We start from the raw sequence: 72,089 nt of genomic DNA, 5'->3' as shown, positions 1-72,089 counted from the left end.
TACAATTCTCTTCTTTCTCTTTGACAAATTGTATCTCCTTCGCCTTTTATTTTTCTGTAGTGTTGAATGAATGCTCTAAGTTAATGGAGATTCACATACATGTTTGTATTGACAGTTTATATAGCTTTCATACAATATTTGAATAAACATTACATTATAGTATACTAATCTATTCATCAAAATAGTATAGTTTCCTCCTATGTCGCTGTCACTCCTACACTCTCTCCTACTCTTTCCCTCCTCCCCTCCCTTCCCCGGTCTCTCTCTCCATTCTTCCTTCCTTTCCTCCATACTTCTATCTTTCCTCCTTCCTCCTCTTCCCCTCCTGCTCCTCACCTCTCCATTTTCCTCCTTTTCCCATTCATCAATATAGTAATTATCATCAATTGTCATACTATTCTAAATGAAATATAGTATATTTTAGACCTTCAAGGTTAGGGTTTAGGTAGCTCCGTTATGGGCGATGGTTTGGTTTTACAATTTGGGTTTAGGGTTTGGGTTAAGGGTTTACGATTTGGGTTTAGGGTTTAGAGTTTGGGTTTATGGGGGTTTTGGGTTTAGGGTTTGAGTTTAGGGTCTACGGTTTGGGTTTAGGGTTTAGACCTTCAAGGTTAGGGTTTAGGTAGCTCCGTTATGGGCTATGGTTTGGTTTTACAATTTGGGTTTAGGGTTTGGATTAAGGGTTTACGGTTTGGGTTTAGGGTTTAGAATTTGGGTTTAAGGGGGTTTAGGTAGCTCCGTTTGGGTCTATGGTTTGGGTTAAGAAGGCGTTTAGGTAGCTCCATTTGGGTCTATGGCTTGGGTCTATCATTTTATGAATTAGTTAGTTTTTATTTATTGATTAAGACTAAGAAATTACAAATAATTACATATCAAATACTATATTACTGAAAATCGACAATGGCTAAGAAGGTGTTAAACACTGTGAACCAGTAAAACAAAGACTATATCATCTAAATATACAATGTGGTATAGTATGAGATATGATATAATAAGTTTCATAATTTGAAAAGATGGACAACTTTGACGACAGTGACACCAACTCCTCCGCAAATCGTATATTCTCCTACACCTTATGATTTATATGGCTTATAACAACTACAATAGTATAACGTTTGTAATATAATATAGCTTATAAATGCGCTTTGCAACAATTTATTTATTTCTAGGTCTCCTAAAGCATTTTTTTTCATCTGCTTCCATATTGGATCCGTTTTCCTTTCTCACAAAACTACGGTACACCACTTGGAGTTTATGTAACAACACATAGGAGAGTATAAACATATTGTAACTAGAGGTCATTTGTGTGTTTGATAATGTAACCATACTACATTGAATATAGTATAATCTACTGTTTTCCTTTTCTTTTCACCTCGCATTTATTTTCCACGCGCATGCGTTTTAAAGGAGAAAATCGTCATTTTCGGACATAACTTGTCACATCGAAAAAATGACACTATAGAATGGGTATATTCTTCATTTCTATGCCTCTTATAAATATTCAGCAAATTGTCCCAATAAAAAATGTGGTTATAAAAATTTTGATATTAAAAAGTTGTCGACAATACACTTCTTATTTTACGGGCATAATTAACATCTCGAATTGATGTTCTATATTATCAGTCCACTATCATCAATTAATAAAGAAGTTTTATTTGGTCCCCCATGTCGCATATAGAGAGATCACCACCGTTTGTAATAAACAATTAAATCACTGACCGTCCGATCATCATATTGACAGTTCATTTCACTGGCCATAGTCTACCGGATAACCTAAAAGATGCGTCATGGCACACTAACAGTTTGTTTAATACAAATTCATTTTTTGTCAAAACAAAAAAAAAGGATGAGATATTTCATTTTTCTTAACTTAATACTATTTCATATCTTAAACCATCCAGATACTTCAGAATATCCAAGCAACACAATTTAAATAACATTTAGTTCAAGGCATCTAGTTTGATTTGTTCTCTTTTTTTTTTTTGTATTTTTATACGAATAGTCATTGTTTTAATATTGATTTCAATCGGTTAGCTCCAAATCTATAAACATTTGCTGTTACTAAATAAATACAAAGATATAAACGAGTAAAGAGTCATTCTACTCAACCCTAACGATTGACATATCATTCGTTTCATTTAATGCGATATTGAAAGTGGAGGTCGCCCTTCAGTCGAAACAAGTGAGCTTTAATTATGATAAGTTAGAACTAGTAACACGACGACGTTGCATTCCGTATATATATAAGAAATATGTTTCCTAGGGTTTGATTGATAAACTAGGCCTGAGACTTTTATCCGAATTCGATCCGAAATTCGATTTGGATCTGATCCGAAAATCCGGATATCCGGAAGGGCTGAAGCTGGATCCGGATAGTAAAATGTTGGATTCGTAAAGCCGGATCCGGATATCTTAATTTTTAAGTCCGGATATCCGAATCCGTAAGTTTTATTAATAAATATTTCAAAAATAGTAATATCTATATATAAAAATTAATTTTATTTAATATATTTTCATTTTCATAATAATATATAAATTTTATGTAAATTTTGTAATATTATACATAGAAATAACTAAAGACATTATATATATATTTTAAATTATTGTTAATATTTTATATATATATTAATATTATTTTTTATTTATTTTAAGGATCCAAATCCGAATCCGGATATCCGCCGGATATTGCAATTTTTAGAAGGATATCCGAGACCCGGATATCCGAGAACCCCGGATCCGGATAAGGATAGTAAAATTATGGATCCGCCGGATAAGGATCCGGATCCGGATACCTTAAAATTATCCGGATACCCGATCCGTCTCAGGCCTATGATAAACTATAGCGTAATTTAGAGTAAATGTAAAAGTGAAACATGGAGAAAATTAAAAAAAAAAAGGTGAGAAGGTGGAAAGAGAGAGAAATGCAGAATGATATCAGTTACTCTAGCAATATCTTGAGTAAAAACTAGTGTGCTTTTATTTCTTTTTAAATAGTAGCTATAATAACAACAAAATTTTAGTGTTTTACCTGATTGGTAGAATTTTAGTTGAATTTGGAGTAACTTTAAATGTGGAGTAAAATATTAATCTAAAACAACCATCCAATCAAACTCCTAAACTTTTAATATGTGCACCATTAGTTTATGTATTCTAGTACAAATCATAGCCTTGTTTAACGACAAATAACATATTTAAACAATATAAAACTGTGAACTAGGAATTGCTAAAGTTGGTATAAAAAACGACTCCTCCTTTTTTAATATGTATGTTATCTTTTAAAAAAATTGTTTTTAGTGATATAATATAACATATTTAGATAATTTTAATTTTATCAAAAATTATATATATAACTAATTATATTTTTATTGTTGTCAACTGTATTTTTCAAATTTTTTTTTAAATAGATTTTTAGTATATCTTTATATATAAAGAAGAGTTTGAATCTCTCACATGAAACCACATGGGATGACAGGTCAGAAAATCATGCTTCCAGGAATCGACACGTGTCCCATGTCCTTCAACTATGCGTTTCATTTAATTGTTAACAACACTGATGGGCTTTTGTGTGTTTGGACTTCAGGCTTTGTTCCAAGAACCCATCTCAATAACGAGCAACCCTAATCCTCTCTACCCACGCCTCATCGAAATTTAGGGTTCTATGCAAGATTTCATATCCAATGTTCGAGCGATTGTGTTGCCCAAGTCAACGTGGTGAATCCTTTGTTAGGGTTTCGCTTGCGTCATTTGAGATTCTTCTTCTCCAATCGAAACACTTCCATTTCAAATTCATCACATTTAACCGCCACTTAACTCCATCAACACGATCTAGCCATCGATGTGATCTTCTGTCTTACGAGGCAGTTTATCTTTAAGTATAAAAAGATTAGCTTCCCTCCCCTGAACAATCACCTTCTAAAACGTATTCCCAGGGAAATGGCTAACTCCAAAGTTTCTTTAGAGTTACAATTCATCGGATTTAGTTCTTAAATCTAAATCCATCACTTTACACTTCATATATCCTTTTCTAGTGTTTGTCACTCAGGTCAACTATAGGAGGCCAACATGTACTCTATGGAAAGGGAAGATGGTGATCGGAAAAGATGCCCTTTTCGTGATCATGGGTCTTAAGAGACTGAACATAGGTGGCGAGAAATTGAAAAGACTTAAGAAAACCATGCATACAAAAGAGTTTGAGGCGGGAGAAGAAGACTTGGAAGATATGCAACTCCTTCTATGAGACGCCTTCCAGAATGTACTCTGAGCTCTCCTTCATACTAGCTGTTTTTATCATCTCATCATATCATATTTAGTGGCATCCAAAACGAGCAAGGAGGTGTTTTGAGAAGCGGCGGGAAGTGGTGGAGGCAGAGGCCAAGGTGGTGGCTACAGAGGAAAAAAAGGTGGCTGAGCTCTAGACTGTTGTGCGTAAAAGTGGGATGGAAAATGGAATAGCGAGCTCTAACATGGTATTAGGAAGAATGTGTAAGATAACAATAGCCATTTCTACAGTTTCTGATCATCACATAAACACGCTCCTACCGGAGATGAAGCAGTTGTTGCTTCGACTTACGCAAGGATCTTTCTCTGTAACTCGGTGGCTACGGAAATGTGTTTCTGCTTGAGTCAGAGGTTTATGTATGCGATGAGTGTACGACGGGAGAAACGGTGACGATCGAGCTAAGAGAGAGCGATGGGTTATTGACTAATTACTCGACCGGGAAACAATATAAGCTATAGGCGATAGGTGATGCTGGGCTGGTAATGCTGGTGGTATCTTTTCTTATGCGAGGAAGATGGTAATGATTTCATCTCCATTAACAGCTTAACTCCACATTCAATATGATGTATTCACAGTTATGTTCTCATGACTTTGTTGTTGTTGATTATTTATCTACTCAAATCTATCTCTCTTTTCAAGGACTGAGAAGATGACTGCATTTTCCATGTAGCAGAGATATGATTTTTATGTACTCATTATCTTCTGTGTCTCAACTAGATTTCTTAAGTAGTTGATACCCCTTTGTGTCTTTGTATTCAACTTATTTTGTTGGTTGGCACGCATTCTGTACTATATTTCCATAACGTCCACTTGGATAATTTGTTATTTATTTTTTCTTCATGGATGTCACTTATACAGTTCAGAAATAACATATCTGGCTATAACAATTGTTGACGGATCTTTGAAAAGTTGAACCAATCACAAAAGCTGCTAAAAAGTGTGATGCAGATTGGAAAGTGCATAGTAAACAAGATGAACAAATCAAAGTTATAATTGATAATCAAATGCAAGAGTTAAGTAAAAAACATGAGAAAAGGTAGCCAAAGGGATCTGGCATGGGACATACACTTGCAAGTGCTTGCATCTATGTTGATCATAACAACTATATAAGACCTAGATGGACGATGGCCTTAATGAGAAAACACCCTGAAACACCTACGCTACAAGAACATGCACACACTTAAAATTCCAATTGATAGAGTAGGAGCATAAGATAGTTTCACCAGTTTTAGCATAAAGAAACGAAGTTAAATACGAAAGTTTTTACATTTCTAAAGAGTGCAAAAGCTTTTTCAGAACCAGATGGGCAAGACTGCAAAACCATTAATACTAAAATGTCCTTAAAGCCAGACATTAGCATCCACCTGAATGTTATGGAATGGGCTTATGGAAAATTGAAGATAAGTTAAAGACGAAATGAGTTAATTATGAAAGAAAATCAGTATAGAAAATGAAAGACCGAGCCATTCTAATGAGCAGCATCGGTTGTAGGAAATAGGAAAACCAAAAAATGGAATGGGTAAGTAGAAAAGAGAGCAGTCAAAATTAGTAAGAGCTGTTCTTATGTCTCAAAAACAAGTTTTTTTTTTTAAACAACCATTCATATTAGAGTCGTATTATGGTATATATTTAAATATTTTGCGTTCTTAAATATAGTCAAATAATTTTATATTTTTTCTTAAGTCTTTCTTTAAGACCTTTTAACACTTTAAACTGGGATTACATTTTTAGGCTGCTTACAAAACCTATTTGTCACGTATGTGTAACATATCAACTAGGACAATCTTTCTACATTTTTCTGAATTATTTTGCTAATTTTCTATTCCGTAAAAAAATAGAGAATAATGAAGGTTAAGTCTATTCAACATTTGTATAATATTTTCTTAATCTACAATGATTTTGAAAATGCTTCATAAAATTAATATAAATTCATATAAAGTCAGTGAAAGTTTGTTCATATGGAATCGTTTGTCAATGATCCAAGCTATACCAAGTAGCAATATTTGACGACTCTTGGATGGAAGATTAATGAGAAGAAAGCTGACCGCTGCTGGATGAGAAAATAAAGAAATCACTTAAGCGTTTCGATATTAAAAGGAAGCGTTATATTCGCAACATGCTCCTCCCAAGGGCGGATCTATAGTTATAGCAACGGCCCCCAACTACTTTATAAAAACATTTGGTTATTAAGATACGTTTGGATTTTGTAGAGTAATTGGTAAAGATGCCCCCGCTTAAGCCCATCCGCACTGAGTTCAAAACTCATAGTGTCTGTATTCTTTTTGTTTTTTTACTATCTTGCTATACAATTAATGGTTTTCTGACACGTCCACTTTTACCGTATCAGTATCATTCTTAATTGGTATTAAAAGCTTTCCATTTTTGTTTTATTATTAATATAATTCTTTTTCTTTCTTTTTTTTTTGTCAACAATTCCTTTTCCATGTTAACATATTTTTTGTTTTGTTTATTTGTCTTTTTTAATATTTTCATCTTAGATTTCAATATTTTCTGAAGCATATATTAAGGCCACTATTTTAATTGTAGACATTCACAATTGCCGCTAACAAACAAATAAAACTAATTGATATTCAAATAATAAAAATAATTCATTCATTTTAATTTAATATTCTAGAGTTCATTTCTTTATAATATAAGGACCATAACAAGTTATGTGTATCATATTGACATATTGTTATATATATATATATATAAAACTTGAAGACAACTTTTCTATATATTTTAATTATTTTTTTCTGCAACAATACATTCTTGTGCATAATAACATTTGTATTTAGCAAAATGAAAACTATTTTATAAAAGATATCATGGATTAAAAAATATGTTTATTATTTGTTACAGTTTATAAATGATTAAAATTATAATTAATATTTTATTATATTTATTTATTTATTACATTTATATACTTATTAATGTGCCCCCGTCTAATAGTTGGTCTGAATCCGCCACTGGCTCCTCCTCAAACCGGCTAAGAGGTGTCACGTAAATAGCTTGAACAAACGATGCAAACGTTACTTTCTCTACAAGCAAGTTATGAAGTTTGTTGACTACATTTGAACGTGGATTTTATAATACAAAGCCATGCAAAACTATCATTTCTGATTTTCCTTCCAAGTTCTCATGTTCCCATTCAACTTATGGTTTGTTCTAAGTTATGATTTCCTATTGCAAGTTTTTTCACATTATTTATGATTTATAGTAATAAATACCTTCGTTCCAAAAGTATTATTGTATGACGCTAACTTCTGATACCATCAATATAGATAATACTTTGATAGTCAATCTCATAATAAAAAAAAGAAAAAAAACATAGTACTCACACCTTATTATAGTTAAAAAGACAAACGTTTTACATAAAACATATAGTCCAAAACAAATAAATGTCTGTCCGGAATACAGAATTTGTGTGCTTGTATAATTTTTTTTTAAAACTAATTAAAGACGCGAGAATAAATTTTTAAAATACATGAATTCTCATTAAAACCACCTTCTAACATCAGCTATAGCACACGTGAAACAATTTTAAAGTATTTAAAATAACTAAATTCAATTAATCTAAAATTAAATAAATCAAAGTTTTAAAAATCCAAAGCATTAACATGGACTATGCATCACACATTATATAATATTAAATTTACAAACCATAATGCCATATAAATAAACAGCCAAATATTAAAAATCTCAAGACTAATAAAAACATATTACAATTTACAAATAAACATAACACAAATATACGACATCCCGTGCGTAGCGCGGACCGACCCTAGTATATATATATATATTAATGTAAAATGCCTTATAATATGACACATGGAAATGTCTAATTTTAGTAAAGTACGCAACCACCAATGTCAACGTACTGCACATTTCCCATTTTCTTTCCAAATAGAGCTTCAATACTGGTGGAGGCAATGGTGGATTTATACATTTTCTCATCCAGAAATATCCTCGGGTACAATATATATTCTGATGAGTACAATTTGTTCACCGTGATCCTTGTGTTGTCCCACAAATGTGTAATTCATGGGTTGTCCTCACAAGCAACACATTACACATTTCTCATAATTGTAAACATAAAATATACTGAACCGTAGAGTGATCCACAACTATTAGATCCACCAGTGGCACAACCAACATCCTCCCACCCCATTAGACAATGAGTTTATAAGAGACAAAAAGATGCTTCTTCGAGGAGCATCATTCAAAATGCGGTTTCAAATAGTTTTAAACCTCGTGCGACCACACAAGGACCATGGCGGCTCAATCAGTTTGGTTTTTGTAATCTTTATTTTACATGAACTATAAAGATCTTTAACATCTAGACTAATCACATAATATATTTATAAGAATGATTTGCGGAATACCTCGATTCATAGTTGCGGAAATCTTCTTGAAATTTTTTTATCATGGTTGATGATTTCTTGATCTTTAAATTGGATTTAAGCTTTCTCTCTATAGATGATCTCTTGATATTTAAGTTGGAGTTAAGCCTTCTCTCCCCTTGCCTACAGCCTTTATTTTTATGTGTTACCATTTTAATTTTCTTCATGTTACTTTGTGATGGTCCAAAGCCAACTATTTATAGGTGGAGAGAGGGACCTAGCTTCCTCATCAAGTTTTGATTACTTCCTCACCAAGTCTTTCTTATTTCCTTGGGAGGTTTCATCCCCTGATCTCAACCATCCATCAAGGTTGAGTAATGATGAGTGTTTTAGATTTCTAGAACATTTTTCCTTTGATGCATTGAACTTAATTCAAATGCCTTCTTACATTGACACATGTTTTCATGAGTCACAATGTGAGAAGCCTTCTAGAACATGAATAACTTGTCCATTAATTAAGTCATTAAGAAGTTAAACTCCTTTAATTACCATTTTATTGGTTATCAAGTGTCATTATGGTTTAACAATTTCAATAAGAAATATATTAACATAAGACCATATTATGGGAAAAAATATTAATGTATCATTCAAATACATTCATATAAATATTTCTTACATTCTCCCACTTGTTCGCTGGCATACAAATATTTTTTTATTGAGAATCATAAGGCTAGCGTTATTTGTTAAACCTTTGCTTTTATTTGGTCATCATAATTGTCTTAGCTAATCTAGCAAAAAATAAAAGTCATGGCGGGCACACATTCTTTTGCGACATGATTCCTGTCATGCACTACTACATTGCTTACTATCATAGTTAGACCATAAGTAGGAGTTATCATAATGGTCCCTTTTATGACTTATATAAAGACTAGTTCCGTTATCATAAATCCAACCACAAATAATTGGTGTGCACACTGGAAACGGAATGCAAAAGATTCAAAAGTCGTTAAGAGCGCATATACGTTGTCAAATATATGCTATACATAATCAAACAACTATAAGAGCTATCCATTACACCATAATTTCTAGATGTTCTTTAGTGTCTTTGGATGTAAAGCTTTCGTAAATATGTTTGTGACCATAAGTTTAGTGCATATATGCATAATGACAAACTTTTCTTTTTTGAAATCTTACTTTTATGACATATATCAATCTTATTGTCCATATATTTGGAACCTTTAGGATATCATGTCTTACTTAAGATTGCATATTTTACTCACATAAAGAGTCGAACACTTACAGTCTCAAACTCAAAAATAATTTTGCAATCATAATTAAATTTATAAAAGCCTCATAAAATTGCCACATACTCAGCCTCCTTATTGGACGTTTAAAAAAATTATAACTATAAGCTTTTCCATAATAAGGTATCTCATTTGATGAGATACACATTGCTAAAATTATAATGCTTAGAACCATTATATCCATTAAAATCTGAGTTTGAAAATCCAACCACCTGTGGATGTGTTGATTTCTTTTATGTGAGCAAGTGATTTCTTGTTTTCTTTAGATATCTCAAAATTTATTTTAAACTTTTAATTTCTTTAAGTTCCACTTCATTATGCGGACATTGCTTAAGATCAAGCTTATCACTTTTCTGAATATGAACATTTACGGTCTCAAACTCAAAGATAATTTTGCAATTATAATTAACTTTATAAAAGCCTCATAAAATTGCCACATACTCAGCCTCCTTATTGGATGTTTAAAGCAATTACAACTATAAGCTTTTCCATAATGAGGTATCTCATTTGATGAGATACACATTGCTAAAATTGTAATGCTTAGAACCATTATATCCATTAAAATCTGAGTTTGAAAATCCAACCACGTGTGGGTGTGTTCATTTCTTTTATGTGAACAAGTGATTTCTTGTTTTCTTTAGATATCTAAAAATTTATTTTAAACTTTTAATTTCTTTAAGTTCCACTTCATTATTTCGACATTGCTTAAGATCAAGCTTATCACTTTTCTGCATATTAACTTTATAAAAACCTCATAAAATTGCCACATACTCAGCCTTCTTATTGGACGTTTAAAGCAAATACAACTATAAGCTTTTCCATAATAAGGTATCTCATTTGATGAGATATACATTGCTAAAATTGTAATGCTTAGAACCATTATATCCATTAAAATCTGAGTTTGAAAATCCAACACATGTGGGTGTGTTGATTTCTTTTATGTGAGCAAGTGATTTCTTGTTTTCTTTACATATCTCAAAATTTATTTTAAACTTTTAATTTCTTTAAGTTCCACTTCATTATGCGGACATTGCTATCAAGCTTAGCACTTGTCTGCATATGAACAATACTAGAAGAACACATTATCATGTCATATTTCTCGAGAACTTTGTCAATATATGCTTTCTGAGACAACTCTAAACTTCCAAGTGATCTGTCACGGAAAATTTCAATCCCAATCATAGAAGTTGTCTCGCCCATATCTTTCATTACAAAGTCTTAAGAGAGATAATTCTTGGTCTTATTTAATAGACCAAGATCCCTTCTGGTCAATAAGATATCATCAACATACATACCAAATATATGAACTTACTCCCACTGATATTGAGGTATATATATACATGGATCTATGATATTCTCTTTGAAACCAAATTTCGTAATGGTTTCATCAACCTTTAAATACCATTACTCAAGGTTTGTTTCAGTTCATAAATTGGTTTCTTTAGTTTGTAGACCATGTCTCTCTGCACTTCGATTACATTAAAATGTGTTTTTCTATTCAAATCACTTCTTATTTATGTTTTGATGACCTAATTATGTATCATCAAGTTATGCGCAGAGCACTTCTTTTTTTCATTGCCACGGACACTTTATATACCACATTATTTTGTCAAGGAAATATTATCCCCCCCCCCCCCCTCCCCCCCCCCCCCCCCCTCAAAGAAAGGCTATATATATGTTTCTTTAAATGATTGGTTAGATACTTGGGTCGCAAGCTTTATAGTTCTGTTCTAATTTGGATTTAAACTCCAGTTCATAATTTTGGTTTTGTCTTAAGCTCATAACCATACAAGTAGTTGAAGGGAAAGAAATTAATAGCATTTGTGTGTTTTTTTTTTTTATCAATAGCTCATACTATTGCATCTCTATGTTTCTTTTGGCGTTACCTCTGGCTCGCAAGGCATCTCTTGCTAAGGTTTCTGTAGAAACGCTAATGCATCTCTCTGTTCACTGTATTCGTTGGTACTGTGTCAAGTACGATGATTCTCGAGGGAGACCGGTTTTGAGTTACATTGGAGGTCAGGAGTTTAAGAGCTGTTCTGTTGCTAGCGCTTCTTTGAACTCTCAGCTTACTGAAGAGTGTTTTGTGTTGTTAGAGAACGGTGCGGTCTTTGTGTTTGAACTGAACGAGAGACATTGCAATGGATTCAAAGGTTGCGAGATGAAAGTTTCTTGGGAGAATCATCAAGGGAAGAGTTGGTTAGGATGTGAATTTGGTGGGAGGCTTGGGACTTTTATCGTTGCTCGGTCTGATGCGGTCTTTTTTATCACCAGAAGCTCTGGGAGTTGTTGGAGTGTGAGAGCTTTGTTGGAGTCTGAGAGTCTAAACATAGCTGGAACTGAAGAGTTCGTTGTGTTTGCCAAGGTGGATAGTGACGATAGTTTTTGGTTTATTCTAGCTTCTAGGAGCTATCTTTATCTTTGTGATCAGAGGTCAGGAGTGCCTTTGTTGAAATGGCAGCATGATGTTGAGAAGCCTTGCTTTATGGGTCGTTTTGGAATGCAGAGTCTCAGATGTTCTGTTATGGACCTTTTCTTTCTGTTTCCGGTGATCTTTCTTCCTTGTATGTATGGGATCGTTTCTAGGAGAATGAAATAAATGCTATATTCTCCAAGTTCACTCATGATTAACCAGGACTATTCTGTGAGAGAATGAAGATGTGTTATAGCTATTGTCTAGGTTTACACCAAAGCCCGGGAGTTTCAGGACATTATGGCCACCTCCTTGCCGAGTAAATCCGATAGCTATTAATAATGACTGGTTCAAGGCTGAAAAATTGCTGCCAACTCATCTTGCAGTGGATTTTGTCGTTTGTACTCTCAAAAGTCCTTAGATCGATCTTGTCAAAGAAGTTAAGTCTGTCGAGTCGTCTAGTGTCTAGAGTCATTTCTATTCATGTGGGGGATTGTTGAAACTCGTTTTTACGAAATGGTTTTAGACCGTTTTTCGGTAAGTTTCTGGACGAAAACGTTCGTCGGAATAACCAAATATTTGACAAACACTATGAAGTGGTGTATTCATACGTCAAAAACAAAGTTCGTTTGAATAACAAATGTTGGTCCAAAGTCAATGACTTGAAAAGCTTGTAAACTTGACTATTTGACTATGTTTAAAAACTAGTAAATGTCCCACATAAAAATATGAGGTGAGAATCCTCTTGTTTATATATGGAGAATTAATAACAAGGTTATAAAACTTTAATATACTATGGTATAGTAGTGAAAAGATATACCCAACTAAAATTGGGATCGAATTTAAGTTTTGGTCTATCTTAATATTATTTAATATTATTTAATATTATAGACCAAATTTAAATCAATTGAATGATTGCTTTAAATCAAAAGAATCACATATATTTTTCATTAATGTCAGAAAACGTTTTTTGACTTTCATGGTCATGAATTCAAATTAATTATGATAATCAATGCCATAATGTTTTTGTTATTATTGCTTTGGAGAAGCATATATAACACATGTCTCCATATTGTAAAAATTGACGAACATGAACATGAAACAACAAAAGATTCCCCCATTATGAAATAGTTATGTTTATTTTTTACTTTTTGTGTCTGAGAGTACAACACAAAATTAGGTTCGATAGATTCGGTTTTCGGTGATGGTAAACAAAAACAATGTTGCAGTTGTATCTCGGAAATCTGAGCGCTACAAAACCGTCACACTGCGGGGCATTTAAAGATTTAAGTAAATAAATTAACCATATCGACTCTGCAATTCTTCTTTATTCGTTTGTTTCGGTATTGTAATTTTAGTTTTTGTTCTTATTATTTTTTACAAATATCTATTGTCCAATTGTAGTAAAATAAGGTTCCTACGCTTTAAAAACAATGGAAACCGAATCGGTGCTTTGACCAAAGATATAAACTGGTCAAATGATAAAATAAACTTAGTGACTTTACCAAGTACCACTAGTAACGATAAGGAATGATAATATCAATAACAAAGAAACGATTGATTGTTGTTGGAAATTAAATTAAACCAGGAACGTAAACCGGGTAAACCCAAAAAAATTGACACTACACAAGTCAACCTTCAACAAATAAAGGATGCTACTCGTTTTTGAGAAAGTGGTGTGGACCATTTTTTCGATGGGTTTTTCGACGGAGACCGTATGCCAGAAGAATCAGAACTTGGGCACGATGTAATCGTTACTGTGAATACTATGAGTTAGTGTATTTGGTTGTCAAAATCATAGCTGTGTTGAATGAGAAATGGATGACCAAAATGAGTGACATGCTTAAAGTTTTAAATTTGGCTAAGTATAAAATATTTAGCAAATTGGATCACTTTCGGGGGTTGGAATTTGAACTTAAATTTGTTAAGTGGACATTATGTCAATCAACTTATTTAGTTATATATGTATATATAAATTATAAACCCAGACAAAGTATAATAAAGGTTGTTGAATTTGTCAAAACCAAGACATTACTTTGCAAAGCTAACTTACGAGAATCTTGGAAATCAATGCCATTACTACAATTGATTCGTACGTTAGTTGACTCCTTAAATGGCATAACGTGTATTTTCTCTTGATTATAAAAGGAGAGCACTTGTGTAGAAGGCAACCAACACACATAGACAAACCAATTCCTTATATTATTATTTTTTCTATTTCTGTTTGATGTTTCTTTTGAGTCCGAGAGTATACACAAAACTAGTTTCGCAAGACTTCTGATAGAGTGACGCAAATCAGAAGCTTTTTGCAGTTGTATCATGGGACTCATTACGTTATCGAACCATCACACTACGAGACGTATTTTGAGTTAAGGAAATAGATAATATCTCGACTCTGTAGTTGTATCATGAGACTCATTACGTTATCGAACCATCGCACTACGGGACGTATTTTGAGTTAAGAAAATAGATAATATCTCGACTCTGCAGTTGTATCATTTTTTTCTTAATCTTTGATATAATCTTATCATTTTTATTCTTTACAATAGTCAGTTAGTTTATATAATTCTGTTCTATCAGCTACATGTCAGGGAATCAATGTTGGAACTCTACCATCTGGTATCTAGGACTTCCCCTTACAACGAAAGCACTCTCAAAATCAAACTACGGGCCTTTGATAGATAAGATCAGGAACAAAATGCTTCCTTGGACGGATAAGAGCCTCTCCTTTGCAAGCATTTACAACTAATCAAGTCTTTGATATCCAGCATAGTAAACTTTTGGAGTTCTGCTTTTATTCTTCCTATGGGATGCTTTGATGTGATTGAGAGCTTGTGCAGTGCGTTTTTGTGGTTTGGATCTCCACATAAGACTCATAAGGCTAAATTTAAGTGGGAACATTTTTGTTACCCGAGATTAGAAGGAGGACTAGGGTTGTGCAGGTTTAAAGACTCATCGAAATTCTTCGCTTTATCTTTAATATGGAGACTGTTCACTCAATCAGGATCATTATGGGTTTTTTGGGTGCAACATTGTATGCTGCAACACAGCTTGTTCTGGGACGTTAGGGAGGACAATAAAGGTTCATGGATTTGGAGAAAGCTTCTCCTTCTGAAACAACTGGCTTATCCTTTCATTCAAATTGTAGTAGGGAATGGTAGGAAAGCTTTTTTCTGGTTTGATGATTGACTGGAGATGGGAAAACTTTATGACATAACTGGTGCTACATGTACTTGTTATCTTGGTGTAAGAAGAGGAGCTTGGGTTTCTGAGGCAGTCTCTCAAGGACAATGGAGGGTTAGGGGACAGAGGAGTAGACATTTCCAGGCTTTGCACGCTAAGATTCAAGTTATGCATGTCCCACAGTCTGATCTAGGCGAGGATGTCTATATATGGTGCCATTCCATCGACAACTACAAAGATCATTTTTCAGCAGGACACACATGGGACTAGGGCTGTCAATTGGTTGGGTGCCCATGGGTGTGGCCCAGTCCAGACTGTGTTGGGCGGGTAACGGGTAAGCCCATGTATTTCATGGTCCAGTTGGGCTGAACACCAAATTTGTCCATGGGCAAGTTGGGCCAATCCAATTGCATAATGGGTTAACCCATTAAAAAATATAGGTTTTTTAATATTGGGAGAAAATTGAAAAACCAATTATACGATTCATCTGCGATTTTGTGACTTGATTTCTCCGGCCTGAACCAGATTTCTCCATTATATAAAGAGCAATTCTTCTAAATAGACCATTTTCAAGTTTTGATCATAAAAATAGACCACAAGGAGGAAAATGACCAAAATGTTTCATTTAATAAGTAAAAGGACCATAATATTCTAGATATATAAAAAATTAAAAAAAAATTGAAAATTAAAAATATTAAAAAAACTAAAAAAAGAATTTATATAGTTTTAGATTATATGTTTTTAAATTCGAACTTTTTTATAAAAACTTAAAAAAAAAATTTTTTTTTTATAAATTCCAACTTTATTATAAATTCCAACTTTTTTATAAATTCCAACTTTAAATTTTTTTTTATTTTAAAATTTTTAAAATTTATTTTTATTTTATAAAATTTTAAATCTCAATCCCAAATCACCACCCCTTAACGTATTAGTTAACCCTAGGGGTATAAGTGTATATTTACCTCTTTAATGAAACATTTTGGTCATTTTGATCATTAGAGTCTATATTTGCGACATAAACTTTTTTAGTGCTATCCTAGGGTATTTTTCCCTTCTATAAAATAGAGTTATAATTTTTTTTTACATAAAACATAGAGTTATAATTTTTTTTATATAAAACAGAGAGTTATAATTTTTTTTTTACATAAAACACAGTTATCAAAAATTGAAGTCTATTGAATTTATTTTACATCACATTTGTATTCATAATTTTTCATCGACATTAAAATTGGACTTAGATTGAGTTTAAACAGATTTACTTATAATTGGGCGGGCTTGGGCTGTCCAGCTAGGCGATGGGTGAAGTTGGGTTTGGACTAAATATGGGTGTGGACTAAATATGGGGGTGGGTGTTTTGGGTTCAGAAAAATATATGCCCAACTGGACACACCCATTTGGGTGTTGGGCCGCCCAGTTGACGGCCCTACATGGGATCAAACTCGGAGTAGGAAGGCAGAGGTCACTTGGCACATCAGTGTCCGTTTCCCACAGGGAATGCCTCATTACTCCTTCATTTTGTCTCTCTCTGTGCTAAACATGTTATCAACTAAAGATAGAATGAGGATGTGGGATATTAGACATGATTGCATCTTCTGCGGAGAGAGGGACGAGACTATAGACCATCTGTTTTTTGCTTGCCCTTACTCATATTCAGTTTGGGAGAGAGTGACCAGTGTGCTCATCGTACCAGGTAAATCTAGATTGGCAAGACACTCTCATTTTCATCCAGGGTGGAGGGCGTCTCCTTAGACTGGTATTTCAGAAAAAATAGTATATTTGGAGAAAATGTAATTCTCGTAAGCATCACAGTGGTTTTTAGGATGTAGCACAACTCATTCGGCTCATTGGTAAAGCTGTTAGAAACAGAATTCCATCGCTCTGATATAAGCCACCATACAGTTTGGAAGGATATGAGAAAGTGATTTGAAATAATGGAAGCTTAGAGTAAAGTTGTGATTTGGACATCTCATAAATCTGTTTTGAAGTTGGCAAAGACTACACCCCACTATTTTGATTCTTTAATTTTTTTGTAAATGGTTCTTACATGATCAATAAATTTTAAATTTCATAAAAAAAAATAGCTCTAATATATTGTAGAGAAAATGGGTAAACCATAATTTTCGTTTAATTAAGTTGCTGGGCCCAATTGTAGAGGTTTTGGACAAAAGAAGGCGGTGTCGGAGGGTTAGGCTTTGTCGGCAGAATGAGTTTTTTTTCTTGTTTAAAGAAAAAAAAAGGAAATTTGTGGTGGTTGCCATATAACAAAACAAAAATAAAAGGAAAAAGGAAAATCGAGGGTTGGCTCGTGGAAGAACATGATGGCGTCGATGGAGATTTATCAGAGAATCGTGAGAGAAACCAAACGGAGAAGAAAAGGAAGAAGAGAGTGGAAGATTGAGATCCCCAATGATGTCATGGAAGAAATCGTGAAGAGGCTTCCGGTGAGATCGATTATGAGGTTTCAAGCTGTTTCAAAGCACTGGGAATCCATGATTAAGACGAGAGATTTTGGGGCAAGACACATGGCTCATCAGAGAAGCAAGGATCCTAAACTCATGTTTGTCGGTTATAGTTTTTATAATATCTGTTTTGATCAAATGGACTTGGAAACGACTTCTCTTGAAGAGAGCCTCTGTTTTGATATTGAAGAGATTAATGGTCCTATCGAGATCTCCGAATGCTGCGATGGCCTTGTCTGCTTCTACTGCTTGACTCAAGCAGTGAAAGTGATAAATACGGCCACAGAAACGTTGTTGCCACCACTCCCCTTAGCAAATTTTCAGCGTCTTCATAAAGCCCATCCAGACCCGGATCTGGAGCGGGATCTGAGACTTGAAGATGATGGTCAGCCTCCTGTTCCAGTTCCATTCATATCATTTACTATGTTTGGATTTGGGAAAGACAACGTCACAGGACGATATAAGATAGTGTGGCTCTATAATATATATCCTGCTACATTGAACAAGAAGAAGAAGACGAGATGCGAGGTTTTCGATTTAGAGGAACGGAGATGGAGATTCGTGACTACCAGAGCTCTTGATCATCACCACATCTTGTCTAATCAGAGGCCACCGTGTGCAAACGGATCATTGTACTGGCTCACGGGGGATGAACAAGGATACCCATCAACACAAACCAAGCTCATAGTTTTCGATATTCATACAGAGATGTTTCAAGTCACCTCAACACCACCTTTTATTACCCCTGATGCCTCTAGTGACAAAATTGGTTTATGCAATCTTGACGGTCGTCTGTGCATTTCTGAACTCAAGGGCGATTGTGAGCAAGAGTTTTGGTGGAGGGTTGAAGAATGCGACAAGTGGGAGCCAATCTTCTCAGTTGACTTGATTTCTACGTCCTCTTGGTTTGGTGGTATCACTTCACAACCTCTCACACCTTTGGCCATTTCCAAGGATAACAACAAGGTCGTCCTCTCGCTTACCCATCAAGAAAACCTTGTTGACTTTGATCTTGATCCCGACTCAACTGTTTATCATTTGTATTATTCTGGTAGCTACGGCTTAGCTGTTCCTTATTTTCCAAGTTTATCACTCTCTTTTTCTTCTTTCTAAAACTATTTAAAACTCCAGTTAAGAATTTTGGTTTTGTAAGCTCAGAACCACACAAGTAGATGAAGGGAAAGAAGTCAATAGCATTTGTGTTTTTATTTTTTGATCAATAGCTGATACTAATGCATCTCTCTGTTTCTTTTGGCTTTACCTCTGGCTTGCAAAGCATCTCTTGCTAAGGTTTCCTTAGAAACGCTAATGCATCTCTGTTCACTGTATTCGGTTCATTGGTACTGTGTCAAGTACGATGATTCTCGAGGGAGACCGGTTTTGGTTACATTGGAGGTCAGCAGTTTAAGAGCTCTTCTGTTGCTAGGGCTTCTTTGAACTCTCAGCTTACTGCAGAGTGTTTGGTGTTGTTAGAGAACGGTGCGGTCTTTGTGTTTGAACTGAACGAGAGACATTGTAATGGATTCAAAGGTTGCGAGATGAAATTTTCTTGGGAGAATCATCAAGGGAAGACAGTGAATCATGAAGAGTTGGTTAGGATGTGAGTTTCGTTGGAGGCTTGGGACTCTTATCGTTGCGTTGCTCGGTCTGATGCAGTGTTTGTTATCACCAGAAGCTCTGGGAGTTGTTGTGGTGTGAGAGCTTTGTTGGAAACTGAGAGTCTCAACATGGCTGGAACTGAAGAGTTTGTTTTGTTTGCCAAGGCGGGTGGTAATAGTTTTGGGTTTCTTCTAGCTTCTAGGAGCTATCTGTATCTTTGTGATCAGAGGTCAGGAGTGCCTTTGTTGAAATGGCAGCATGATGTTGAGAAGCCTTGCTTTATGGATGCTTACAGCTTCTCTGATCTCGGGTTTCAGACCGATGAATCAACTACTTCATGTGTTGATGGGTATCCTTGTTCATCTCAGTAAACCAGTAGAATGATCTGTTCAATACAATGGCCTATGATTAGACAAGATGTGGTGATGATTAAGAGGTTTGGTAGTCATGAATCTCCATTTCGAAAACTTCGCATCTGGTCTTCTTCTTGTTTCTGGAAGCAGCAGCATGATATATATTATAGAGCCACACTATCTTATATTGTCATGTGACACTGTTTTTCCCTGCTTTCCCAAATCCGGACCCAGTAATTGATATGAATTGAACTGGAATAGGACTTGGACCATCATCTTCAGTTGTCTCCACCTACACCTTCAACTCTGGGTCTGAATGGTCTTTTATAAAGCCGCTGAAATTTCACCAAGGGGAGTGTATGCATGGTATCAACAATGTTTTTGTCGCCATATTTAGCAGTGCTTTTGTCAAGTCGTAGAAGCGGAGAAGGCCATCACAGCACTCAGATATCTTGATAACACCCTTAATCTCTTCAATTTTAAAAATGAGGCGATTTTCAAAAGAAGCAGACGACTTCTCCAACGCACTTTGCTCAAAACAGAGACGTTCTAGACTACGAGAAAAAAATGAGTTTAGGATCTTTGCTTTTCTGATGAGCCATGTGTCTTGCCCCCCCCCCCCCCCCCCCTCTCAAAAAAAAAAAAAAAATCTCTTGACTTAATCACGGATCACAATGCTTTGACACAGTTTGGAATCTCACAACCGATCTCGCCGGATCATCAATTTATTTTTTTCTTTTTTTTTTCCAACAAACAGAAAAACAACAGTTACTAGAAATTTATCATTGAGTTTCTTTACATGATTCAGGATCATATTATCTTAAATGTTTTAACCGTGTATTATTGAAAAATCGTAAGTAAAGAAAAATCCTAATTAAACCTTGTACTGAAGTGGAATGATAGCTAAATAACAACTCTTTTATTTTTCTTCTCTTCAACTATCATTTCTTTTTCTTAAACATTATCGATTTTCGTTTTAATTTCTATACTACTTCAGAATTTACTATATTTAAATTACAATCATTTATCATCAAATGTTTTAAATTTATATATCTAAATATATATCATCTAACATGATACATTTGACTGCACAAGGATTGGCCAAACAAAACTGAATGACTTCTAAAACCAAACACACCAAAATTCAGATTTGTTAGACAATTGATTTTGGAATTTGGTATCGTTAAAATAATTTTCTAGAGTATAAAGTTGGTTTTGACGATTAGATGAGATATATGATGCAAACCAGTCTATTGGATTTGAACTTGGTTTAGTTTCATTTATAACATTATTTTTTGTTAGATATGGACCAACATCGACTAGTTTTCGAAAAAAAAATTATTTTTCTTCTCAGAGATTGATATGGAGTTTTCACTAAGATGCAAAGCTGAAATCGAGTGTTTAGAGGTTTTATATGTATGAGACTGCGTGTCAGCATCCATCAATAGATTAAAAAGAGGAAACTCAAGTTTCCCATTTATTAAAAAAAGACAATCAAATGAAGGTTCAATAATCTCTAGTGGGAAAAGTGGTTCAAAGAAACAAATGAAGGTAATAGTAGTGTTGATTTTGGATTAGGTTAATTAAGTAACTTAGGGTTGGTTACTCTTTCTTTTATTATGTTGGATTCTAAATAAATGTTGTTTAATACTAGTTTTGGACAAATAAAGAAGATGCACGACTCAGAGAGTTAGTCGACAGTTTTGGAAGAAATGTCCAGTGGACAACAGTCGCCTCTATCATGAACCGTCCTTTCAACAGTTGCAAATCTAGATACGAGTTCCTGCTGGTAATGATTTGGCTTTTGTAACTTTTTTATTTTATAAAATACAATCATTATAATCGTTTTTGGCAGATGAATCTTGGGGATTTGATGCCGGCGAGGATTAATGAAGGCTCTAGTGGTTCAACTTCAAAGAAACAATTGAAGATAGTAAACATAGAATTTATTTATTTTAGTTTTTTAAATTAAAGTTAAAATGGCTTTTGTTTTTTTTTTTAAATTAATACAAACAGGTTAAGAAGAAAACTGGTGAACCAACAAAGAAAAGCTGAGACTTGACATTTGAGTGATCGTGTTTCCCTTTAGAGCATCTCCAAAATACACTCTATAACTTCAAATATGAAGTTTTTTGCTCTCCAAAAAAGAACAGTTTTGAGGAGTATTTGAAGTTTCACTACTCAAAACTTCAAATTTAAAGTTTCACTAGATTTTGACCCGCGCTTAGAAAGCGCGGGTTTGTTTGTTTTTCATTTATTAATCGAAAACTGATTTACAAATTACCATTATTTTTCATTTCGAACCATAACAATTGAGTTTTTAGGTTTTTATCATTTGTTTTTTTTCTCTTCAAAATATGGTATTTGTTCGAAATATGGTAGATGTTCTATAATAATGTTTGAGTTTTAAAATTTGTTTTCATATCTGACCTAGATTCATGTTTGAACCTATAGATCCGATACATTGTATATAATCCTGTTCGGATTTAATGAAAAATTTGTTAATTAAAAATCCGATATAACCCGGTAAAAACCTAAAAACTCACTATTAACCCGCGATCTGATACTATTGATCCGATAACAAAATATCTTATAGTACTTTTTTAAAAAATTGATTAAATTACTCATATATTTATTAATATTACATAAATTAGTGATTCCTTAGAATTTGATAAAATTTTATCATGTTATCTAAATAAAAAATGATAATATAAAATAACTTATTGATATGACAATATTAGTTTATTTTCGTTATTAATAACCTATTATAAGTTTGTGTTTGTATTTTAGATTTAAAAATTTATTTTAAGATAGTTTTTAAAATATTCTTGAACACTCGTAATTGCCATATTAATATTATGTATAAAATGACATTATACACTGAAAAATGATATTCAAATATGTATATGATATATGGTGTAGGATATACGATTTTGGTTTGTATTGAAAATATGTATAATATTCAAATAATCTATTTTGAATATTGATACGTATATTTAAGAAAATAATATTTTCATGTTTCTTAATTCATTTATTGTTCATAATATATTTATACTTATATTAAATTTAAAATTAATATATATTTTAAATATATATATAGGCCTATTATTTATAGATCCATTTAGGTGTATCTGTAGGCCCAAAACCAAAAGACTTAAATGCCATTAATGAATTTTATTAATTCTTTGTAAAAATAAGGGTATTTTTGAGAAAACTGCAATTTTTATTAAGGATATAATTTGAGAATGATCCTCTTTTAATGGTATTGATATTTTTATTTGCATTTTGGTCCTTACAATTACACATCACATTTATGATTCATAAATATTTTCTTGTTTATTGTTTTAATCCTTATAAAAATTATATCTCATAAATATTTTAAGTTTTGTTTACAAAATTTAAGTTTACACATAAAATTAAATAAAACTTTAAAAGAAGATTTAAAATATTTAAAGCTAGATTTAAATAACAAAAAAATATAAAAAGAAACTTAACAAAAAAGCTTTTAAAAAATTACACGAAGACATAACTATTACACATATTTAAATATTACAACAATACTAATAGTCATGTAAGTTTGATTCGGAACCTTCAAAATTTCTAAATATTGTCCAATTTCTTTTGTGTAACTGAAGATGGTTGTTGTTGTTGATGATGTCTTTTCGTACAATTCTTTCTTGTTCATATTTTGAATATGTTCACGAGTATTAATATCATCGGTAAAAATTAGTCTTTAATTTTAGCAATATTTTATGTTTCTATTTTATTTTATTGTTATGATCTAATGCATTTACAAATATTAATATCACCTGATTTCAAAATTTTTTATCTCTAATCTACAAATTAAAAATGAGGAGAGTCATTTTTACTTCGAAATGCACTAGTAGATCATATATGCATTTCGAAAATCACTTTATGGAATAATATGGTATTTTGGTTGAAGTTTAATATTAATTAAGTTATTCTATTTAAAATTTTATATTTTAATATAATATTTTATTAATTAATATTGTTGTAATATGTTTATATGTGTGTTAGTTATCTACAAAAGTTTTATGAATTCAAATTGATTATGACAAATATAAAGACCATATTATAAAACACAAATAGTTTTGAAGTTGAGTTTGAAGTTTTGCTTTTGGAGAAGAACACCTTTTAACTTCAAATACAGAGTTTGAGAAACTTCAAAATATAGTTCTTTTTTGGAGATGCTCTTGAGTTTTTTTTTTTGTTTTGAGACTCTTGACTCTTTTTTTTTTGTTGTCGTGGGTTTTAGACAATTTTGAAAGAAAAAAAAAGTGGAAACTAAGAGATTGATTGTTTGTAGTTTTTGAAGTAGTTTTTCGATTTTGTTTTTCTAAAAATTGTTTCTAAGGAAACTAGTTTTTTCAAATAACTGTCTTTTATAAAGAAAAACCAAAATTCAAGTTTTTATGGTTTCTTCAAAATCTAACGACAGTTTTTCATTTTTCTATTTTTAATTATGTTTTTAGCTATTTTATGCTTTAATATAGGAAAACAAATAAAAAATAAATACTAACAAATCAGATTTAGTAAAAAGCATATTTTTAATATATATAATACAAAAATAATTTCTAATAAGAACATTTCTAAAACTTGTCAATAAAATTAACGTAAGTATTTAAATTTACTTTTATGTAAAGTTTACATGTTTTGTCAATAATCTATTGGTATTAATTATTGATTTTTTGATATATTCTTTTAGTAATTTAAGTTTTTTTTAAAAAAAATTCAATTTATAAGTTAGAAAATTTTAAAAATAAAAGAAAACATTAATAAAATTTAGAAAAAAACTAAAATATTTTTAAAAACTAAAATTTAGAAATAAAAAAATATAAAATCTAAAATCAAAATCCAACATTTTTGAGTTTGTTGTTTAAAAAAAATTACATTTATTTTTAGTACAAATAGAACAATTCATGATCCAACTTATGTAAGGTTTTTTTAACTAATCAACACATATTAATTGTTGATAATAGCATTTTATTTTTTATTTTTTCAGAATAAATATTTTACTATTATTAATATTTTTCTTTAATTAATATTAAAAATAGAAACCAAAAACTAAAAACCAAAATCTAGAACAGCCATTAATGTTTTTCAAAAAACTAAAATCTACTGCAAAAACAAAAACCAAAAACTAAAAACCAAAATCTTAAAACTAAAATATAAAAACCAAAAACCAAAAACCAAAATCTAAAAATTTCCGAAACAATCATCACAAAGTTTCCCTAAAAATTACTTGCATTTTCTCTTCTCTCCTCCCTCTCTCTCTCTCTATCTCTCTCTCCGATTCTCCACCGCGTAGCTCACCTATCTCAGGCTCGATTTCTCACCGTCGCCGACATCTCGATCAAATCGGGTTCGTGGAGGTTTCCACCGGAGACGACTCTGGTGATGGAATCCGGGTCATGGGTTTGGATAAAGGTGAAGTCTTTGTGGGGAAAGAACGATTCTTTTCTAGAGTTTTGTAGATTTCAGTGGCTGATTTGAGAGTAGTGTCTGACTGAGTGTGTTCTTCTTGGGTTGAGATGGGTTATGTTATGGTTTGTTTACTGTATTCAGTTCATTGGTACTCTGTCAAGTACCAGACCGGTTCTGAGCTTACATTGGATGTCAGCAGTTTGAAAGCTGTTTTGGTTGCTAGCCCTTCTTGGAGCTCTCACATATTAAATTTTGGTCCAATTATAAGGGCATGAGTTTATTTTATCCAATTATTGTAGACTATGGTCATTTGTGACTAATTCAAAAAGAAAGAAATAAGTGATGACATGTAATTAGTAGGCGATATGTCCATTTGCTTACAAAATTTATGTGTTTAAGCATATAAAATTGTGAGATATGTGTGACGAGTAACTTTATTTTTTTATAGAGTTTCACAATTAGCTTTGTTAAAACAAGTAGCGGAAATCATAAATGTATACTGTATAAAAAGATGTTCTACTACATCTAAATTTTACTGTGTTTGATTTTAGAAATCAAAATTTGTGCAATCAAATGTAATACATTTGATTATAGATAATTAGATATATAATTTTAAAATGTTTGATGATAAATAATTATGATTTAAATACCATAAATCATAATGCTTACTTCTCAATTTTCTGGAATATAAAGTCGGTTATGAAGAATAATTAGACATGTTGGTGAAGGTTGTTGAAGTCAATAAATTAACAAGGTAACAAGTATATTGGTGGTCCACCAGATAATCTCAACATGAACACAAAATTCAACTTTGATGGCTTGCAAATAACGGTTCTTTGAACTAGTTGAACCAAAGGTATTAAGGGTTGATTTCAGATTGAATGTTCTTTTATTAGTTTTAGACTATTCACGAATATGCACGTCTGAGACAGTTGCAGTGGACCACCATGGCATCAGTCATGAATCGGTCATTCCAAAGCTGTCAAACTCAATAGCGTATCTGGTAAGTAATAATGATTTAATTTTGGTCCAGCTTTTTGTTATGTTAAATTAAGTTTGATGATTATTTTTTTAAAAAGTTTAGCAGATCGGATTGTGTGACTATGTCGCCGACTTCGAAGCCATTCTCAAGTTGGAAAAGTGATAGTCAATTTGATTTGAAGAAAATGAAGGTAGTATTAATACTTATTTACTTTTCGTTTTTAAATTAATTTACAATTCCTTTTTTTATTAGGTTGAGAAGAAATCAAATGTTGGTCCACAAGCAAAAAGGAAGCTCAAAATTGAACTTGGATGAATTTTTGTTTGTTTGTTCTCTTTCCCTTCAATTTCTTTTGAATTTTTAGCTAAGTTATCTTTTGTTTTTGTTTTCTTTCTTTAAACTATTTTAAATACCTTAAAAGAAAATAAAAGGGAAACTCAAGTTTTCCATTTATTAAACAAAAAAACAGAAGTAAAAGTTATTTATAAAATAATAATATTGAATTAATAATATAGATTGAGAAAATTTCTAGGATAGCCGTAATTTCTTTTTAATTTTTTTTATATATTTAATTATAAAGTAAGAGATAAAATGGTATTTTACCTTTTTAATCACTCTTTTTTGTTATTTTTCTCTTTAAAGATTTTTTTCTGATATAAATTTAAAAATAGCTATTTAGAAGAATTTTATAAAAAGGCTTTCCTGCACTCCCTTCTGTAATAGTGACATGTGGCATCAACAATAAACGATTAGTTCACAATTTTGTGAAATTTTTAGCTTGGGCTACATATCTCCCTCGGAATGAAAATCTTCACCCACTAAAGAAAAGTCCTTTTCAGTTTTCATCATCGTCTTCGTTGCTTCACATACTTTAACTTCACCTCCTCACCGAACCGCCACTGTAATGTCTTCTACATTCACAATAGTAAAGAAGCTTTTCATTTACATCCTTTAATATACACCTCTCCTCACATTTAACTATCATGCACCCCCTCTTTATGTTCTCCCGATCCTTTAATCCTGTAAATAGGGATGGTTACAACCACAAATATCATCACTTATTCAAACTATTTCCTATCTATCGACTTGAAACTCAGACAACATAAATGGCATCCCCCATGTCTTTCATTCATATATATAGTGCTACAGGTTTGTTCATAGTTAGCCTAATTCGTGAGCATTAGCAATTGTTAGAACTTATCATTTGTGTGACATGATTGTATCAAACATGAAGCATATCTATCATGTGATGAAAGAATCTTATTTTAGCTTTCAAGTTCAGTTATTAGCTTCCATTATTGGTTCATGATGTGTTTTTAGCTGAGTAATGTTTGTATACTATACATTAGGGCAGAAATATTTTGGGTTCCAGTGGTGTTATATAGACATCGTAATGGACCTCGCTAATGAGGCTGAGAAGTTAATGCCATCATTACAACATGAGGTTTCTATCTTTATTGTATTGTGTAAGAAGCTGCTGTAAAGAACAAGTATGGAGGGCTCATGTCAAAGAAACCACCTCTCATTTTATCTACGTCTTAAGAGTTTGTATTGTGTTTCTGAGGTGTGTTGTTTTATATCAGGATTATGAGCGAGACTATACTTTGACTCAGCTGGCTCTGCTTTTTTTTTATATATATATTAATTAATCATCCCAAAGAGGGCTAACCGGAACAAACCTCCGGTTAAGCTAATGGAGAAACAGTAAAACACGACAATAGACTAGGCTTATCACTAAGTACATGGAAAGCTAAACTGAAAAACAAACAGCGGGAGGGAAAGAATTCAGGTTCAAGAGACCAGAACCGGTCATCTATCATTACCAGAGATACGCGGCCAACAACGTCAACTAAACCATAAGGTTAAGCCGACCACTGATTCTCCAATTTCCTTTCAAAGGAGCGCCAACACACAGAATCGAGTTTTGCCGGACCGTTCATTCTTCAACCGCCGGACCATAAACTCAGGAAATCAAAACAAACCACACCGTCAGGGTTACCGCCTTCCCTAACTAGTTAGTCTCTTCTCCTAAGCTCCAACCCGAGAGTGCATAACCCACCAGGACCTCGTCCTCGCACCACGGAGAGTCATGAAGGTTCGCTCCAAGAACACTAACTAGAGGCTTATTCCTAGGAGTTGAAGCGCAAGGTCCGATATAAACGAAATGACATTAACATGAAAAACGACTAAGAGATAAACCTCAACCGGAAGCAAGAAGACGGGTCCGAGACGGTAGCTGCGCCGAATCCAGAGAAACTCCTTAAAGACATGAAAGCTAGAAGAAACCAAACATTGCCGATGAGAGCAAATGCCACAATCGACACTGGGATATGTCAATTTCAACAAGCAAAGTCATCGAGAAGGACATAGAGCGAGAGACCACCCAGACTGCACGACCACCTCATTACTTGCCGTTTCCGAGAACCGGAAAACGGCTAGCTTTACACCGTCACATTGTCGCATAGATGACCAAGATACGACCACAATAAACACTCAGGAGCAGGCACCAAAGAAGCTTTCCGGTAACTTCAAAGGCGGAAAGGAAAACGACACCGGGTAGAAACACTGCAAATAAGAGAGAGATCTCCGGAACCATGACGACATGGCCATAGACGACCAAGCCGGACCAACAGCCCATCGAAACTCCACACGCTGACCATAGAAGCTGGCTCTGCTCTTGAAAGGTAACAAATGTTAAAACTTTGATCCAAGGATGTTGTTTTCATTCAGCTGATCAGATATAAGCTCTCAATAATGTTTCCATTCTCATGGTGCTATGATAACAGTAAGCAAACCAGATGGTGATCAACGGGAAGGAGATTGACTTTGAGGAGTTAAAGATGCAAGCATACCAAGCCAGTATTTTAAAGGTAACATTTTGGTGAAAACTAGTGACAACATTTAAAAGCTCTTTTTGTTTGCACCCTGTGTTATAAAAGTAATCTGTGACGTTGATTCTTTCACTACAAGATAAGTAGCCAAGAGCTTGTGATTTTCTGTCTCGGAGATGCCATTGTTTGACGCTGCACGCTACGCTTTGTAAAAGAAGACATCTTTGTCATCAAATAGAGTTTTCTATGTTATAACCAAGTTTGTCAATTTGTTTATAATTCTATGCATCATTGTTATATGAGACCAAAGATGGGTTGTTTGTCAACTTTTTAATTCTCTGTCGTATGAGACCAAGAATCTTGCTCACTTTGAACAAGCCAAGCCACTGACCATTGTCATTCTTCTGGAGCTTAACTTTAAAACACGAAACAAGAAAGACCTCAAACGTTATGAACGACTAACTACATATTTAAAGTGCGAATGAAAACAGCAAGGTGTTGCGAAGCCAAAGGGACCCCTTACTGCCGTCTAAACAGCCACAAGAAGCGGCAATACTCACAAAACAGTTGCATCTCACGAGTTTCCTATCCTTCCAATTTACAAACTGTCTACACTTCATCATTGCCAATAAACTGTTTTCGGTTCCAATTTACAAACTGTCTTTCGTTTACTGTGCAAAATACATCTCACAATGCCTACAAACTGACAATATCTAACAAGCCATTATTACTAACGGATTTTAGTTGCGTAGAAGCTACTCCGATTCACAATACAAAATACATAAAAAAAAATTACCGAATACCAAAACTTAAACTGAACCAACAAAACAAAACAAGTCCAAACAAATTAGAAAAACTACCCACCAAAAAGATTAATCACATGCACTATTCAACCAATCAATCACAGGATTCAAGTTGTGCAATTTTGATAATACAACAAATAACCAAAAACTTAGCCTTTTTTTTTTTTTTTGGTCAACCAAAAACTTAGCCTTTATTATAAGAAAAATAAAGATGTCCCGAAATATATAAACTTAGATTAATAAATGGCTTATGTTTGTTGACAAAAAAAAAACTCTCTCGTCGCCGAACTTCCTCAAAAAAAAAACTCAATGGATGTTGTAGATGCGTGGGGACGCAAAGCCGCCGTGTACTCCGCCGGAGAACCAGTCACTCCGTTCTTCTTGCACCCATCAGATTCTCAGCTGCTCTTCTATTCTCCCTCACTCTCTCCTCCGATTCTCCACCGTGTCCCTCACCTAACTCACGCCCGGTTTCTCACCGTCTCCGGAGGCATCCCACCGTCATCTTCTTCAGCAATCGAGGCCTCCTTCCGTATCACCCATCCTAACGACGAAGCCGCTAAGGTTCTCTCGTACAACCGCCTCCAGTTTCTGATGCGCCTCACTACATGGATCAGTACATGGAACCAGACCAGGATGGGGAACATGACGATCAGATCATTCCAACCGAGGTTCAGGCAGACGACCGTTCCAGACAGACACACCGAGCCGTGTACCGGATCGACCCGCACGCAGCCGGAAAAGAACTAAGGCTAGAACCATGTCCAGATGACCAAACCGACCGTACCGGAGCCCGTTTTTCCCGACCAACTCGCCAAGCCAAGATTGATGGTCGAGCCGGAACCCACTTGGGTCGAGTGGAAATCGAGACAGACCATAGTCTTTCCCTTTTGGTCCGTCTGATCCGAGCCGAGTGTCCCGATGAGCGTACTGATGGATCAGCCGGCCAGTATGATCAGTTCTTGAACTTTGATGATCAAAATTTCTCTAAGGCACAGATTCTACAACTGTCCAAGGACTTGGGTCGTGCTGGAACCAAGTTGGCGCATGAGCCTTACCCAGCTGACCGTCCGGAACGTGCCACGCCCGTTCTGCTCCTTACCGCGAAGGAACCACTTGGTTCAGACGAACCTGGACGTTAACCGAAGAGTCATCTTTGACCAGATCTGGAATTTAAGAGTTTAATACATTGTCTTTCAAAATTCTAGTCAGATTCGATTTACTAAGTCTATCTTTAATACATTCATATGTCTCTTTCTATTCCTCAAGTAGTATAAATATGTAAACACTTCTATCAATAAAATCATTCCATTTTCTTTAAACTTTTTGAGTCTTACTCTTTGTTCTTTGCTTAGAACTTTTCTAGTTTTCTTGGTGTGGTTAGCTCCAAGCAAACGCCCTTGTCCGTTGGTCTTGTGAGTCATATCAAGCAACGGTTCAAGATTGCCTCTTTGTTGGACCGGTGAGTCACATCCGGCAACAATCTGGTTCGGGAATATCAAAGGCCACTCCGCAACCTTTGTGCGACCCCTCATTCCATCAGATCTCCTCTTGGAGTTCATATCTTTTCCAAATCCGGTCGAGTGATCCTTTTAAGGCGTATCAAAGTGGTATCAGAGCCACTCTTCCGGTATCTCTTTTCATTCCATCTTTCTCTACTACCATTTTCTTCATTTACAAAAAAAAAAAAAAAAAAAATCTTCTTCTATCTATCTTGAATCCGGGCCCCTCATTACCATCCATTTTTTTTTAAAAAAAAAAAGAAAATAGAAAAAAGAAAGATCTACGATTTAAAAAAAAAAAAAGTTTCAAGTTCGATTTGTGGATTGGTGGTGGAAGAGAAAGCCTGCTGGCTGAGGAGAAATCCAGCCTTTGAGGTGGTTAAAACGGATTCCAAAAGCTAAATCTCTTATCTTTCTCTCTTTACAAAAAAAAAAAAATTATTACCTTGTTTGCTTGAAGTTTGTCCCTTGGAATTCCTTGATTAGATCTCTTAGAACCTTGAGTATAAGACTTGTGAGTGATCAACAAAAATCTCAGAGAAACACGTGTGTGGGTGAGATCAAAACACTTGAGAGAGTGAGGTATTTTTATCTAAAGTTTTGTGTTTAAGAAGTTTCAGGAACCATGGGAAGTGAAGACGAAAGGAGCCGACCCGGAAACTCAGTGGCCGGTTTATCTAACTTGCAGATGCGAGCCTTGAATGATTCTTTTACTAACCTTATGAATGCAGGTCTTGAGCAGATCCATCTAAGGCTAGATGAGATCCAGAACAGTCAACATCCGCGTCCTCGAACCAGAGCCAGAAGAGATCGCCCAAGGAGGCCAAACCGGTCTGATGATGAGATCCGAGAGGAGGACTCTCATGAGGATGAGGACCGATCCATAAACCGACCTAGGAGGGGTCACAGAAACCATGAACCAGGTGATGTCAATCCTTTTGCTAGAAATGAACGTGCTAATGATAGCTTAAGTGGACTGAAACTAAAAATCCCACCTTTTGAGGGTAAAAATGATCCTGATGTTTTTCTTGAATGGGAAAGAAAAATTGAACATGTCTTTGATTGTCAAAAATTTTCTGAACTTAAGAAAGTTAGACTAGCTGTTACTGAATTTTCTGGCTATGCTATTAATTGGTATGATCAAGTTGTGACCCACAGGAGGAGAACATGTGAGAGACCAATTGAGACATGGGATGAGTTTTCCATGCTGATGAGGAGATGATTTGTTCCTGCTCATTATCACCGAGATCTCCACCAGAAACTCCGACGCTTACTTCAAGGCACTAAGTCCGTGGAAGACTACCACCAGGAGATGGAAACTTTGATGATCAAGGCCGATGTAGACGAACCCGTGGACGCCACTATGGCTAGGTTCCTTTCTGGCCTTAACCGAGACATCCAAGATCGTATGGAACTACAAGAGTATGGAACTGTGGAGCAAATGTTGCACAAAGCCGGCCTTTGCTCTTAAACCGTCCTTTACTCCTAAGCCAAGTTATCAAGACAAAGGTAAGTCTTCTGCCACAACAAATACAGCTTTAAAGACTGATGCTCCTGCTCGTGTTGACAAAGGAAAAGCTATTGAGAATCCTAGCCGTGCAAGAGACATCAGATGCTTCAAGTGTCAAGGCCTAGGACACTATGCCAACAAATGTCCGAACCAAAGAGTAATGATTCTCATGGAAAATGGAGAGGTTGAGTCCGAGGACGAGCAAGAGAACAAGGAGGATCTTGGTCCTATCTTTGATGAGGAAGAGGAGTCCTTTGACTACCCACATCATGGACCACTACTTGTTGCGAGGAAGGCTTGGAACGGTCCCATCTTCGATGAGACGGACGGTCATGCTAACGGCCACACGGACGACGACCTTGGCCCGGTCTTCGACATTGATTCTGAGCCGATCTTTGATAAGGAGGATTGCTTTGACTATCCAGCTCACGGACCACTACTGGTTACTAAACGTTCCTTGAGTGTTCAGCCCAAAACCAATGAAAAAGAACAAAGGGAGAATCTCTTTCATTCTCGTTGTTTAATCTCTGAAAAAGTTTGTTCTTTGATCATTGATGGTGGGAGTTGTACTAATGTTGCTAGTGATACTCTTGTCAGGAAGCTAGGGCTAGCTACTCGACCTCTTTCACGTCCTTTCAGGTTGGAATGGCTCAATGAAACTGGTGAACAGTATGTCAAGGAACAAGTCACGATCCCTCTTACCATTGGACGATATGAGGATGAAGTTGTTTGCAACGTTCTTCCTATGGACGCTTGTCACATCCTTCTAGGCCGTCCATGGCAGTTTGATAAGAGAGCAGTGCATGATGGCTTCACAAACCGACACTCCTTTGACCACAAAGGAAAGAAGATCACGCTGGTTCCCTTGTCTCCATTAGAGGTTCACCAAGATCAGGTCCAACTCAAGAAGAACCGTGACCAGGAACCTAAGCCGGACGAGCCTGAGTCATCTCAACGAAACTCCAACTTCTTCATAAAACAAAGTCAGGTTAAGAGGTCTCTTTACTCCCAAAAGCCATTTCTTTTACTTGTGTATAAAGAATCTCTTATGGCTTCACTTTCTTCTGACCTTGCACCGGAGATTCCGAGTGAGTTGCTAGATATTTTGCAGGACTTTTCTGATGTGTTTCCAGATGAGAATCCTAAGGGATTGCCACCAGTTCGAGGCATAGAACATCAGATCGATTTTGTCCCGGGAGCCTCTCTACCGAACCGGCCAGCCTATCGAACCAACCCAGTTGAAACCAAAGAACTTCAGAAGCAGGTTGGTGATCTTCTGGAGAAAGGACACATCAGGGAGAGCCTCATCCCTTGTGCCGTGCCTGTCCTCCTAGTGCCCAAAAAGGACGGATCTTGGCGCATGTGCGTGGACTGCCGTGCCATCAACAACATTACGGTAAAGTATAGGCATCCCATTCCTAGGCTTGATGACATGCTAGATGAGTTGCATGGTTCATCAGTTTTCTCTAAGATTGACTTAAAAAGTGGCTACCACCAAATTAGAATGAAAGAAGGTGATGAGTGGAAAACTGCATTTAAGACGAAACTAGGATTGTATGAGTGGCTTGTCATGCCATTTGGTCTTACTAATGCACCTAGCACTTTTATGCGTTTGATGAATCATATCTTGAGGTCTTTCATTGGTCATTTCGTGGTTGTTTACTTTGATGATATTCTCATCTACAGCAAGAATCTTGATGATCATAAGATACACTTGAAATCTGTTCTTGATGTTCTACGGAAAGAAAAACTTTTTGCAAATCTTGAAAAATGCTCTTTTGGAACAGATCACGTGGTGTTCTTAGGCTTTGTTGTAGGTGCTGATGGGCTCAGAGTGGACGAGGAAAAGATCAAAGCCATCCGAGATTGGCCGAGTCCAACGACTGTGGGCGAAGTAAGAAGTTTCCATGGCCTAGCCGGCTTCTACAGACGGTTCGTCCAGGATTTCAGTACCATAGCCGCTCCGCTTACTGAGGTAATCAAAAAGAACATGGGGTTCAAGTGGGAACAAGCCCAAGAGGAGGCATTCCAGATTCTAAAAGGGAAGTTAACTCATGCTCCTTTGCTTACTCTCCTTGATTTCTCTAAGACTTTTGAGATCGAATGTGATGCTTCGGGTGTTGGTATTGGTGCTGTTCTCATGCAGGATAGGAAACCCATTGCTTACTTCAGTGAGAAACTTGGAGGAGCCACGCTCAACTACCCCACTTATGACCAGGAGTTGTATGCTTTGGTGAGGGCTCTTCAGACATGGCAGCATTATCTTTGGCCAAAAGAGTTTGTGATCCACACTGATCATCAGTCCTTGAAACACCTTAAGGGCCAGCAAAAGCTGAACAAGAGACATGCCCGTTGGGTCGAGTTCATTGAGACCTTTCCTTATGTGATCAAATACAAACAAGGTAAGGACAATGTGGTGGCTGATGCCTTGTCCAGGAGGTATGTTCTTCTTTCAGCTCTTGAAACAAAGTTGCTTGGTTTCGAATTTATCAAAGATCTTTATGCAACTGATTCGGATTTCAAAGAAGTGTTCAGAAAATGTTCCAAAACGGCCTATGGAAAGTACCATCAAGCTTCTGGATTTTTATTCTATGATAACCGTTTGTGTGTGCCCCAATGTTCTTTGAGGGAGTTGTTTCTTAGGGAAGCTCATGGAGGAGGCCTTATGGGACACTTTGGAGTCAAGAAAACGCACAAGGTGGTGAATGAGCACTTCTATTGGCCGAGCTTGATGAAGGATGTGGAACGGATCTGTGGCCGATGTGTGGTTTGCAAGAAAGCCAAGTCTAAATCTAAAAACCAAGGTTTGTATTCTGCTCTTCCCATTCCTTCTCATCCTTGGGTAGACATATCTATGGACTTTGTGCTTGGATTGCCTAGGTCTAAATCTGGTCGAGACTCTATCTTTGTTGTGGTCGATAGATTCTCTAAAATGGCTCATTTCATACCTTGTCATAAGACTGATGATGCTGTGCAAGTTGCTGATCTATTCTTTAGGGAAATTGTTAGATTGCACGGAATGCCTAAGACTATTGTTTCTGATCGTGATGCTAAGTTCCTTAGTTATTTCTGGAAAACGTTATGGTCTAAACTAGGAACTAGATTGATGTTTTCCACCACTTGTCATCCTCAAACGGATGGACAAACTGAAGTTGTGAACCGAACCTTGTCTGCATTGCTTAGGTCATTGGTTAAGAAAAATCTTAGACTTTGGGAAGAATGTTTGCCTCATGTTGAATTCGCTTACAATCATTCATTGCATTCTTCTACTAAATTCTCTCCTTTTGAGGTTGTTTATGGTTTCAATCCCTTATCTCCACTTGATCTTTTGCCTTTGCCTTTGAGTGAAAGAGTTAGTACAGATGGCAAGAGGAAAGCTGATACAATCAAGAAGTTGCATGAGACAGTTCGTGCGAACATTGAAGCCAAGACCGAGGTGTACACAAGGAAGGCAAACAAGAAGAAAAAGAAGGTCATTTTTGAGGAGGGTGATCTTGTTTGGGTTCATCTTAGGAAGGAACGATTTCCGGAAGAAAGAAAGTCCAAAATCATGCCAAGGGTCGATGGTCCTTTTCAGATTCTTAAGACAATCCATGACAATGCTTATCAGCTTGACTTGCAAGGTAAGTATGACATTTCCTCAAGCTTTAATGTTTCTGATTTATCTCCTTTTCTTGCAGATGATCCAGATTTGTGGACAAATCCTTTTCAAGAGGGAGGGAATGATGCGCCTCAGTACATGGATCATGACATGGAACCAGACCAGGATGGGGAACAGGACGATCAGATCATTCCAACCGAGGTTCAGGCAGACGACCGTTCCAGACAGACACACCGAGCCGTGTACCGGATCGACCCGCACTCAGCCGGAAAAGAACTAAGGCTAGAACCATGTCCAGATGACCAAACCGACCGTACCGGAGCCCGTCTTTCCCGACCAACTCGCCAAGCCAAGATTGATGGTCGAGCCGGAACCCACTTGGGTCAAGTGGAAATCGAGACAGACCATAGTCTTTCCCTTTTGGTCCGTCTGATCCGAGCCGAGTGTCCCGATGAGCGTACTGATGGATCAGCCGGCCAGTATGATCAGTTCTTGAACTTTGATGATCAAAATTTCTCTAAGGCACGGATTCTACAACTGTCCAAGGACTTGGGTCGTGCTGGAACCAAGTTGGCGCATGAGCCTTACCCGGCTGACCGTCCGGAACGCGCCACGCCCGTTCTGCTCCTTACCGCGAAGGAACCACTTGGTTCAGACGAACCTGGACGTTAACCGAAGAGTCATCTTTGACCAGATCTGGAATTTAAGAGTTTAATACATTGTCTTTCAAAATTCTAGTCAGATTCGATTTACTAAGTCTATCTTTAATACATTCATATGTCTCTTTCTATTCCTCAAGTAGTATAAATATGTAAACACTTCTATCAATAAAATCATTCCATTTTCTTTAAACTTTTTGAGTCTTACTCTTTGTTCTTTGCTTAGAACTTTTCTAGTTTTCTTGGTGTGGTTAGCTCCAAGCAAACGCCCTTGTCCGTTGGTGATACGCCTTAAAAGGATCACTCGACCGGATTTGGAAAAGATATGAACTCCAAGAGGAGATCTGATGGAATGAGGGGTCGCACAAAGGTTGCGGAGTGGCCTTTGATATTCCCGAGCCAGATTGTTGCCGGATGTGACTCACCGGTCCAACAAAGAGGCAATCTTGAACCGTTGCTTGATATGACTCACAAGACCAACGGACAAGGGCGTTTGCTTGGATCTAACCACACCAAGAAAACTAGAAAAGTTCTAAGCAAAGAACAAAGAGTAAGACTCAAAAAGTTTAAAGAAAATGGAATGATTTTATTGATAGAAGTGTTTACATATTTATACTACTTGAGGAATAGAAAGAGACATATGAATGTATTAAAGATAGACTTAGTAAATCGAATCTGACTAGAATTTTGAAAGACAATGTATTAAACTCTTAAATTCCAGATCTGGTCAAAGATGACTCTTCGGCTAACGTCCAGGTTCGTCTGAACCAAGTGGTTCCTTCGCGGTAAGGAGCAGAACGGGCGTGGCGCGTTCCGGACGGTCAGCCGGGTAAGGCTCATGCGCCAACTTGGTTCCAGCACGACCCAAGTCCTTGGACAGTTGTAGAATCCGTGCCTTAGAGAAATTTTGATCATCAAAGTTCAAGAACTGATCATACTGGCCGGCTGATCCATCAGTACGCTCATCGGGACACTCGGCTCGGATCAGACGGACCAAAAGGGAAAGACTATGGTCTGTCTCGATTTCCACTCGACCCAAGTGGGTTCCGGCTCGACCATCAGTCTTGGCTTGGCGAGTTGGTCGGGAAAGACGGGCTCCGGTACGGTCGGTTTGGTCATCTGTACATGGTTCTAGCCTTAGTTCTTTTCCGGCTGCGTGCGGGTCGATCCGGTACACGGCTCGGTGTGTCTGTCTGGAACGGTCGTCTGCCTGAACCTCGGTTGGAATGATTTGATCGTCCTGTTCCCCATCCTGGTCTGGTTCCATGTACTGATCCATGTACTGAGGCGCATCATTCCCTCCCTCTTGAAAAGGATTTGTCCACAAATCTGGATCATCTGCAAGAAAAGGAGATAAATCAGAAACATTAAAGCTTGAGGAAATGTCATACTTACCTTGCAAGTCAAGCTGATAAGCATTGTCATGGATTTTCTTAAGAATCTGAAAAGGACCATCGACCTTTGGCATGAGTTTGGACTTTCTTTCTTCCGGAAATCGTTCCTTCCTAAGATGAACCCAAACAAGATCACCCTCCTCAAAAATGACCTTCTTTTTCTTCTTGTTTGCCTTCCTTGTGTACACCTCGGTCTTGGCTTCAATGTTCGCACGAACTGTCTCATGCAACTTCTTGATTGTATCAGCTTTCCTCTTGCCATCTGTACTAACTCTTTCACTCAAAGGCAAAGGCAAAAGATCAAGTGGAGATAAGGGATTGAAACCATAAACAACCTCAAAAGGAGAGAATTTAGTAGAAGAATGCAATGAATGATTGTAAGCGAATTCAACATGAGGCAAACATTCTTCCCAAAGTCTAAGATTTTTCTTAACCAATGACCTAAGCAATGCAGACAAGGTTCGGTTCACAACTTCAGTTTGTCCATCCGTTTGAGGATGACAAGTGGTGGAAAACATCAATCTAGTTCCTAGTTTAGACCATAACGTTTTCCAGAAATAACTAAGGAACTTAGCATCACGATCAGAAACAATAGTCTTAGGCATTCCGTGCAATCTAACAATTTCCCTAAAGAATAGATCAGCAACTTGCACAGCATCATCAGTCTTATGACAAGGTATGAAATGAGCCATTTTAGAGAATCTATCGACCACAACAAAGATAGAGTCTCGACCAGATTTAGACCTAGGCAATCCAAGCACAAAGTCCATAGATATGTCTACCCAAGGATGAGAAGGAATGGGAAGAGCAGAATACAAACCTTGGTTTTTAGATTTAGACTTGGCTTTCTTGCAAACCACACATCGGCCACAGATCCGTTCCACATCCTTCATCAAGCTCGGCCAATAGAAGTGCTCATTCACCACCTTGTGCGTTTTCTTGACTCCAAAGTGTCCCATAAGGCCTCCTCCATGAGCTTCCCTAAGAAACAACTCCCTCAAAGAACATTGGGGCACACACAAACGGTTATCAAAGAATAAAAATCCAGAAGCTTGATGGTACTTTCCATAGGCCGTTTTGGAACATTTTCTGAACACTTCTTTGAAATCCGAATCAGTTGCATAAAGATCTTTGATAAATTCGAAACCAAGCAACTTTGTTTCAAGAGCTGAAAGAAGAACATACCTCCTGGACAAGGCATCAGCCACCACATTGTCCTTACCTTGTTTGTATTTGATCACATAAGGAAAGGTCTCAATGAACTCGACCCAACGGGCATGTCTCTTGTTCAGCTTTGCTGGCCCTTAAGGTGTTTCAAGGACTGATGATCAGTGTGGATCACAAACTCTTTTGGCCAAAGATAATGCTGCCATGTCTGAAGAGCCCTCACCAAAGCATACAACTCCTGGTCATAAGTGGGGTAGTTGAGCGTGGCTCCTCCAAGTTTCTCACTGAAGTAAGCAATGGGTTTCCTATCCTGCATGAGAACAGCACCAATACCAACACCCGAAGCATCACATTCGATCTCAAAAGTCTTAGAGAAATCAGGGAGAGTAAGCAAAGGAGCATGAGTTAACTTCCCTTTTAGAATCTGGAATGCCTCCTCTTGGGCTTGTTCCCACTTGAACCCCATGTTCTTTTTGATTACCTCAGTAAGCGGAGCGGCTATGGTACTGAAATCCTGGACGAACCGTCTGTAGAAGCCGGCTAGGCCATGGAAACTTCTTACTTCGCCCACAGTCGTTGGACTCGGCCAATCTCGGATGGCTTTGATCTTTTCCTCGTCCACTCTGAGCCCATCAGCACCTACAACAAAGCCTAAGAACACCACGTGATCTGTTCCAAAAGAGCATTTTTCAAGATTTGCAAAAAGTTTTTCTTTCCGTAGAACATCAAGAACAGATTTCAAGTGTATCTTATGATCATCAAGATTCTTGCTGTAGATGAGAATATCATCAAAGTAAACAACCACGAAATGACCAATGAAAGACCTCAAGATATGATTCATCAAACGCATAAAAGTGCTAGGTGCATTAGTAAGACCAAATGGCATGACAAGCCACTCATACAATCCTAGTTTCGTCTTAAATGCAGTTTTCCACTCATCACCTTCTTTCATTCTAATTTGGTGGTAGCCACTTTTTAAGTCAATCTTAGAGAAAACTGATGAACCATGCAACTCATCTAGCATGTCATCAAGCCTAGGAATGGGATGCCTATACTTTACCGTAATGTTGTTGATGGCACGGCAGTCCACGCACATGCGCCAAGATCCGTCCTTTTTGGGCACTAGGAGGACAGGCACGGCACAAGGGATGAGGCTCTCCCTGATGTGTCCTTTCTCCAGAAGATCACCAACCTGCTTCTGAAGTTCTTTGGTTTCAACTGGGTTGGTTCGATAGGCTGGCCGGTTCGGTAGAGAGGCTCCCGGGACAAAATCGATCTGATGTTCTATGCCTCGAACTGGTGGCAATCCCTTAGGATTCTCATCTGGAAACACATCAGAAAAGTCCTGCAAAATATCTAGCAACTCACTCGGAATCTCCGGTGCAAGGTCAGAAGAAAGTGAAGCCATAAGAGATTCTTTATACACAAGTAAAAGAAATGGCTTTTGGGAGTAAAGAGACCTCTTAACCTGACTTTGTTTTATGAAGAAGTTGGAGTTTCGTTGAGATGACTCAGGCTCGTCCGGCTTAGGTTCCTGGTCACGGTTCTTCTTGAGTTGGACCTGATCTTGGTGAACCTCTAATGGAGACAAGGGAACCAGCGTGATCTTCTTTCCTTTGTGGTCAAAGGAGTGTCGGTTTGTGAAGCCATCATGCACTGCTCTCTTATCAAACTGCCATGGACGGCCTAGAAGGATGTGACAAGCGTCCATAGGAAGAACGTTGCAAACAACTTCATCCTCATATCGTCCAATGGTAAGAGGGATTGTGACTTGTTCCTTGACATGCTGTTCACCAGTTTCATTGAGCCATTCCAACCTGAAAGGACGTGAAAGAGGTCGAGTAGCTAGCCCTAGCTTCCTGACAAGAGTATCACTAGCAACATTAGTACAACTCCCACCATCAATGATCAAAGAACAAACTTTTTCAGAGATTAAACAACGAGAATGAAAGAGATTCTCCCTTTGTTCTTTTTCATTGGTTTTGGGCTGAACACTCAAGGAACGTCTAGTAACCAGTAGTGGTCCGTGAGCTGGATAGTCAAAGCAATCCTCCTTATCAAAGATCGGCTCAGAATCAATGTCGAAGACCGGGCCAAGGTCGTCGTCCGTGTGGCCGTTAGCATGACCGTCCGTCTCATCGAAGATGGGACCGTTCCAAGCCTTCCTCGCAACAAGTAGTGGTCCATGATGTGGGTAGTCAAAGGACTCCTCTTCCTCATCAAAGATAGGACCAAGATCCTCCTTGTTCTCTTGCTCGTCCTCGGACTCAACCTCTCCATTTTCCATGAGAATCATTACTCTTTGGTTCGGACATTTGTTGGCATAGTGTCCTAGGCCTTGACACTTGAAGCATCTGATGTCTCTTGCACGGCTAGGATTCTCAATAGCTTTTCCTTTGTCAACACGAGCAGGAGCATCAGTCTTTAAAGCTGTATTTGTTGTGGCAGAAGACTTACCTTTGTCTTGATAACTTGGCTTAGGAGTAAAGGACGGTTTAAGAGCAAAGGCCGGCTTTGAGTAGCTCTTTCTTTTGACCTGTTGTTCGATCAGGATGGCTTTGTGCAACATTTGCTCCACAGTTCCATACTCTTGTAGTTCCATACGATCTTGGATGTCTCGGTTAAGGCCAGAAAGGAACCTAGCCATAGTGGCGTCCACGGATTCGTCTACATCGGCCTTGATCATCAAAGTTTCCATCTCCTGGTGGTAGTCTTCCACGGACTTAGTGCTTTGAAGTAAGCGTCGGAGTTTCTGGTGGAGATCTCGGTGATAATGAGCAGGAACAAATCGTCTCCTCATCAGCATGGAAAACTCATCCCATGTCTCAATTGGTCTCTCACCTGTTCTCCTCCTGTGAGTCACAACTTGATCATACCAATTAATAGCATAGCCAGAAAATTCAGTAACAGCTAGTCTAGCTTTCTTAAGTTCAAAAAAGTTTTGACAATCAAAGACATGTTCAATTTTTCTTTCCCATTCAAGAAAAACATCAGGATCATTTTTACCCTCAAAAGGTGGGATTTTTAGTTTCAATCCACTTAAGCTATCATTAGCACGTTCATTTCTAGCAAAAGGATTGACATCACCTGGTTCCTGGTTTCTGTGACCCCTCCTAGGTCGGTTTATGGATCGGTCCTCGTCCTCATGAGAGTCCTCCTCTCGGATCTCATCATCAGACCGGTTTGGCCTCCTTGGGCGATCTCTTCTTGCTCTGGTTCGAGGACGCGGCTGTTGACTGTTCTGGATCTCATCTAGCCTTATATGGATCTGCTCAAGACCTGCATTCATAAGGTTAGTAAAAGAATCATTCAAGGCTCGCATCTGAAAGTTAGATAAACCGGCCACTGAGTTTCCGGGTCGGCTCCTTTCGTCTTCACTTGGTTCATGAAACTTCTTAAACACAAAACTTTAGATAAAAATACCTCACTCTCTCAAGTGTTTTGATCTCACCCACACACGTGTTTCTCTCAGATTTTTGTTGATCACTCACAAGTCTTATACTCAAGGTTCTAAAAGATCTAATCAAGGAATTCCAAGGGACAAACTTCAAGCAAACAAGGTAATAATTTTTTTTTTTTTTGTAAAGAGAGAAAGATAAGAGATTTAGCTTTTGGAATCCGTTTTAACCACCTCAAAGGCTGGATTTCTCCTCAGCCAGCAGGCTTTCTCTTCCACCACCAATCCACAAATCGAACTTGAAACTTTTTTTTTTTTTTAAATCGTAGATCTTTCTTTTTTTTTTTTTTTTTTTTTTAAATGGATGGTAATGAGGGGCCCGGATTCAAGATAGATAGAAGAAGATTTTTTTTTTTTTTTTTTTTTAAATGAAGAAAATGGTAGTTGAGAAAGATGGAATGAAAAGAGATACCGGAAGAGTGGCTCTGATACCACTTTGATACGCCTTAAAAGGATCACTCGACCGGATTTGGAAAAGATATGAACTCCAAGAGGAGATCTGATGGAATGAGGGGTCGCACAAAGGTTGCGGAGTGGCCTTTGATATTCCCGAACCAGATTGTTGCCGGATGTGACTCACCGGTCCAACAAAGAGGCAATCTTGAACCGTTGCTTGATATGACTCACAAGACCAACGGACAAGGGCGTTTGCTTGGAGCTAACCACACCAAGAAAACTAGAAAAGTTCTAAGCAAAGAACAAAGAGTAAGACTCAAAAAGTTTAAAGAAAATGGAATGATTTTATTGATAGAAGTGTTTACATATTTATACTACTTGAGGAATAGAAAGAGACATATGAATGTATTAAAGATAGACTTAGTAAATCGAATCTGACTAGAATTTTGAAAGACAATGTATTAAACTCTTAAATTCCAGATCTGGTCAAAGATGACTCTTCGGCTAACGTCCAGGTTCGTCTGAACCAAGTGGTTCCTTCGCGGTAAGGAGCAGAACAGGCGTGGCGCGTTCCGGACGGTCAGCCGGGTAAGGCTCATGCGCCAACTTGGTTCCAGCACGACCCAAGTCCTTGGACAGTTGTAGAATCCGTGCCTTAGAGAAATTTTGATCATCAAAGTTCAAGAACAGATCATACTGGCCGGCTGATCCATCAGTACGCTCATTGGGACACTCGGCTCGGATCAGACGGACCAAAAGGGAAAGACTATGGTCTGTCTCGATTTCCACTCGACCCAAGTGGGTTCCGGCTCGACCATCAGTCTTGGCTTGGCGAGTTGGTCGGGAAAGACGGGCTCCGGTACGGTCGGTTTGGTCATCTGGACATGGTTCTAGCCTTAGTTCTTTTCCGGCTGCGTGCGGGTCGATCCGGTACACGGCTCGGTGTGTCTGTCTGGAACGGTCGTCTGCCTGAACCTCGGTTGGAATGATCTGATCGTCCTGTTCCCCATCCTGGTCTGGTTCCATGTACTGATCCATGTACTGAGGCGCATCAGTTGGTCTTGTGAGTCATATCAAGCAACGGTTCAAGATTGCCTCTTTGTTGGACCGGTGAGTCACATCCGGCAACAATCTGGTTCGGGAATATCAAAGGCCACTCCGCAACCTTTGTGCGACCCCTCATTCCATCAGATCTCCTCTTGGAGTTCATATCTTTTCCAAATCCGGTCGAGTGATCCTTTTAAAGCGTATCAGTTTCTTCCTTTCCCCGATCAGCTCGGGTTCGTGGTGGTTTCCGTCTCCGGGGATGACATCCAGGTCATGGGTTTGGATAAAGGTGAAGTCTTCGTAGCGAAAGAGCGGTTCTTTTCTAGAGTTTTGAAGATATTAGTGCTGGTGATTTGAGAGTACATAATGAGTTGGGTTACGTTATGGTTTGTTTGCTGTATTCGGTTCATTGGTACTGCGTCAAGTACGATGAGTCTCGAGGCAGACCGGTTTTGAGTTACATTGGAGGTCAGCAGTTTAAGAGCTCTTTGGTTGCTAGCGCTTCTTGGAGCTCTCAGCTTAGTGGAGAGTGTTTGGTGTTGTTAGAGAACGGCGAGGTCTTTGTGTTTGAACTGAATGAGAGACATTGCAGTGGATTCAGAGGTTGCAAGATGAAGGTTTCGTGGGAGGATTATCAAGGGAAGTGTTGGTTAGGGTGTGAGTTTGGTTGGAGGCTTGGGACTTTTATCGTTGCTCGGTCTGATGCAGTTTTTGTTATCACCAGAACCTCTGGGAGTTGTTGTAGTGTGAGAGCTTTGTTGGAGTCTGAGAGTCTGGACATGGCTGGAGCTGAAGAGTTTGTTGCGTTTGCCAAGGCGGCTAGTAGTGACCATAGTTTTGGGTTTCTTCTAGCTTTTAGGAGCTATCTGTATCTTTGTGATCAGAGGTCAGGAGTGCCTTTGTTGAAATGGCAGCATGATGTTGAGAAGCTTTGCTTTATTGATGTTTATAGCTTGTCTGATCTCGGGTTTCGGACAGATGAATCAACCACTTCATGCGTTGTAGTAGGGTCGTTTTGGAATGCAGAGTCTCAGATGTTCTGTTATGGACCTTCTCCTTCTGTTGCCAGTGATCCTTCTTCCTTGTATGTCTGGGAGCTTCCACACAATCTACTCTCACCAGCTGGTAAATGTCTATGTGGAGATTGTGCAATTAGAGAAGTGATAATGAAAGAGTCTCTCCCCGTCTGGATCGATTGGCAGAAGAAGAGAGTTCTTGTTCTTGGCTTTGGAGTTTTAAACAAGTACCTTCCATCACTCAGTTCATCAGATGGGTTTACTTTGATTCAGTTAAAATCCTCAGGGAAGCTAGAAGCACTCAAGTTTCGTTCTTCTCCTAGCTTGGGAGGAGTAGTGACTCACAGAGACTCCACCTCTGACGAGGTGAACTTATTGTACTTCCCTGATGATAACATATACAAACTCCCTCGTCGGTTCAAATACCTCGAACTAGACTATCTCTCTGCTTACACAAAAGGGAACCTCACCAAGTTGTTTGAATCGAGGATTAGTAAAAATAGACCATCAGGAGGTTCGAAGAAGAAGAGCGATCCTCTCAGCTTAACCTACCACGAGGAGCTATGCGAGAAGCTGAATCTCTGCGGGTTCGGTAGAGATAGATGCTCCTCCACAGTTACTGCAGTCTTCGACAGTATCAACTCACCAACAAGCGTTTTCGATATCGCGTTGAGAGAGACCTGGTCAAGCTTACCTATAGAGCTTTTGTTGCTTGCGTTCTCAAACTACACTGAGGTTGAAGGTGTTCTGTTAGACAAGAAGAAACCGTCTCTCGAGTTCTTATCTGTTCCGGAGTTTCCGCAGGTACCGCCTTTTCTTTTGTGGAAACAAGAGTGCGGCCTGGTGTTGATCTCATTGGTCCTGTTCTCCCACTCCCAGTTCTCTTAACATTACACGAGCTCCGCAACGGTTGTGTAAATTTAGAACAACAAGAGTTATTCTCGCCAGATGCAGAGTTCGCTGAGAGGTGCAACCAAATCTCCAAAGCGGCTAGTGAAATGGCAAACTCAGGTGCAGGCGAGACAACCATACCACTTGACGATGACATGTGGTTTTCAGAGAAGGAGAAGAAGCGGTTCATTGCTTATTCTCCAATCACAAAGACAGATGATTCAGAAGAACTCGCAAAGTTTGTCTCCTAAGTGTGTCGTAAAGACAGTGATGATGATGTTGTTGGTGGAGGAAGATCAGGGCTTGAGGTGTTGGATGATAGGTTTATGTGCAAGGCGCTTGTTTCTCAATGGCAAGATCGTTCTTCTTCGTATCAAGACTTTCTTTCTCGGTATCATCTCCAGAAATGAGTTAATAGTTTTGTACACAGTACACACACGGCTTCTGTTTTGTCTTCACCTACCAATTTTGTATGATCTGATAATTTAATATATGCCTTTCTTCTTCTACTCTGTTTGTGTATCTGTATTTTGATTGTGGACATGAATAAGTTGCATCCAAAGTTGGAACCAGTCCCTACTTTCCCTGTCACTGAGAAGTAAGAACCAATAGCTTACAAGACTTGAAAAGAGTAATAACAGATCAATCAAGATTTGCATTAGTTCCGACGTTGCGAGCTAATCAGTTTAACTTTTTTTTTTCTAACACAATCAGTTTAACTTATAAGTAAATTATAACTCTGATAAAGGTAATATATACGTGGGATTGTTGCAGAATCTCATGCGTCACACAAAAACATAATAAAACAGTGAGAGAGGTCCTACTTTGTGTTCAAAGGACAGACAATACATACAGTAAGCTTGGGTCAGTGACTCAAATTACAAAAGGGAAATCTCACTTGTTCTTTTACTGTCCTCAAGTTGCAAAAAACGACCACTATAAGCTAACGAAGCTAAACATAAGAAAACATGCGACTGATGTTAAAAGAGAAAACACACCAAAAATATGTGATTAACAATGAGATCAGTAACTTTCTCTCTACTAGTTATCTACATTATTCGTCAATTATTATCACGTTTTAAAATAAAAACCTGAATTTCAGCAAACCTCATGGTGTATGTTTCGTTACTGCATCAACCTCAAGTAAATACTTGTTATCTAAAACCTAAAACTAGTTCCACATATCTCCACATCACACAAATGATTCCAAGCATTGTTTCACTTCCATTGATTTTTCTTGGGTTAATGATTATATTATATATTCAAGAGAAATGGCCTCAAATCTCAAATGACCTTCAATCAAGTTTTTCTACCCAAAATAGCACCCAAGGTTCAAAATTACCTAAATAGGTTTCATTTTTTTTTTGTCGACTTTCAATTTCATTTATCAAGCCCATAGGCTAAATTACAAGATACACATCATTAAACCCAATTCTCATAGGTTACATCATCACAATAAAACTTAACCCAAACCCAGACCTATTATATATTGATCAGAATCATTATCTCTACTATAACATTGCAGTAAGAGCACACGACGTCTGGATAGATGAGATGATACATGTGTAATCACATCCTCGTGCATGAGCTTTTAGCCTCAGAAATTCGACATGTTTCCACACAGCTCGCATGGATGGGGATCGAGAATCACAGCTCCGCCGTCAGTTCCGATCTGAACTAGCTTGCGGCCGGGTTTGATGATCTTCGCTTGTTAGGCTTTCCACCTTCGCCGCTAACACTCAAACAGAGGGACCTTACTTCACTGGAATAAGTCTGGGGAATCTTCTGTCAAAGTTGAAGGCAGATCCTATGCTAGACCGTTTCAGAAACGCCAGCTTTGCTGAACCTATTCCAACAGCGACTTTGAAGAATCCATCTTACCCAACTTTCTTTCAACCGGAGAGGCTTCACCATACGCCATAGAAGGCACAACAAAAGTGAAGACTGATTCTCCTAGAAAGAAATTGAAGTGACAGTGAAGAAGATATCTGAAAAGGTATTCAACGGGATTAAAATGAAGAACACAGTGAAAAGCAGCAGTTCAATCTCCAACCAAACTAGATTGGAGAAGACAGACTCAAGCTCAGAGATAAATGAAAAGAGTGAATAAAAGCTCTGGCTTGAATCAAAACACATCAAAAGTTCCGAGCTAACTCGAGATTTATTTAAACTGAAATTCGCCAAAGCGAAATCATGATCGCCTAGCTTTTGGTTATTAAGGAGACATTAAAAAAGTGCTTTTCTCTCTCGTCCATGGCGAACCCCTGGTTCCCAGCCAACAGTGCTTCCGCCTTGTCTCTGTCACGTCTCACCCCTGGTGATAGTCGGCTGCTCACCCCTCCCGACCCCGACCCTGATAACCCCCTTTCCTTAGCCCGCTTCCCTCCTCTCAACTGCAACTAAATCTTCTAAAACTTCTCGAGCTCGATTGCCTTCGGATTCGAGACCCCCCCCCCCCCAACTGAATCCCTAATTGGGATGTCGGAAAAACCAACTTCAGTGATTCCTATCTCAGATAATTCTAGATTTAGGAACACTGTTCATGACCTTACAAACTTCAAACTTCTTCCCCCTAAAACTTCTTCCCCTATTCAAACAAACAAAGCCTCTTGTTCCTCCAACTTACCCTTTCAAAACCATTCTAACTCAATCCCTACTATTCCCCCTCCTGCTCACTTACCAACTCCAAAACCCAATATTGTCCTCCCTCCAAACCCTACCTGTGTGCCACCTGAACCTGTGCTCCCCCCTAGTCAAGCCATCCCCCTCCTCCCCCGTCTTTTGCTGAAACAGCTTCAAATACTCACCCAAATCTCGCTGAAAGGCTCCGTAAATCTGTGGATAAGACCCTCCGTAGACTTGCGCCAGTCACTGTCTCTGAATCAGGTCGTCCTTGTGTGCTCATCCCTGATAGAGTGTTTAAGAAGGGAGCTGAAATGCATAAGGACTTCATCGTGTGTTATTTCAATGGTCGCCCACCGCCTTTCAACCATACCCAAAAAGTTCTAAACCATTTGTGGGGTAAAGGTACTCGCGTTGAGATTCATTCCAATCCTCACACACGATCTATACTTGTAAGGATCCCATCAGACTATCTTAGGCAGAAGATACTGGAAAAACGAGTCTGGTATGTCAGGGATTCCATGTTTCAAGCTGTACAATGGTCTTCCTCTGCTTCCACTACCTCTCCTCCTCTAGAATCTGTTCAAATATGGGCACACCTCAAAGGAATTCCTTTGGACCTGAGGCACTCTGAAGGTTATAGCTTAATAGTTGGACTTGTTGGAGAGCCCAAAGAGACTGATGATTTCATCCTTAACTTGGTCAGCCTGACAATGTCTCATGTTAAAGTTGCTGTCGACCTCACCAAGCCGCTGCCTTCAGTAGTTGAATACACACGACAATCTGGTGAAGTGGTGGAGGTCTCGGTTAGTTACCCTTGGGTCCCTCCTACATGCTCACATTGCAATGAGCTTGGCCACATTATGAAAAATTGTCTCCAGCTGCCTCAACCTGCGAAGCAAAACACAGTCCATCGTAAAGGAAAGGAACCTGAAGCCAATGTAATAGTCCCTAAGAAGGATAGTTCCTCTACCTTTGTGGAAGAGGCTTCGGTTTCCCCTCCTGCCTGTACTGCTGTGATGGCTTCTTCTAGCTCCCATCCCCCGGACCCTCCGCCCTGTTCCCTCCCTCCCTTAGAAAAACCCACCCACATTCTCCCTTCTTCCTTGCCTCCTTCCCAACAAAGAACCCTCATATTAAACCAAACCATTCCCCCCATCCATTTAAACTAATGCCACCTCTGCCATTCCCTCATAAACCTTTGTCACTTTTTGTTTCTCCTACCTCCCCTCCTGGACAACCAAAGAAAAGACCTTGCCTCAGCTCCACCCAAACCTTCCCTTCATTCACTGACCAACTAAACTATTTCTCTGTTCCCAAATCACCCATTCGCCCCCCCCCCCCCCTTCCTTCTCTTCAGCCCCTTCAGATATATCTACTTTTGGCTCTAACCCTTTTGCTATTTTGTCTTCTCAAGGTCCTCTTCCCAGTGAAGAGGTCATTGATTAGCCCTATGAATACTAAAATATTTTTTTAGAATGTCCGCGGATTGAATGACCCGGACAAGCATGCCCCTTTTTGTCAATGGCTTGCAAGCCAACAGCCTTCTTTTGGAGTCATACTAGAATCCCATATCAAGAATCATAACCTAAGTCACCTAATGAGTAAACTCTGTTGAGGATGGAACTATACTTCGAATCATTCCATGGATGAAGACAGTCGAATTATACTTATCTGGAAGGATACAGTGGCATTGAGGGTCCTGCAACAGTCCAAACAGGCAGTCACTTGCGAGATCAAGCTACCAGGATCCCAACCTTTTGTGTACACTGCCATTTACGCCTCCAATGAGGCAGAGGAGCGAACAGATCTGTGGGTGGAGCTTCTAAACACTTCCAACACTTTCTCGCTTGATCAAGTTCCTTGGATCATGGGCGGTGACTTCAACCAGGTTATGCATTTCTCTGAACATTCAAATCCCGAAGTTAACTGCCTTTCAAGCCGTATGGTGGAGTTCAAAGACTGCCTCACACAAATTGGCCTCTATGATCTTCGCTATCAAGGACCGGTTTTCACCTGGACCAATAAACAACCTGACTTTCCTGTAGCGAAAAAGCTCGACCGTCTTCTCATCAACAGCCAAGTTCTAAATCTCTTCCCCAACTGCTCTTCCTTCTTCCTTCCCGCCCTCACCTATGACCATAGCCCCTGCATCCTTGACTTAGCCTATAAAATTCCTACCCATGGAATCCGTCTTTTCAAATTCTACAACTATCTGACCAAGCACCGAACTTTCTTCAGGTGGTTGATGACGCATGGACACAAGCCGGAAGCATTGTCTGGAACCTAACAGCTCTATGCTGGAAACAAAAGCAAATTAAAAGAGAGCTAAAAGCACTGAACCGAGAGAACTTTTCACAAATACAAATGAGAGTTAGTGAGGCTAACCAGTTGTTACAAGCTGTGCAGGTACAAGTGATGCAATCCCCTACTCCTCAGTTGTTTGAGCTGGAGAAACAGGCTCTGGAGAGATGGAATTTCTTACGTGTGATAGAAGAGAGCTACTTTAAGAAAAGATCTCGGGTGAATTGGCTTAAGGAAGGTGACCAAGATACTACTTACTTCTATCGGATCGTTCAGACACGCCTAAGATACTACTTACTTCTATCGGATCGTTCAGCTTGGTTTGTTGAAGAAGTCTTGCAAGGAAACCTGAGCAACTTATGGACTACAACACCAAACAGAAGGTTCTCTTGGCAAGTAAACAAACTCCTTAAGCTTAGCCCGCTGCTCTATCAGTGGATTAAGTTAAGGGTGGGAAATGGGCTAAGTTGTCGGTTCTGGACAGACAACTGGTCTGAAGTAGGAAGTATGAGACAACATCTTCAACTTGGCTCCACATCTCTTGGCATACCCGCGCAGGCAACGCTGGCATCTCTCTACACTAATGGGACTTGGCAGATTCCTCCTGCTCGGTCTGAATCTCAGGTTGAGGTCCATGCCATACTAACAACAATCCACCTAAATGAAGAAGAAGATACTTATGTCTGGGAAATTGAAGGAAGACAGTCGAGCAGATACTCAATAGGGCAAGTCTACTATCACCTGATGCAGCATGGTCCTTCGGTTCCATGGCACCAAACAGTGTGGAACAAAGGAGGCATTCCTAGACAGAGCTTCCTCTCTTGGTTGCTGGTGCTCGATCGTTGCCCAACTAGAGACAGACTGATTGGCTGGGGCCTTGCAACCTCTCCACTCTGTCTGTTATGTAACGTGCAACCAGAGAGCCGTAATCACCTCTTCTTCGAATGCTCCTACACTTGGGAGATTTTGAGCTATTTATTTCAGCGATGTACTCAAACTCCAGAGAGAGACTGGAGCAGAGTCCTTGATCAGCTACAACATCTGAATCGCCGATCCCCCTAGGTATTCTCTCCCTCCTCTGTTGGCAATCGTGTCTCTACTGGTCCTGATCAGAGCGTAACTTCAGGCTCCACCGCCAGACTTTCCGTCCTCCTTCTTCTCTGATCCGACAGATAGATAGGCAGATAAAGGACCGTATTCTCTCCCTCCGTACTAGCAATCCAGCAGTGTCTTCGATCATGATGCAGAGGTGGTTAGCGTGATGAGCGTCACGTACAGAAAGTCCCTCCCCATTCTCGTTACTTCCTATGTTCCTCCTTGGGCCTTTTAGGGCATTTTATAATTCTTGATTTGGGTCACTTAATGGGCTATTCTTTTTGAAAAACTGGGCTGCTGTGTAAAACTAAGGGCCATTAGGCTTGTATCTTTTTCATTCCTTTTGCTTTTAATATGAAAAATCAGTTCAAAAAAAAAGAAATCATGATCGCCTAACGAAGGGACAAAATCCGACAAGCGGAATCGAAAGTTCGATCTTTCGATTGAATGTTTATATTATAACAAAAAAAAAAACAGAACACTCTCCCTCTCTAGTCAGACTCTAAGATCATGATTATCCCTAGCACCCCTAATGGGGCTCTTAATCATTTTTTTTAGTAATAAATGTGTGTTAAGAATTTTATTTAAGATACCTCTAAATTTGTGTCCTCCAATACAAATATCTTATTTAGGGGTTTTAAAAAAAAGAAAATTACAATGAAACAAGTTAAGAAGAATGAAAACAAATAGTCTTTCATGTGTACTAGTCTAGGACAAGGAGAGAAGATAGAATCAGCTAAATTGGGTTACTGTGATCCAACAGTTTCAACTAATTTATAAACCAAAATAAAGCTCAAACTTTCTCTAGTTCTCACAGAAACAAGCAATTCTATGGTTCCAAATAACATGGCCAAAGGAACAAGTACTCGTAAGTCAAGACTACTAACCTAAAGTGCAGCGGAGAGATAAAGAAAAGAAGTAAATTATTATAGCAATGAACTACAAAAACCAAAGCATGCAAAAAAGAAGAAGAACAGTGCACATTTCTTTCAATGAATATGCAATTTCTCTCAATGATTAAACGTTGACATGCTTTACACCAAAAACAGTGCACATGACTCAATCTATTACTCATACAATTATTATGCGGACCTCAAGTTTTCTCACAAGTCTGTATCTCTTTGGTTAACATCTGTTAGAAACATGTACCTGCGCTTGTTTCAGAGAACCTTTTGGGATACGGCCGGCACCACCGAATGGGATTGGTCTAGGCGGTATTTGAATTGAAAGATCCGAGTGTGTTCCGCTCGGTTGAGAGGTCTGCACATTTTCAGTAGATTTTTCTTTCACCTGATGATCACCAAGTAGTAACACATGTCAAAGTTCAGGCCTTTCTCAAGCACAATAAAGAGATTACAACATTTTTTCACATAAAGAGATTGAATTTGACTCAATGACATAGCTAGTCCTTCAGATCTCTAGATCATTTACTTGGAACTAGTAAAAACATAAGCTTGATATCCTTTACTTGACTCTTTAAAAAGATACTAACTTTGCAATAGCACAGATATGCAAACAAGACTTCAGACTCAAATAAACAATCTTTCTCCACAAGCAAACACTAACATGTAAATAGATTCTGGTATAAAACAATCCCAAGTGGCTCAGTTTTTTTAGTAATCTTTTATAGCAGAGACATAAACAAAGCAAAAAGGAGATTCTTATGGCTACTAAGTGAATGAGAGAGATCAAATCCACAGATTCCAGAGGAAAAAGACAAGATCTCTAATAGCCTTAAACATCTTGAACGTATGTCATAACAGCAGAAAAGGAACACACATCTCCTTTATACTCTCACCAAAATGCATCACTGCTTCATTCAACCTGATAAAAAGCCATCAACTTTAAAACCCACAGAAACTAATAAACTTTGTGGCAAATGAAAAAAAGAATAGAAAAACCTGTAGACGGTAGGTTCTTGGATGAGGTTTGGATCATACGATCGCCACAGAGGAGACATCATCGCGCCGATGAGTTAGTCGGTCAGAGCAGGTAAAGCTTCAGGAGCTTGGGCACTGTGTCGGGTTTGAGCTGCGCTTAGCGTCGAGGAGGCGTCGATTTCGTCGAGAGAGAAGACGGAGTCGTCGAGAGAGAGAACGAGACGTTTCCGTTTCACGAGAGAGAGAAAGGAACGCGGAGGGTTGTTTGGACAACACGTGTCCAATAAGACACGCTGCTTCCGAGGCTTAATTAAGCATCGCTGCTTCTCTAATTCTTTTCTTTTCCTTTTTTTTTTAATCCAAAACCCAATAAGCAACCCATTAAGCACCTGGGTTAATGGTGCTCTAACCCTCTGAAAGATCTGTTTTTGTGAAGAGGGTAGAGATCTCTTTGAGAGAAAACCTCTCTCTAAGAGAGGAGAGAGAGTCCTTCTGATTTCAAATAGGTTTCATTAAAGAGGCGAATTGCCATAGTGTCCATCGGCTTATTTTCTAATTATATATTTAAAAAAAAATATTAGAGAGAAATTGAGATCTTTATCATCTCTTACCTTTGTGTGATCAGATTCAGCTCCACCGTTATCAGCTCCTCCGTCGTCATCAGCTCGCCGCCATCAACTCCGTCGGCAATCGGTTTCATCGTCTCTCAGCTACGCAGAACTCCCCCAGCTTCTTCGTTAATCGGACGAGATCATTAGAGTTAGGCCGAACTCCACCATTTTCTCTGCAAACATCACTCTTAAAACTGCCATTAGGCCTGGGCATAAAATCCGGAACCCGAAATCCGAACCGAACCCGAACCGAAAAATCCGACCCGTTATCCGACCCGAAACGTAAAATATCCGAACGGGTTTCGTAGGGTGGTACAAAAAATATCCGAACCCGAAGTGGTATTAACCGAATCCGAACGGGTAACCCGAAAAATCCGAAATTAATAGTCAATATAAATATTTTAAAATATATATAAGTATTCCAATTATTAAATTCAATATTTGTGGTAATATTATATATAATAATAAATATTAAAATTCTAATAAATGCTTTAAGTACACAATTAGTTATAAATAAGTATTTTATAGTTTGCTCATTGAAATAAAAAGTCTACTCTCTATAAGGCAATACATATTGTTTACAAATGATGTTTGTTTTCATGCTTGATTTAACATTTTATTGTTATTTTATCAATTTTATATGTGATAGATTAATTTTTATTTAATAGATGTTTTTCTTTATGTCTTACTTCAAAATTTTTTTTTTTACTTTGGTTATATCCGAGCCGAACCGATATAACCCGAATCCGTACGACCCGAATCCGTACGATATATGATTACTTTATGAGTTTTATAATGCAATACAATTTTGAACCAAACCCGAAGTGTTATTATCCGAACCCGACACGTACTAATAAAATTTTAGTATGAGACCTAGAAACGTAAATCCGAAAATCCGAAAATCCGAAAAACCCGACCCAAATGCCAACGGGTACCCGGACGCCCAGGCCTAACCGCCATGATCGAAAAGGAAATGGTGGACATGTGTGAGTTTATTAGATCGTTCTCGCACAATGAGAGCTGCGACGTATCAACTTTCATTGCGAAGATGGAGTCGTTTGATTCAATCGCAAAGACGGATACAAACGAGTCGATGGCAAAGAAAGATTCAACAGATTTGATTACAGAAGTTGATTCAAACCAAGATGTTGAGTCACTTGGAGTAGATTCAAGGGATTCGATTCCTGAGATCTATTCAAACAAAAAGTTTGATGCAGATTCTGTTCATCAGCTTAAGGAGTTTGAAAAAGAGGTATCAATATTATCTTTGGAACCAAGCCTTAGTGTGTGCATAGTGCGTTTGCTTGCAGAATTATAGATTCATCTTTTGTTTGATTATACAAACCTTAAGAGGAAAGCATTAGAATGGGTTCATCCGATACTCTTTCTCAATTCGCTACTTAGATAATGAAGTGTGTGGTGTTGTTTCTGTGTTGCCTAGTGTGTTTGCATTGCTCTTTTCTGGTGATTCTTGCTTGCATAACTCTATACATTTAATCTGATTAACTTTAGAAACAAGCACCAGCTGATTGGATTTGAAAACTAACTGGATCTCTTGTATGCTGATAACCTGATTTCCACCGGCGATGGTGTCATAGCTGCTTTATAGAATCAGGTGTCTTCAAACACACACTTAAAGTTCATTTCTTTGTAAAAATCTCATGAGAATCAAATAATTAATAACGGGATTTGGGGTTCTGGTTAACCGATATTGTATCATGCAATGAGTTTGATGTTAAGTTTTGTTTTATCTTAGTTAAGTCAGAAGAAAATAAGTTTATTAAGACGCCTACTTAATCTAGGAGACCTTCCTAAATACTTATGTTATTTGCTACCCTAACATTTTCTTTTATAATTAAATATTAAATTTTTAGAAAGTCCTTCATGAATATGTTACTTGCTGTCCTAAATATGATATATATGTAAGTTTTGTAAATATATATATTTAACTTGCTATTCTAACATTTTTCCATTTTAATTAAAAATTAAATTTTTAAGAAGTTCTTCCTACATATTTTACTTGCTATCCAAACATTTTCCTTTTTAATTAAATGTTAAATTTTTAGAAAGCCCTTCCTAATATTCAACTTGCTATCCTAAATATGATATATATGTAAGTTTTGTTAATATACACATTTTAACTTGCTATTCTAACATTTTTCCTTTTTAATTAAACTAGAGGCGGTCCCGGGCTACGCCCGGGTTATTTTTTATAAAATTTATTTGCAACGCATGACATTTAATGAAACAGTTGATGTTAAATTGTGGAAAAAAAGTCAGTTTACACATTAGTATGTTTGAATAATATAATGTTTTGAGCAATCGATTTTTGTAGGGGAATAGAGTACTTGAGTGTGTTTTTTTAATAGACATAGAAAGCTGTTATGTAAATTTAAAATAGTTGAATGGTGTCATTTGCTGTCTTGATATCAATTTTGAGTTATGCAAATGTTTTAGTTGTTATTTAATTGATTCGTTAAACTTTTTTGGTTGTTCAAGGTATAGTCAATCAGTTATATGTATTTGTTGTAGAAACTCAACTCTTGCATATATGAACCAGAAATACAACCCACAAATCAAACAAAGATAATAACCTTGATCTCTTCAAAATTTATGTTTGTTATAAATTATGTTTAGAAGCAAAATTGTCATTATCATTATTAAGAGCAAATGTCAAAGTCTTAGAACATAGAAGAAAAAATTATAAGTAAGATGGTGGACTTTCGATAAAGAGGGTGATGGATGTGAAGGAGTTTTTCGTGTTGGGGACCCTGAAATTTATTTTTAAATAAATCAGTGAACATAGATTAGTGTTACGAATCAAATAATTAGTTAGTAGAGTAGGGAGACGTACTTGTAAGTAGTCAGGTGTCCATCATCAGGGTATGAGTTTTAGTTCTGATTCGTTTCTTGTGGTACCTCGAGTACTGCATAGCATGTAAATGTGAATTATTAGATAGATAACCACTTTAGAAACCGTCAATGAGATTCTGAGTTTTCAATTTTTCTTACACTCTTGGGAACGTAGGCGGTTGAAGATTTCTTTGTAGACTATGTTCTTCACTTTTTGTTTGTGTGAGTCTTCGCCTTTGATGATTTTTAGTCCTGCTTTGCTTGTTACACGTGAGAGGGCCACATACAGTTGACCATGTGCGAAGACCGGTCTAGGAAGATATAGGATGACATCTTTTAAGTTTTGGCCCTGGCTTTTGTTGATTGTCATTGCATAACACAATCTGATAGGGAATTGTCGTCGACGTAAAGTGAACGGTAGCTTTGTATCCCCATGCAAGAGGACTATTCTTGGGATCAAAACTTCATTTCCAATGTGTGAGCCAGTAATTATATCTGCCTTAAGCACTCTTTCACCTATGTGGGTTAGGATCATACGGGTACCATTACATAATCCTTTTGTTTGATTTATGTTTCGCAGAAGCATAATCGGGGCCCCAACTTTGAGAGTGAGTTTATGGGAAGGCAATCCTGGAAACTCCATGGAGTTGAGATACTCAATGGCGTATAGTGTATCATTTTGGTTAGATTGAGTTTCCGAAACCTCAAAGCTATCGTAACTGTAGTAGTTTTTTGACTCTCCGTCGGTTTGCGAGATTGTATACGCATTGATTTCATCGACTGTATCATTTCGGGGTGTAAGGATAGCTTTATCGGTGTAGGAACTTTAGGAGGCCTCTATTTGGTTGACATCACCATACGCAGCATCGACAACTTGCTTTAATGACTCATCCTTAGTTTCTTGGACCAATGAGGGGTCGACGGTTAAGATTTGGTCTTGGTAGCCATCGTCCTCATCTTCTTGTTCTGATCGTGGACGACCTTCACCGACTTTGAGAAGCCAATCAGAGAACTCTTTTTTGTCCTGGTTGACTCGCATATTTGTCTTCAGAGGGAACTTGTGGCAGGTATTCCATAGATATGAATGACTTATCGAAGCTAAGACAGTATCAGCTCTACTCCCTTGTGGAACTACCGGAAGGATCTGTCTAAAATCACCACCTAACAAAACAGTTTTTCCGCCAAAAGTTTGATCCTTTGCGTGTGGATTTTTCATAGACATTATGTCCTTCAAAGTTTTTTCTAATGCTTCGAAGGCATGTTTGTGCGTAATAGGTGTCTCATCCCAAATTATCCGTTTTCTCAATGAGTTCAGCGAGCATCGTACCTGGTTTGATGTTGCAGAGCTTATCTTCATCGAGCTTCAAAGGAATATTAAAGCGAGAATGAGCTGTTCTTCCGTTTGGTAGGAGCAATGCGGCTATTCCTGAAGAAGCTACCGGGAGAACGATTTGTTTCCTCGAGCGAAGTCTGGATATAATGGTTTGATAGAGGAATGTTTTTCCTGTGCCCCTTGCGCCATGTACAAAGAATAGTTTGCCATCCTTTTTATCGACAGAGTCTAATACTGATTCGTAAATCGCACGCTGCTGGGTGTTAAGTAAGTTGTACTGACTGACATGTCTGAGTGTTTGCTCGGCAACATCGTAATCCATTTCTTGGTTCCACAAACTGTTCCCCAATTCTTTTAGCAAAACAGGTTTGATCTTTGGCATCTCTTTAATATCATTTAAAGAACGGTCTTGCATGCGCATCAACTTTTCCACTTCGATTAACGTGTATTGCTCTAGGGTCTCATCATCCAGTTCCAGATTTTTGTGGCCTAAGATCCTTTGTCTCTTGTGAAGTATGTCCTCGCTCATTGATTTCCATGAGTGCTCCCATAGTCCTTTGGGGCTTGCAACGAAGCAAGTGTTTAGGAATGTGACAAACATATCACGGAGTTGGTATGGGGTGGCTGTTCTAGCACCCTCCGACATACTCTCGAGCCATTCAACATCATCGTCCAAATAGCCTAGTGCGTGGCAAACTGATTTGAAGTCAGGGTATTTCACGTCGTTGAAAGTTTTCAGCTCGTCATAACTTCTAGGACCCTTAATCTTATTAATGAGGATCCTCAGATAGTATCGATCACCTGCTGATGGATGGACAGCCACAATTCGCCCAATGGTTTTTCCTTTCTTACGTTCAGTCCAGACTTTGGAATTGTTGTTCCATACGAAATATTCTGGTATTTGCACATAAGTTAATGTGCGTGCAAATTCTGACCTTCTGCATAATACCATCCATTCAGTAAACATTGTCTTCTCAATACCTGGTTTGCGGATTATGCGGCCGAGGTTGTCAGTTTCTTTAATTGTGATGTTATGTTCGCCTTCTAAGTGAATGATAAGCTTCTCAACGGACGGCTTTCTTTTGTGTATGTGAAATTTGAAAGTTCGCCACATGGACTCACAAGCTGATAAATACCGAGCTTCGATGTATTCTTGGATCTCATTCCGTTGCTTAATCACTTTTTCCTTTGGTTCTCCAGAAGCCATTGTGTCAGAGGTAGTTGCCGTATTTCTTTTTTCAATAACTGCGGATCCTCTGTCAACACCCTTGGTTATGTACTTGAATAAGTATTTCACTGCACTTGTACGATTACACCATTCCACATTAATATGAGCCTCATACTTCTTTAGGATATTAATGTTATGAGGTACAACAAACGTGTTGTTTAAATTTGCTCCACTTTTAACCACAGACTCATTTTCATTCCGGTGGCGACGATATAATACATACCTTGATTTGTCAATCGAAGTGCTGTCATTATACGGCCGAGGATACTTCTTTGTGCACACATTATTTTCCATACACGGTGACTTCGGATTAATGACACCACATGGACCATGGATCATGTGTTTTGTCACTAAATTATAAGCTTCTGGGTCTTCTTCTTTGTTTGGGAGCTCGTCTGAAATAATCTCATCTACTTCTTCCGAACTTGGTGTTCTGGAAGACTTTTCAAACCACAATAATATATGTGCATGAGGGAGGCCTCTTTTTTGAAACTCTATTCTGTGGAGAGCTGCTGTGTATGGCTTGAAGAAAGTTCCGTTTTTGAAATCCTTCAGTAGCTGATCTAACTTCATTTTAAAGACCCGACATTCGATGTCTGGTCTATCATTGGGAGAGTCTCTATTGTATATCTCAAGATGTTCCTTAATCTCTCTCCAGTTAGGATTGGCCGTCATTGTGATAAACAAATCTGGGCTCCCATATTCTCTGCAGATAGCCATCGCATCATGGTATTTCTCAACTAAGTATCGAGGCCCGCCGGTGAAACTTGGCGGCAGTATGAACCTTTGTCCAATGATTTTAGCATCAGTGTCACCCTTGCTAACAGCATCGAGTACATTACTATAGAGCTCGGCTCGCAAAACATCTTGATTATTCCTGGCCCACCTTAGCCGGTCTTCTTCGATTGCCGTAAAAACGTCCACAACATATTGATGGAGGAGACGATCCCCTTTAACCAATGTCATCCCCTGGTTAAGACGTGTTTGTATCTGAGCAGCGTAGTACTGGCGTATCGTCAGGAACTGCCTTGTTCTCGAGGTGTCTGTTTCGAGATGTAATGAGATCTCGGGGTGAAATCCATACTCACCATATGGAAACAGAAGAGGATATTGGAGGCTCATGTACAGAGGGTGGTCGTCACGTATCTGCTGCAAAGTGTCAGATTGGAATTGAACGACTATATCTCGTACTCCAATTGTTGATGACATATCTCCTACGATAAGGCCTGAGACCTCACTCGTACTCGGAAGATCATATTCTTTACCTTTTCCTTTATCTGAGAGCAACCTTATATTAAACTCTTGCCCGCTGCCTTCGTAGTAGTCACGTGCCCGTCGGAAAAGCTTAGCTAAACAGTTATTCTCGTCAATCATCTCGATGAGGCGCGCCAAGGTTGTCTTATCAAGATTACCTTCTGTTGAGGTTTGGCCCATCGCGTTTAAACGGTTTCTGACTTCGTTGCCCGTATCAAATATATAAAACTGGAGATATTCGGGGGGGTCGGCCTTGTCTCGGTATAAGCGAGCCAATTCTATGGTGGGTTTGACCTTGAATCCGTACAGTGTAAGGTCCGGGAGCATTCACCACACTATAATCCATCTTCATTCCAATGGAGGTGAAAGCCAGTACCGAATTATAGACTCGAATAGCGTCTCGAAACCACCTATACTGAAGAAGTTCTTCTAACAGGGGTGGGCGTTGATTGATCGGTGGAAGCTTTATTTGGCCATGGTTACAGCAAATTGTGAAGGTTAGTTCACCTGTTCTGGATTCTTTACCAGTACTCTCTGAAGTCCACATTAATGCACCACATTTTGTTCATTCTACGATGGGGTTATCTTCGGATTTAGATGTGGAGCCTTTATCTGTGGTTAAACGTGTTTCAATTTGTTAAGACATATTGTGGTTAGTATTTTTATAGTAAAAAGCGTTTAATATTTTATAAAGAGATATAATATATATATGATTTCCTGTATTTTGTAGGCTCAGAAGCCATTTTGAAAAACACAAAGTAAAAATTCTTTTATGATCCGCATTGAAGGTTATTGGCAACCAAAGTTTTTCATCAGAATTATCTAACATTGATCGGATTTGGTTTCTTAAATATCGTGATCATTCTCGACACTGATTTTAAATAGTATTTTTAAATATGTACCTTTCTTCCCAGTTCTTGTTGGGTGTAAGCGATGGGATTCTCGTGGAGCATGTAGACCTATGCGTATTACATATGCAGATGAATAAATAAGGCTTTGTAATCGTTTCTTTAGTGTTTTGTGGTTGACAGAGATAGTTACCTTGCGGCAGGGATAACGTTCGTTTGGATAGCAAGATGGCTTTTCTCATCCCTCGTGCGTTTTTGTGTCTCACTGGTTAAATGATAAGCGATCCATTTAAGACAATATAAGCATAAGACATTGAGGAACAATAATGCTTATAGGTTTATCAGATTTTATACCGTAAAGGTCACATTTATCACAGCCACCTGTACGATTAAATTAGATAACTCAATTAGTTTATCAATAGATACTGATGAAGAATATATTATTATAATTCTTTTAAACTTACAATCATAATATTTGGGTTTGAACGTCGGTGGATTGCATATCTGATTGACTACAAAATATAATCATAATTTAAAATAATATGCTTGTGGAGTACAAAATAATATATCTTGAGAATAATGACACACCTTTGGATTTGTTGCGTGCTCCGAGTGGGCGACCTCTTTTTCTTTTTTGTGTGATTCCGGTAGAAGTTTCTGGACGAATACAATTTAGGAAGGTGTTATAATATATCTATATACTATTTTCTGTAAAGTTATGGGAAAACAACATATCACAAATAAAGTTTAAGGTATATTTTATACTCATCGTTATAAAAAATTATTTAGAAGAATGTCACGGTTCAGATCATTATGCAAGCCTCGGTGAGGGCAACAAAGAATAAAAAGAGTAACATGAAACTAATACTCTAGATATATGAAAAACTTTTAAAACTAAAAAAAACTAGAAAATAATAAAAAAAAATAACAAAATTTAAAAATTGTAAAAAATAAAAATAGGTAAAAAAACTGAGGCAAAATATGATAATTAAGACGGTAATAGATCGTGCAGAAAGTTAGATAGTGCAGATAATGCAATAATAGATAGGGCAGAAAATTATTTTAAAAAGTTCATCTTGTATTAGAAATTAATATTTAGCTAATTACTAAATATTTCATAAAAATAAAAATTATTTATTCTAATGATTTTTTAATTGATTATGTATCTATAAATTTGAAAATTATTAGCCTCGCGAGTGCAAGCAAAACACATATCATTCATACAAAGAAGAAGAAATTCATTGACTATATACATACATATTATTACTTTTCTTACCACGTTTTTATTAAAAGAGTTTTATCTTATGTTTATCAAACCATATACATGCTTTTCCCCTTATTAACACTAACTCTTATTAAAATGGAATAATAATATATGCGAACTCCGGCTTCTATTATATGTATAAAATAAAAAATAACAAAAAATTGAGTGAGTTTGTATAAAATATAAGACAATAATAATACAGAAAATGTTAGTTTTAGTTTATTTACTATATAGAGAGTTTTTTTTTTAATTTTTTTACCATGCTATTATTTCAAAAAGAATTATCTTATGTTTATCAAACCATATACATGTCATATATGAGAATTCCAGGTTCTGTTATATGTCGCTAATAAAATGATAGTAAAATACAGTGCTTTCTATAGTATACAATTAAGTCCACGAATATAATTTATGTTTTTTTAATAATTGATTACTAACCTTACAAAGTTTTAACAGATTTGTGTAGACCAGTTGGATCCCATCTGTAATTCAGTTCTAAATTTTATAGGCTATATGTAATTATTCTACAATATGATCGACAAATGTATAATATGTCAATCATAATTGTATTATAAATTTTTTATCTCATTTTGAATTGGGTTATTCTTATAAATAGACAATTTTCAAGTTTTGGTCACTAAATTATATCATAAGGAGGAAAATTACCAAAATGTTTCATTTAATAGGTAAATGACATTAATACCGTAGATATATTTTAAAATTTTATAAAATTTGAAAAATAAAAAAATATATAAATATTAAAGAAACATAAAAAAAACTTTAAAAAAAAATTAAAAATAACAGAAAAAATTAAGGAGGAAAAAATACTTTTTAAAATATTTTTGGATTATATGTTTTCAAATACGAAATGTTTTTATTTTATTTTTTTTCCCCAAAGTTTTTTTTCAAAACATCATTAAAAGTTGTAAATTAAAAGCATAATATTAAAATATGTTATGAGTAATATCTGTCATTTTCTCAACTTATATATTAGTTTTTTTATATAGTTGGAACAAATATATGCTTTAAAAAAATAAAATTATAAATACCTGTTGTTTTCATATTAGTATATTTAGCTTAGTATATTGAGAGACATGTGAAGCTCTTGCGAGGGTACAGAGTTATTAGCCTACGTTTTATAAATAAAGATTGAAATGTTATTATTTAATAAAAATAATTTGCGATGTAAAAGAATATAAAACTTCAGATACCTGTTATCTCCATATTAATATATCTAGCTTAAGTATATTGGGAGACATGCTAAACCAAGAGTTGTGGTTTTGTTTTATACGTATTATGTTTTAAAGCCATATGAACTATTCTCAATTCCGTTTGGTAAATACAATACTATATGCAAAAGTGTGTATTTTTGTACCTGCAGTTTCCAAAGGGGGTGTTCGAGGTGTGTTCTCCATTTTTGTGTAACTTTATCCTGAGAAGCAAATAGATTGTTAACTACAGGGGTGGATTAATATTCGTATACCATTTGTTTGTAAAAATTTGTTACACTTACAGAGTCGTTTGGCGATCTTTGTAGACAACTGTAAAAGGACCTAAGGAAGAACAGAGAAGGGGAAGAAAAATGTTACAGAGCGTTTTGATAATCGAATATGGAGATGGGAGTAGAAAGCGTTTTTTTTTAATTCTTTAGGAGAAAGGATAGGAAAGATATTAAAGTGATTGAGATAAGGGAATATTTTTTACGTTAGTGAAGGAAAACACATTTAATAATTGTGTTTGACAATAACGTTATTTTCTCTTTTTAGTAAGTAAATCCTAATGTATTTACGGACCAGTTGGGTTTGTCATAAACCTTATGGATTTGCGATATGGAAATATATTCATACTATTCGTTGGATTTAAGTCAATCAAATGGAAATAAGTAAAAAATAACATGTTGACCCAAATTATTTAAACACTCTGATATTTGATAACAAATGATTCTTAAAAAAAACTCTGATAATTCAAAATGAGAGAAACCATAGCCAAGGAAAAAACTCTCATAATTCAAAGACATAATGAAAAAACCATGCATGCAATTGTAAAGGAGACAAACACGTAAACTGAATAGAAGTTGCAATCTCTGAGAAGTGTCACGAGAACCCTAGTTCCCATACTTAGGGCGTTTAGCTCTCTCCAGCTCAGAACTGTCACAGGTTCTCTTACTCCCATCTGCTGAATCCACACGGTTTTCGGATGTCTCCTCAGACGTCGCAGTAGCCTGGTTATCTTCCGAAGACACTGTGTCTGGTGAAGTGTCTAGTGGGAGGATCTTGGTCACGATAAGAGCTCGGGTCTTACCAGAAAAGTTATGCTCTGTAACTTTGACACAAAACTTATGCTTCTGACCGATGGTGCTGATTAGAGCTTCCGGAACAGGCGCCTCAAGGTTAACTCCTTCGTTCCCATTAGCCTGACATTCAATCAAAACAGGGCCAGGCTTATACGTTTAAGAGCTTAGCATGATGAAAAGAAAACAACATCTACCCAAAACGTTTCAGAGCTTATATACCTATATAAAGTTACCTCAAAATAGCTTCTGACTAACTCTGATGCTGGCTTCCCAGTCAGCTCACGACCAGCTTCACCAAGTAGCACAAAGACAGCTTGCTCACTGTTGTCATAAACGGATATCTTTGACAGGTACCTGTTATGAAAGAATGAGAACCTAATACCAATAAAAACTTAATTGAAGTCCAGGTTAGAGTTCTTACTGTGGAACACCAGATACGTTAACCTTTCCACACTTCTTGTTTGTACAGATCAACGAAGTTGGACCTTTGCTAACCTTAGAATGGCATCCACTGCAGGCAATATAGTACCAAGAAGAACCATGCACTACGTCATCGATCGTAGCCGTGCACTCAAAGAAGGCGTCCTGCGAATTTGCATAGGAATATAAATTTCTCTTAGCGATTGAAGTTATATAGATTGAATTTACCTTTGCAGATTCCTGCTCGATGTAGGAGAATATTTCCCCTATAGTCATTGTCTCACGTTTGGTGACTACCTCTGCATTAACCTGCTCAGCAATATCGGGATTAGAGCCCAACCTGAGACAGAGTAAAAATAATTGATTTAGTCAGTCAACGCAGTGAGGTAACGCGAGCACTTCATTGAGTAAAAGAGTAAAAGCAAAACACATATACGCTTACCAACTGAAGTAATCTATGGTAGGTTGGACATCGTAGTCCATAAACACACGCGAAGAGGACATTGAGTTCAAGGCCAGAGTACCTGTTGTCAAATGAAAAAACCCATTAAAGAACACAAAATGCTGATATATAACTGTAAGAGACCTATAGTATAGATAAAAATCAGAACCTCCGAGAGTCTTCGTGTTAACGGTCGTGACCAGTAACACAGTGGGTGTGTCCTCGTACGACTTGAACTTTTTGCAGAAGTCTCTTGCAGCCTGATCCCAAAGGTAGAGCTTCATGACCGATCCACTGAAAAAAACGATACTAAATAGTTAATAGGAGTAAAGAGAAGTAGTTTCCAAAAAATAATGTACACCTACTCATGTGATTGGATATGAATCAGAACACGCCTAGCTTTTGCTATCTCCACTTCGTCAAGAACTGGTGCCTCAACGATACTCTGACCATTAACCAACTTCATGTGGCCAACAACATCTAGATAAACATCACAATAGTTACATCTAAATTAAAATTCATTAACTTAATGAATCACAGCAAAAAATATTTTAATATTGTCAACTTTTTTTGTCTTACACATTTTATAAACTTTAAGTTTAAAAGAATCTAAGCAATTCTAATAATCCAAGTTTTTACGTACTCGACAGATATCTTTATTTATAAAAGGTAGGCTAATAACTCTGTACCCTCGCAAGAGCTTCACATGTCTCTCAATATACAATGCTAAATATACTAATATGAAAACAACAGGTATTTATAATTTTATTTTTTTTAAGCATATATTTCTTCTACGGCGATAAAAAAAAACTAATAAAATCCGAGGACCGAGTTCAGAGAATACTGAACAAACCCAAAAAATTGATTCAACCAATTTCATATCTACGTATCTAAGCAACATTCTAATTATCAAGAAACTCAACTAAAAAATAACGTTGGGAATCACAGAGCTTACTGTAGAGGTCTCCTTTGAGGTCGCAGTTAGCTTGAAACTCTTCATATGAATGGAACCGGAAACTGTCCGCATCAAAATGAGTGGGACAGTCTAGAAGAACCGTCAACTCCGAGTTCCATGAGAATGACACTGTAACGGTATGATCAGCAACCCGAAACACTGATTTGTTTCTGGATCCGTAGAAGTTGTTGAGTTTGTAAACAGATCCTCGCTTCATCTCAGGCAGATATTTTTCGATACGCCCTGGGGAAATGAATCCTTGAATAACAGTTCCCAGCGAATAACAACATAAGAGAAACCAATATACGTAAGTGAAGAACGATAAGCATAAACTTCTTTCGAAATGATAAAAAAACGGCTAATTACTATAACATGTTCGTCGATGAGTAGCATCTCCATGCCAATAAGCGTCTTCTTTAGCGAATTCCAAGCCTCCCAGAAATGGATGAGCCGAAACCGCAACTGAGCTTCGTGGGGACCCAGCGAGAGATCTTTAAAGAAGACGACTTTTTCGTCGTTATCGGAGGACACAATCGACTTCCCATGTGGTTTCATTGCCATCGATTGAGTTTCTAGGGTTTTGATTTGTACACGGGGGAAGAAACAATATATAAAGAAGGACGAAAGGGGGAAGATGAAAAGAAACCATAAAGAAGAAATTGATGGCGGAATTGATTGAAAGAAACCGATCGTGAAGAATGGGATGATCAAAACACAGAGGAGAAGACGAAGAGAAATGGGGAAGAGAAGGAGAGACTCGCGACTTGCCTCCGTAGATCTAAGTTTAAGTCAAGGAGTAAGCCGTAACACAAACCAGACGAAGCCCATTAGCCCAGACCGAAAAACAAAACAAACCCATTGAAACAAAATCGAAGCCCAGCCCGAAACCAAATGTTGTGAGTGGCTGATTATTTTAGGTGACGTGGCAGCCTAGATTTTGAGGAAATGGGGCTTTTAGTATTGTGATATTAAATTTTCAAGAAGCCCTTCCTAAATATTTTACTTGATATCCTAACATTTTCTTTTTTAATTAAATATTAAATGTTCAGGAAGGCCTTTCTAAATATGTTATTCGCTATCATGACATTTTCTTATTTAATTAAATATTAAATTTTCAGGAAGTCCTTCTTGAAAATGTTATTTGCTATCCTAAATATGATATATGTAAGTTTGGTTAATATATACATTTTAACTTGCTATTCTAATATTTTACCTTTTTAATTAAATATTAAGTTTTCAAGAAGCCATTTCTAAATATTTCAGCTTGTTATCCTAATATTTTTCTTTTTAATTAAATATCAAATATTTAGGCAGGTCTTCCTAAATATGTTATTTACTATCCTAACATTTTTTTAATAAAATATTAATTTTTCTGGAAGCCTTTCCTCAATATGTTACTTGATATCCTAAATATGATATATATGCAAGTTTTGTTAATATTTACATTTTAACTTGCTATTCTAACATTTTTCTTTTTAATTAAATATTAAATTTTCAAAAACCCTTCCTAAATAGTTTACTTGCTATCTTAACATTTTTCTTTTAATTAAATACTAAATTTTCAAGAAGGTCTTCATAAATATGTTATTTATTATCTTAACATTTTATTTTTTAATTAAATATTAAATTTTCAGGAAGTCCTTCCTGAATATGTTACTTGATATCCTAATATATATACTTTTTTGTTTTGCTTAACAACAAAGATCCACCGTTAGGCAAGCGAATAAACCACTACTGCTCCAAGTTCTATTGCCCTCGGAACCCAGTTTTTTTTTCTTATTTTTGGTTAAATTGAATAACAATTAGTTACAGTTTTCTTGATATCCTTCCTGAAAAAAGTTTAATGAAATCCTAAAAAAGTTACAGTTTTTCACAAATTAAACATAAACGTCTAAAGCTTCCAATTTTACTTCATTCTTCATTCTTTGAACAATATTAACATTGTAGTACATGCTCATTCTTCCATACACCTGAACCAAATAAAGGGGTACCTTAGCAAAGAAGCTTTTATTCAAAAGTGGATAAATCACCAACAACTCAAGTTCAACAACTAGAGCAAGATTCAAACAAATCATGCATACTTAATAGCCTTTGTAAATCCGTTCATAGAGAGCAGGGTTTCCATTTAAAGAGGTTCAAAGTACTTCAAAATTATTACTAAGAAAGCAATTTGCATCATAAGACCAACTATTCAACATTATAACGTGAGGTTTACAAATTACACTACCACTAACTCAAATTTGATTCAAACTTCCACCAACATTCTCGATTTGACTCATCTATATGATGAAATGCAACACATTACAACTAACTTCACTTACTCAAATCCGAATCATAAACAAAATACAATGCAGGTGTATGTACACAATACGTTCGTATTCGCCATTCTTCAAAAATCCAGCGAGCATCAAATGCCTCATCGAACGATTCATACAACACCTGGATAGAAAAACGAGAATCCAATCAACAAACTACGTTAATCAGAGATCCAAATCTTTGAAACTATTAAAACGTTTTCCGAGGAAATAGAAATTATACCGTCTAATCTAATTGTCACAGTAGCAAAGTTTCTAGAGCGAAACGAAAGCTAAGATAAGCAAAAGGCCAGAAAATAGTTGCCGGTCTCTCATAATCGATCTAGTCGGTCGTACACTTCTTATTAGTTCTCAAGTAGATATAAAACGCAAGCAATTATCATAGAAGACAGAAGCCCCATAATTAAATATCAAAACCCTAGACTTTGGATCATACCGAGAGGCGTCGTTGGAGAATTAAAGCTTCGTGTTATTCACTGACGATGATGACAGAGTTGTTCGCCGGAGATGATGACAGTGTTGGTCGCCTGACTTTCAATCCGAGGAGCTAGTTTTGAGACATAAACTTAGAAAAGACTATTTAGGAGAATTACCCTATATTCAATCAAAACATTACTTTATCTTTTCCTATATTAAATGCAGCTCAACGTTCAACGACCACCATCCAAGGAAAGAACATAATGACAACCGCTGCACCGGAGTCGGAATAGTAAAACTCAACAAAGACTCTCACATCATAAAAAAAGCACCTTCTCCATAGTCAGCCGGTGATGATCTACACAAACACCCCGAAAACTATGTAGAAGCCGTAAAACCGGTTCGACAGAAACGATAATATAAATACGATGTTAAGGAAAAAATAGACGATTCAAACCGAAATGGAAACGAAACCATGGAGTCGAGACGAATATCTTTCCTTAACTCTTAATATTCGCTCCGTTAGTGCGACGGATCTGTACGAATATGAGTCCCAGGATAAAACCATGTAAGGTTATCACGCGGCACTCGTGAAGAACCTCTACGAACTAATAATCTACGAAACACTCTCTAGACTTACGCGTAGGAGTTTTTGTTGGTATTTTGCAGTGAAAAAGTTCAGAAATGAATGGAGATGAGATGCGATATTTAAAGAGACGGAGACGACCCACTTCCCGCAACAGCTGCTGCACGTGGGCGAGAATCTCGCGGAGATCGAGGGAAGTTGAGTTCCGAAACTTCTTCCTCAAGACTCTCTCTTATCTCGTTTTAAAACTTTCGAAAGGATAACATGCATGGCGTTTTTATTTTCTAAACAAACTACTTGTCGTTTTAAATAAAATTGTATGCTGTTTTTTTTCCGAAATAAATGGCAAAACGTTGAGCTTAATTTGGTCCAAAAAGAATAATTCTTATCTGGCCCGACACCCAAGCCCAAGCCCAAGCCGTGCCGAGCCGGCCGGACGGCGGTGGCGGCGCGCGTGGGGAGCCCTCTCCTCTCTCAAGCTGTTTAACCCATGATATCATGAGATCATATATAAACAGCTCAAACTTTGTTCTCCTGGCCGATGTGGGACTTTCCCCACTTCACCATTTCATTTATTTAACATTTCTGATGGGCTCAGACCCATATCATTTGTTATTCACATTTTAATAAGGCCCATTGGCTTTATTGTTCCAACAATCCCCCACATGAATAAAAATGACTCTTCTAAACATATGCAGACTAAATGCAGACTCGATAGACTCTAAAAAAAAACTA

At 37.3% G+C, this 72,089-nt stretch overlaps 7 protein-coding genes across 7 annotated transcripts; 4 read left to right on the top strand and 3 right to left on the bottom strand.

Moving 5' to 3' along the window:
* Positions 1-17,721: 17,721 nt before the first annotated feature.
* On the top strand, positions 17,722-19,201 carry LOC106451793 (putative F-box protein At2g02030). Its single transcript, XM_013893770.3, has one exon. It carries the CDS (start codon positions 17,838-17,840, stop codon positions 19,092-19,094), a length of 1,257 nt encoding a protein of 418 aa, XP_013749224.2. The 5' UTR covers positions 17,722-17,837; the 3' UTR covers positions 19,095-19,201.
* Positions 19,202-39,948: 20,747 nt separating this feature from the next.
* LOC111211802 lies at positions 39,949-55,051 on the bottom strand. Its single transcript, XM_048757534.1, has 4 exons — positions 54,557-55,051; positions 54,454-54,479; positions 53,805-53,945; positions 39,949-47,225 (listed from the first exon to the last, which is right to left on the bottom strand). Exon 4 carries the CDS (start codon positions 43,147-43,149, stop codon positions 39,949-39,951), a length of 3,201 nt encoding a protein of 1,066 aa, XP_048613491.1. The 5' UTR covers positions 43,150-47,225; positions 53,805-53,945; positions 54,454-54,479; positions 54,557-55,051.
* Positions 45,111-46,885, top strand: LOC111211807. The gene is made up of 2 exons (XM_022713090.1): positions 45,111-46,547; positions 46,643-46,885. Exons 1-2 carry the CDS (start codon positions 45,111-45,113, stop codon positions 46,883-46,885), a joined length of 1,680 nt encoding a protein of 559 aa, XP_022568811.1.
* LOC125587295 lies at positions 50,902-51,546 on the top strand. Its single transcript, XM_048757533.1, has one exon. The coding sequence runs from the start codon at positions 50,902-50,904 to the stop codon at positions 51,544-51,546; it is 645 nt and encodes a 214-aa protein (XP_048613490.1).
* A 1,045-nt stretch (positions 55,052-56,096) lies between the features above and the next one.
* Positions 56,097-58,821, top strand: LOC111211803. Its single transcript, XM_022713087.2, has 2 exons — positions 56,097-56,398; positions 58,390-58,821. Exons 1-2 carry the CDS (start codon positions 56,105-56,107, stop codon positions 58,411-58,413), a joined length of 318 nt encoding a protein of 105 aa, XP_022568808.2. The 5' UTR covers positions 56,097-56,104; the 3' UTR covers positions 58,414-58,821.
* A 458-nt stretch (positions 58,822-59,279) lies between these two features.
* LOC125587294 lies at positions 59,280-61,994 on the bottom strand. Its single transcript, XM_048757532.1, has one exon. It carries the CDS (start codon positions 61,992-61,994, stop codon positions 59,280-59,282), a length of 2,715 nt encoding a protein of 904 aa, XP_048613489.1.
* A 4,583-nt stretch (positions 61,995-66,577) lies between these two features.
* LOC111211806 lies at positions 66,578-70,385 on the bottom strand. The gene is made up of 2 exons (XM_048758419.1): positions 67,082-70,385; positions 66,578-66,979 (listed from the first exon to the last, which is right to left on the bottom strand). Exons 1-2 carry the CDS (start codon positions 67,363-67,365, stop codon positions 66,637-66,639), a joined length of 627 nt encoding a protein of 208 aa, XP_048614376.1. The 5' UTR covers positions 67,366-70,385; the 3' UTR covers positions 66,578-66,636.
* Between the last annotated feature and the right edge of the window lie 1,704 nt (positions 70,386-72,089).

Source organism: Brassica napus, chromosome C5, assembly GCF_020379485.1.
Source record: "Brassica napus cultivar Da-Ae chromosome C5, Da-Ae, whole genome shotgun sequence".
Lineage (NCBI taxonomy): Eukaryota > Viridiplantae > Streptophyta > Magnoliopsida > Brassicales > Brassicaceae > Brassica > Brassica napus.
The sequence above is the reverse complement of the archived record's forward strand: the minus strand, read 5'-3'. Positions and strand labels throughout refer to the sequence as shown.

Coding starts and splice junctions, on each gene's coding strand:
- LOC106451793 (XM_013893770.3), top strand. CDS start 17,838: ATGATGGCGTCGATGGAGATTTATCAGAGAATCGTGAGAGAAACCAAA.
- LOC111211802 (XM_048757534.1), bottom strand. CDS start 43,149: ATGCGAGCCTTGAATGATTCTTTTACTAACCTTATGAATGCAGGTCTT.
- LOC111211807 (XM_022713090.1), top strand. CDS start 45,111: ATGGTTTGTTTGCTGTATTCGGTTCATTGGTACTGCGTCAAGTACGAT. Junction 46,548..46,642: donor CTGTTCCGGAGTTTCCGCAG/GTACCGCCTTTT, acceptor ACATTACACGAG/CTCCGCAACGGTTGTGTAAA.
- LOC125587295 (XM_048757533.1), top strand. CDS start 50,902: ATGGATGAAGACAGTCGAATTATACTTATCTGGAAGGATACAGTGGCA.
- LOC111211803 (XM_022713087.2), top strand. CDS start 56,105: ATGATCGAAAAGGAAATGGTGGACATGTGTGAGTTTATTAGATCGTTC. Junction 56,399..58,389: donor TTAAGGAGTTTGAAAAAGAG/GTATCAATATTA, acceptor ACAATCTGATAG/GGAATTGTCGTCGACGTAAA.
- LOC125587294 (XM_048757532.1), bottom strand. CDS start 61,994: ATGGGCCAAACCTCAACAGAAGGTAATCTTGATAAGACAACCTTGGCG.
- LOC111211806 (XM_048758419.1), bottom strand. CDS start 67,365: ATGAAGCTCTACCTTTGGGATCAGGCTGCAAGAGACTTCTGCAAAAAG. Junction 66,980..67,081: donor ACCATAGATTACTTCAGTTG/GTAAGCGTATAT, acceptor ACTCTGTCTCAG/GTTGGGCTCTAATCCCGATA.